Source organism: Aythya ferina (genome assembly GCF_964211825.1).
Source record: "Aythya ferina genome assembly, chromosome: 1".
In the NCBI taxonomy this organism is placed as follows: domain Eukaryota; kingdom Metazoa; phylum Chordata; class Aves; order Anseriformes; family Anatidae; genus Aythya; species Aythya ferina.
This window is the reverse complement of record NC_140296.1, coordinates 1,295,534-1,364,631: the sequence shown is the minus strand read 5'-3', so window position 1 is coordinate 1,364,631 and position 69,098 is coordinate 1,295,534. Positions and strand designations below refer to the sequence as shown.

Sequence of the window (69,098 nt, the reverse complement as noted above, 5' to 3'; positions counted from 1 at the left end):
GTGGGGGTGAGGCTGTGTCGCCGCCTCGGGGTGCCCGCAGCGACTGCCAGGCCCCCCCCGCTCACCGGAGTCTGGGTGGGGGACGGGAAGGTGGCGGCCATCGGTGAGGAGGGGGGGGGAATGGGGTGGGAAATGGGGTGGGGGGGGATAGGGGGGGGAATGGGGTGGGGATGGGGTGGGGGGGTGGTGGGGAAGGGGGGTGCAAGGGGGGTGGGGAATTGGGGGAATGGGGTGGGGAATTGGGGGGGGAATGGGGTGGGGAATTGGGGGGGGAATGGGGAGGAAGGGGGGTGTAATGGGGTGGGCAACGGGGGTGCAAGGGGTGTGCAAGGGGTGTGCAAGGGGAGTGGGGAATGGGGTGGGGAATGGGGTGGGGAAGGGGAGTGTAATGGGGTGAGCAATGGGGTGGGGAAGGGGGTGCAAGGGGGTGGGGAATGGGGGGGAATGGGGTGGGTAATGGGGGGTGCAAGGGGGGAGGAAGGGGGGTGTAATGGGGTGGGGAATGAGGGGGGGAATAGGGTGGGGAATGGGGTGGGGAAGGGGGGTGTAATGGAGTGTGCAAGGGGGGGAATGGGGGTGTAATGGGGTGTGCAAGGGGGGTGGAGAATGGGGGGCAATGGGGGGTGTAAGGGGGGAGGAAGAGGGGTGTAATAGGGTGGGCAAGAGGGGTGTAATAGGGTGGGCAGTGGGGTGGGGAATGGGGGGGAGGGGGTGGGTAATGGGGTGGGTAATGGGGGGCAATGGAGGGTGCAAGGGGGGAAGAAGGAGGGTGTAATGGGGTGTGCAATGGGGTGCGCAAGGGGGGGAATGGGGATGTAATGGGGTGGGCAAGGGGGGTGCAATAGGGTGGGCAGTGGGGTGGGGAAGGGGGTGCAAGGGGTGTGCAATGGGTGTGCAAGGGGGTGTGCAATGGGGTGGGTGATAGGGTGCAAGGGGGTGGGCAATGGGGTGTGCAATGGGGTGAGCAATGGGGTGGTTAAGGGGGGTGCAAGGGGGGAGGAAGGGGGGTGTAATGGGGTGGGTAAAGGGGTGCAAGGGGGAGTGCAAGGGGTGTGTAATGGGATGTGTAATGGGGTGTGCAAGGGGGGGCAAGGGGGTGTGTAATGGGGAGAAAGGGGTGTTCAATAGGGTGGGGAAGGGGGATGCAATGGGGTGGGCAAGGGGGGTGTGCAAGGGGAGTGCAAGGGGGTGGGCAAGGGGTGCGGAATGGGGGTGCAATGGGGTGCGGAATGGGGTGTGCAAGGGGGGGGGAATGGAGGGGCAATGGGTTGTGTAATGGGGTGTGTAAGGGGGTGGGCAATGGGGTGTGCAAGGGGGGGCAAAGGGGAGTGTAATGGGTGGGCAATAGGGTGTGGAAGGGGGGTGCAATGGGGTGTGTAATGGTGTGGGCAATGGGGTGGGCAATGGGGTGCGCAAGGGGGAAGGCACGGGGCACGAGGGGCACCTTGGGGCTGCCGCCAGCTGCCGGGTGCCCCCCTCTTCATGTCCCCGTCCCCCCCTTTAACACCCAGGGGTGCACTGCGGGCACTACATCACCTCCCACGGGCTGGCGCTGAACTGCTGCACCGACCTGGCCTGGTTCGAGCACATCGTCCCCTGCGGGCTGGAAGGGATGGGGGTGACCTCGCTGAGCCGCGAGCTGGGCCGCCACGTCCCCGTAGCCGACGTCCTACAACCCTTCCTCCACTGCTTCCAGGAGGTTTTCGGCTGCGCCTTGGTCTTTTCGGATGAACCCGAAGCCTAGGAAGGCACCGTGGGGGTCCCAGACACCAGTTGGGGCTCGTCGTGTCCCCAATGGGGTTGCCCCGTGCTTGGTTTTGGGGCAGGAGTTTGGCGAACGGGACAGCCCCAAAAACCAAAGTGCCACCGCCGGCCCTATAGGGCACCCAGGGGTGTGCTGATGCTGCGACACCCCCGTGGTTGGGGCTCCTGGAGGTGCTGTGAAAATAATGCTGCTTGGGGTCAGGGACGGATCCCACAAGCCTCAATGGGAACTGGTAGCACTGTGGGAATTACCCCAATTGCGGATTTTGGTTTTATTTTTCTTCTTTTCCCCCAAAAATGCACATTTGGGGTGGATGCGTGCTGACCTCCCCCCCCAAAACCCACAACCGGGGTGGATGCGTGCTGACCCCTGGGACGAGAAGGAGAGGCCGGGGTGGCTGAAATCTCCGTCTTTGCTCCTGGTGGACAGAAATCGGCAGATTTTATATGAAAAAAAAACAGCTTTCTGGGAACTTTTGCTGCTCCTTTTGTCCGGAGGAGGGACAGGAAAGCGTGACCGGCAGCGTGGCGGGGTTGGGAAGCGCAAAGCTGGGTGGCTCTCCCGGCCCTATAAAACCGGCATCCGGGCTCGGAGGGGGGGGGGGGGACACCACGACGGGATCCTTGAGGGTTTGGGGACGAGTTGGTGGTGGCCCTATTGGGGCTGGGTGGCTTTGGGGCAGGTGGCTCTGCCCCGGGAAGGGGAGGAGGCTGCGGCACTCCCAGCCCGGCTGCCGGCCGCGATGCTCCAGTCCCGGCTCAGCCTGGCGGCCGTGCAGGCTCCGAGAGCACCCGGTGAGTGCCAAACTCCCCCCCCCCTTAATTCCCACCCCTACACCTCCTATGATATAGGGACACCCTGGGGTGCACCCCGCTGTAGGGCTCTGTGGGGGAGAAATTTAATTTTTTGGCTGGAAATTCTCCAAATTCGGGCTTCTCCCTGATTTCCAGGTGTTTATAATGACAACGGGGTCCACGGGTGCCCCCCCCCAAGCCCCTTCCTCCTCCACCTCGCATTTGGGGGATCCTTTTATTATTTTTTTTTTAGGGGGGAGGCAGCTGCCTGTGCACGGGGGTTTTGGGGTGGGCTGGAAAAGGGGTCCCATGTCCTGGGGGTGGGGGCTGGAGGGGGTCCGGGACCCAGTTTGTGTGTGGGGATGGAAATTTTGGGGGGTTTGGGGCAGCAAAACCCCTTGGGATGGGTCCATGGGGGCGTGCAGGGATCTGTGCCCCCCTGGCTAGGGCTGCTTGGGGTGATTGGGGTGGGTGTGTGGCAGGATCAATCCCAAAGCTGTTTTTTTTTAGGGCGGGGGACCCCAGGCAAGTCCTGGTGGGGGCTGGGGGGGACCCCAGGACATCCCTTGGGCACGAAGGTGATGCCAGCCCGGGGAGGTGTTTGGGGTCAGGACCGATTTGTGTAGGGGAAGTGCTTGGCTCGTCCGTCTGTCTGTCCGTCAGAGGATGTCCTACAGGCGTCCGTGCACGTGCAGCGGGTGCTGAACCCAGCCTGCCTTCAAGTGGATTTGACAGAAAACATTAAATACCCTGCCTCAGATTTTTTTTGGGGTCGATGAAGGGAGCAGCACCGAATTAAAATGGTGTTAAATCCCGGGAGGGCACGGGGGGGGACCCGAGCTGGGTGCCCCCAACTCCCGTGGGTGTCACCGGGGCTCTGCTAACGGGAACGGGGCTGGATTTGGGGTTTTCCTTCCTCCACCAAAACACCCCTCCTCCCCCTCTCCTTGCTCTCCAAGGACCGTTTCGGGGCTCACCCCTGGGTCCACCCCAAGGCTCCCGCACCGCGGGGGCTGACGGCACCCAACCTCCCGCAGGCAGGGCGAGGAGATGGAGGATGAGAACGGGACGGAGCCGTGGCACCGGAGCCTGCAGGCGATGCTGGATGCCTTGAACCAAACTCTGCACGGGACCCTCCTGCGCCCCGCAGCCCCCCGCAACGCCAGCGCCCGCGGTGCCGGCGGCCGGGACGACAACGCCTACATGTACATCCTCTTCGTCATGACCCTTTTTGCTGCCACCGTGGGCAGCTTGATCCTGGGCTACACCCGGTCCCGCAAGGTGGACAAGCGCAGCGACCCCTACCACGTCTACATCAAGAACCGGGTCTCCATGATCTGACGCTTGCAAAGCCCCAAAATGGGTCAGGAGCCGGGATCCACGCGCCCGGCGCGACCCGCGGGCAGGTCCCGGTGCCGTGGAGCCGTCCCAGCTGGGGACACCGTGGGGACGTGGGGACAACAGGGGCAGCTCCTTTCCCACCGTTCCCATGCCCTGCTGAATTTGGCACGGGCTGTCGAGGAGGAAAATTCGCCTCTTTTCTGCTCTTCGCCCTCCAAAGCGTGCCGTGGGGTGCCAGGAGCTTGGTGACCGTGGGCTCGTGGGTGGGTTTTCCTGCTGCTAAAAGCTGTCGCTGCAAAAACGGTGGCGGGCTTTTGCTGGCGGGGAATTAAAGGAGGTGCCGGTTCCCGAGGGCTCGTGTCTGCTTCTTCTCCGAGCGTGGTGCCCCTCGAGGGCTCAGCGGTGGCCAAAATGGCTTTGTGATGGGACTTGCGCCCCCGAGGGTCCGCCCGGGCTCTGGCCGATGATGCCGGCGCTTTTCCTGCTTCCTTCCTGCGGGGTGCTGCCGGCTGTAGCTTTGGCCTTTTGTACCTCGGCTCCCAAACGTGTTTTCCAAGGGGCAAACGGGAAGGGGACGGGCTTGGACCCTCCTGGGCTCCTCGGCTGCGTCCCCGCTCTTCAAGCAGCCGGGTTTGGGGCTGGCCCACGGGGTGGCGAATGTCCCCGTCCTTCCAAACAGGCTGCTGCAAGGGCACGGTGTAGGGCAGCTCCAGCCACCCAGCCCCGGCGCCCGGAGCGGCCCCTCGGACGTCTTAATCTGCTTATTAGGGCTTAATTACTGTCTAATTGGTCTGGCCTGTAGGGCACCTTCCTCCTGCACTCAAACGCCGCCGCGGCGCCTGCGCCCGCGCCGCCAAACCACGGCGTTTCGGGGAGGGCTGGCAACCTTGGCACGCAGGAATTTGGGATTTTCCATGCCTTCAGCCCCGCTCCGGGCGTGAAACCCGCTGCAGGGGTTTTTGGGGTCCGCGGTGGGCTGCGTTTTGGGGTCGGTTGCCGTTCCTGGGTTGGGCACGCGGTACAGGAAGGGTTTCAGGCGGAGCAAATGCCACTGCTGTCCCTGGGCACCAGGCAGGAGGGGGCTCGAGAGGCTCCGCGGGTGTTTGCCTTGTGGTTACGGCGTTGGGAAAGGCAAACAAACCCTTTATCTGCAAATAACTCCGGGGAAGCAGAGCGGGAGGGCACAGCCGGGATGAGATCCTCCTCCTCCTCCTCCTCCGGGTGGATTTGCGCTCTGGGTTTTCTCCACCTCCGCGGTGTTTACCCTCCCCTAAAACCCAGAGCACCTGCTGTGGGGTCCCCGGGATGGGACAGCCTGGTGGGCACCCCAAAACCCCCCAGGATGTGGCTTTCCCAATGAAGGGAAGACCCTACAAGGGGAAAAACCCTCCTGAAAGACCAAGCTGCTCCAGAATTTGTCACCCTCCTGATTTCCCCTCTGCTGGTTCCTCCTCCTGTCCCCATAATTATATTAGGATCAGGGTCTGCGCAAGGCCAGGGGGTGCCCTGGGTGTCCCCACAAGCCACAGTCGGGCTGGGTGACAAGGTGCCAGTGCCACCTGGTGGCCTTTGCCTTGGGGGATGCTCGGGGACATGGGGAATACACTGGAAACCTCCCCAAATGGGTTTGCTTCAGCTGCCAGGGGTGGATTTAGGGGCTAATTAGGGGCTCGTGATTATGGGTGGTGCTTATGGGGTGGATCAGCACAGAGGGGCGCTCGCCCGGGCACAGAGCAGAGCTGGGGCAGCGCTGGCTTTGGGGAACCACTAAATTTTGGTAAATCACCAAATCAAACTGCAGATTGCAGCTGATTACATTAGGGTTTGCAGCCAGAAAGACGCAGGGCGCGTGTAAGGCCAATGTATTTGGTTGCTTGTTTATTTTATTTTATTTTAATTTAATTTAATTTATTTTTGAGACGACACCTGCAGCCGTCTGCCCCGTCCTTGGGAAGGGTTGTGGGAACGTTACGTGCGTGGGAAGCTGGGGCTGACCCTGGTTTAAGGCAGCTTGGGGTGCAGTGATAGGGTTGTGGGCATCGTGTCGGGGAGAATTCGATGAGAATTGCACTGGGTGAAACAGGAGGGACCGACAGCGACGGTGTACGATGTCCTCCTACAAGGGGAAAAGGGTTTGGCCACAGCCAGCGCTGTCCTATGGAGTTTTCTGGTGGGTGGCGAGGTGGTTTTGGGGGAAATGAGGCTCCTGGACCCTTCCCTTGGTGTCCACAGCATCCATTTCCCCAAAATCACTGATTTTCAGGAGAAAATTAACCACACACCTGCAAAAACAAGCAAAATTCAGCTGAGCTAGCTGCACATCCTTCGTGGCCCTGAATTTTTTATCACCCCAACGTGTTGGATGTCCATCCGTAGAGGTGGGAATCCAAGCACTGGGCGCAGCTCCTGCTCTCACCCATCCCAAATAACCCATTTTACGGGTTTGTTTTTACAATTCCCCGATGGAAAACCCCAATTTCCCCCAGCAAAGCCACCCAGGAACACTTGGTTGCGCCGGGGTGAGTCCCGGCAGGACAATCTGCAGGCGCTGGTGATAAGCTGCCGTGAATTTATCACAAACCTGGCCATAAAACCAACCGTTTGATCGCGGGGCAGCTCAGTTCAGCTTTCCTACCGCACGGGTACCTGCAGGATCTGCACCAGGGGGTAAAAAAAAACAGCTTGGGTAAAAAAAAAAAACACACAGCTTTTCTTAATAAAGCTCGAGGCAGCATTTATTCATATGGACAGTTGGGAAATCCCAGCTGGGATCTGGTTTTCTCCCCTTACAGGAAGTTTTCTGTACAGATTTTCTCAATTCCACGCCATTTATGCCCTCGTTTGGGATTAATCAAAGGGATAAATTGGGGTGAAAAGCTTGACACGCTCCTGTCATGCTCTCCCATCGGAGGAGACGGGCTCGGCACATCTTTTCCACAGATGGATGTGGCTGAACCGTTCGGCGGAGCACGCGTGTGGGCTATTAATACCTAGCGGGGAGGATTAAAAATAACCAGGTCTGGTTGGGAAAGGACAGGCTTTGATATACGAGGGGGCTGGCGTCTGAATCCGGCCTCCCTGGGGTGCTGAGAGCTGAGAGCTGAGCGGGCAGGAGGTGCCCAAATTTCCCCCACGCTCACCGCGGCTTTCCCACCTCCTTCACCGGAGTCTATAAAATGCTCTTTTATCAGATCGGGCGACAATTTAGGGTGGGGAGAGGCGACGGGCCTGAATTTCTTTGTGTTTGCTGTGGGCAGAACCGGACCTGTCGTGGGTTTTCTGCACCGAGCTGCCTGGTAAAAAACATGGCACACCCAGGGGGGGCTTTGGCAGGGGCTGTCACCCCAGGATCCAGCCCTGCTGTTGGGCTGAGAGCAGAGGTTTTCCGGCAGCTCTGATTATTTTTGGGTTATTTAGGGCATTTAAGCCTTCAGCAAACCAAAGAGGATGTTGTCTGTGCTGGGGGGTGCAGGATCAGACCCCCCCAGGGCTCCCACCATGAAGCACCAAGCCGTGGAGAGCTTCCCAGCCTCGGTGGTTCCTGCTGTGTCCTTCCCTCCTGCCAGCCTGCGCTTCTTCAGGACAAAGCCTTCAGCTGCTTGGACCCCAGATCAGGTTAAATATGGCATTTGGGGCCACAGAGGCACGTCCCCACAGAGGCACGTCCCCACACAGCACCCTACCGACTGGCAGGGGTGTTATCGCTGCCCGGGGTTTAGGGTTGCGCTGCCTGCCTGGCGTTACGGTGCTCTGAGCGAGGCAAATGAAAGGATGGGAGTTGCTGCATTATCACCAGGTAACCCAAGAGGCACAGGCTGTTCAGGATCCATAAATAATAAAACAAAAGCCGTGCCACGGAGCAAGGGCATGCGGAGTGCCTGCCGAGCGAGCTGGAAGGACGCGCTGGGTTCATCCCGCGTGACTCGTCTCACTGCAGGAACCAGGGGGCAGAAAAAACAGCCCAGAATCCCAGAATATCATTGGAAGGAGCCGTGGGCCCTTCGGAGGCTTATTTGGAATAAATTACATGCGGCAAAATTGCCATGGAAACACCGCACCTTCTGGGTTCAGCCCCGAGGCTCTCCGGCGCGGGGCTGGGCAGCTCTGGGTAACCAACAGAGCTAATCCGGGTTGTTGAGGGCGAGGATTTGCTCTGCGGTGCCAGGTCACTGAGGATGCTCACACGACCGTACAGACGGTTTTTCTTTCTGCTTTGCTGTGACATCAGCGTGCGCTCGGCCATTCTTCTGCTGAAAAAGCACGGAGCGGGTTGGTAGGAGCGAAATATGTGCAGCATTGTTCGGGGGAACGCTACTGAGACGCTGCGAGCCCAGCCCTGACGGGTGCATTTAACCACCTTTACCCCTGCAGTGCGTAAATTTAAACCCCAAACAGGAGCTGTGTGCTATTAGCAAGTCTCTTTTAACTTGCATTATTTCGTCTACGTTAAAAGACGACTCTCGTTTTGGGGGCACGGGCTGCAGTTATGCTACGTGGGGGCACTCTGAGTGTCAGAGCAGCACGGGGAGCAGCGCCTTTCCCTTAAAACACACACACAGAGCTGCACATAGGCACACGTAGATGTGCGTTTTGGCTAGGATGAAGTCATTCCCTCCAGCTGAGCCCCACCACGGTCCCTGTGGTGCTGGCAGCTCCCAGCACAGGATACCCCGCAGAGAAGTTTCAGCCCCTCCGTGCTGTGGTTATTTCCAAGAAAGAAATAACACGCACACAGATTCTTATCTTCTATGAGGCTGCCTTATCTTTCTTCAGGGAAATAATCACGGAGGATCCCCCATAACTGAAGGACTGATCATTCTCCTATTTAAGCGACAGTGATGAAGGTCAAATCCTGCTTTTAATTGTGGCCGGGAAGCTGAGCACTGATAACGTGGGGTGTGGGCATGGCTGTCACTGTCTCATGTGAAACTGGTTGATGAGATTCCGGGTGCCATATAAAGAAACAGCCTGCTTGCTCTGATGGCAGAAGACTACTCTTCAGAATAATTTAAAGCTCTCATTAAGAGCATAAAGAAAAAAAAAATGTAGCTACGAATGGAAGCATTTGAAATATGAAGTTTAATTTTAAGAGTCTCTCTCACTGCCTTTCCAAAGAGCTACAGAGTTCTTGTAAGAAACGTTCCTGCTTGGCAGGCTTTAGAGAGGCATTTAACATAGGCATTGTCCTTTTTTGGGGGGAAAATGAAGTTTTTATAGACTGGAGCTTCTGTTGTGCTGGGCCTTTCCTTGAAAATAAAACACGAAGGAGCGGAAAAGAGCAGCAAAGATATGAAGAGCAGAAGATGTGCCTCGTGTCGACTCTCGTGCACATTCCCTGAGGGAGCCACCCTCGTTGGCTATTCTGAGATCTGGAGAAATGTCCTGGCATCTGGCTGCTTGGGCCACTGCTTTAACTGGGCTCAGGATTACACCAGAGCTGCTAAGGCTGCCACCTCTTTATGAGGAGATATGCAGAGAGAGAGGAAAGAGAAAAATGAGAAAAGGAGAGGAAATAACATGAAGGAGTAGGTGGTATCGGGTACATAAGCCTGCAGGGTGATGCCGAAGCTGATGGGAAGCACGGTGCTGTGCAGTTTGTGCTCAGGTTGGTCTAGCAGGGTTCTCTCTGTCTCATCGTGTGGCAGCTCTGGTTGCAGGGCCCTTTCCTACTGCCCCACGGGCTGCCTCCTTTCTCCGAGCATCGGTACCAACAGATGGATTCCCCTCATCCCCCCAGAGAAGAGCTATCTCGCCCGCTGACTGTTGGATTCATCTGTTAGGTGTGATTTCCTCGCTCCATCTTCTTCTCCTTCTACACCGTAAACAGCCGTAGGACAGCCCTTCAGTGATAACAGGCTGATTTATTTCTGTCTTTACCTCTTCTGCTGCCTACCAGCAGCCCCGTGCAACAGTTTATAGGTTCACTCCGTTGTACCAAGCCAGCCCTCTGGACCAGAGGATTTGTTTGTGTCTGCAGCCAGGAACCAGCTCCCTTCAAGACACACTTGAGAGCTTCAAAGGGGAGGGATGTTAAAAACAAATTCTAAGCTTTTCTAACAGATTGTTCCCTTGTATAGCTTACAAGAGCTATGTTGAGCAGCTTCAGTACCCCAGGCTGCATGCCTGCATCTCTCCATCCCTCCATTGCATCCTCCTCTCCCATCAAGCTCGTTCCACCTCCCCGAGGGCTTGTGCTGCTCCCAGCCATGAAGCCCTGTTGTTTGACACCTCCTTTCTCTTCCAGCATCCCCTGGGCAGTGATCCTATTCCCCTACAGACCCCAAAAACCTCGCAGCGCAGTCCCATCGCCCTGCAGACCCCAAAGCCTCGCGTCAGGGCCTGCGATCACTATGGCAACCTCAGCAGAGCTGCTGGGGATGGCAGCAGGGCTGAGCACACATGGGGACAACCCAGTTACGACTGGGGCTGACTGGGATGGGGTGAGGGTTGTTATTTCCCTCCTCACATCAATTTAACTGCTGCTGGAGCCTGTCCGGGAACACCCCAAAACCAGGGGCTCATTGCCCAAGGTTTCCTTCATTGCCATTTTCCTTCCAGTGGGAGAAAAGCGAGAAGCTTGGAAGCTGGCTTGGGGCTGACAGGGGCACAATTAAGGAAATTTTTTAGGTTTTTAGGTTTTTGCTTGCGCGCATCACCCTGACGGATTAGCGCGCCCCTTCAGTGGGGCAGCACGGGATATCCTAAATACACACACACACATTTATTTACTTTATTTGTAAGTGAAATTTATTATTATTCATTTATTATTATTTATTTTTATTTATTTATTTTTATTTATTTATTTTTATTTATTTATTTGTATATAAGTGGAAACAAGGAACACCCAAGGAGCCTCCTCAGCCCCCGAGGCCCCAGCGCTGTGTGACGGCTGGAGGCGAGGCCGGGCCCCTCAGCGGGCCCGCTGCCCCCCTGAGGCACAAGGCGGTGAGCCGCAAGGCCTGCCGGGACTTGTAGTTCTTTTCCTGACAACAACCAATCCACTTTGCTGCGCGTCTTGCCCGGACCGGACTACACTTCCCGACAGGAAGCTGGCGGGCGGGACCGCATTTCCCCGCCCCTCCAGAGGCAATCCCGGGCTTTGATTGGCGGGCGGGCGGCGCGGGGGCGGGGCCTCGCTGTGGAGAAGCAGCGGTGCGGGCGGCGCTGAGGGGAGCGGGCGGCGGCTGCGGCCCCTCGGGTCCCTGCGGAGCCCTCCCGGCGATGCCCGGTGCCGCGGAGTGAAGCCGCTGCCTCCTTCTCCTCCTCCTCCTTCTTCCCCATTTTCACCCGAGATGGGCGACGTGAACTCCAACGTGCCCCTGACGGCCGCCCGCAGCACCGGGGACGCGCAGCTGGACCGGGCGGTGTGGCAGTGGCTGAGCTGGGACAAGGTGCGGGGACCGGGACCGGGATGGGGCCCCTGAGGGCTGCTGAGGGTCACTGAGGGCCGGGGGCGCGATGCTGGCAGCCCCCCTGCACCCCCTACCCGAGCCGAGGCACCCCCTGCCCGGCGGTGTGAGGTGCCCCCGGAGCCGGCGTTTTGACCGTTTTCGCCTTTATTTCCCCCAAAATATCCTCGTTCTAACCCCCCTCGGGGGTTACGGGGGGCTGAGAGCCCACCTGGCGGGCTGCAGGCTGTGTTAGCACAGTGCTAATTCCCCTGAGGGATCGTGTTGCTAATAATGCCTTTTTTTGGGGTTATTTTCCCCAAACCGCTGCTGAGAGGCTTATTATTTTTTGCTTCTTTACCAAAACGTCACGGGCTGGGCTTAAAAACATCGCCTGGGGGTGGGGAGGGACCCAAACACCCCCACAGGCTGCTGCACCTCCCTGCTGGTGGCTTCCTTGTGGTCCTGCCCCAGCCAGCTGTGTGCTAGGGGGGATATTTTGGGGCCATTTGCCTCCTTTTTTGTCAAGCTAATGCTCACCAAATGCCCGTGGAAGTGCCTGGGAGCAGCGAGGAGTGCAGGTAGGTGACAATATCTGTGGTGCCACACCTGGTAAGCCAGGCCGAGCTCTAACACCGAGGGGTTTGGGAGCCTGACTTTCCTTTGGTTACCCTGCTAAAAAGGCTCTTAAACAGCTCAGTGTGTGCTGATCCCAAACGGGTGTGATCTAGGAGGGTTTACACCTTTTAAACCTAAAGGCTACCAGGGGAAAAAATAGTGCTGATTAAGCCCAGCACTAGTGAAATAATAATATTTCTACAAACCTGAAATTAGCCAGGCAAATAGCAGCTGAAGAGGCACCTGTTCGCCCCCAGCTTCTCTAGGTGACAATCGTGACACTTCCTCCGGGGCTTGAACTTGATAATTAGAGAGGTTTTGAAGGAGCCCTGTGAATTTTGGGGCTCCAAAGCAGCCGGAGGAGGGCTGCAGCAGCAGCAGGAGGAGGCTGGGCACGGGCAGTGCGGCGGCACCCGATGTAAACAAAGGAGGGGACACGGAGGGAAAGCTGCAAGGAGAAGCTCCTCGTCGCATCGCAGGCACAGGAGACGAGGTCTCCAGAGGCTGGCTGTTATCAGACAACAAACCTTGTTATCAAACAAGGGCTCTGTCTCACCCCCGGGGACTTTCACTGCCTCCGATCAAAGCAAAACGCCTGTGCTATTTTCCCCCCCCCTCGCTGTATTTAGCTGTGGGGAGCTTTTGTCCTCGAGCTTGATTGAAATTTCCTCGCTGTAATTAATTCGAGCCGTGCCTCCCCGTCGTCCCTTTTGGTTTGGGTGTACGTGCTCACCTCCTCTTAAACGAACTGTGATTAAGGCTGGGCTGTGGGTGGGAGAAAACTGCCTGCGTGACGATCGTTTTGCTTTTCTCCTGTCTCACCACTGCTGGGCATCTTCCTTAACGCTGCTGGCGACTGGCTCGGAGGAGCCTCCCTAATTAAATCTCCCTGCTCTCCCCTTGATTGCTGCCTTTACGTTCTGCTCCGAGACACCAGGCACACGCTTTTGTTCCCAGGGCTTACGAGTGAGGGCTGAACAATTAGTCTTTGTTTTCTATTTTCTCCCTTTAATTGCTCTTCATTCACTCTCCGACTTTGTTATTGTCTTTCCATAACTGTCTCGAGTCTCCTAAAGGCATCTGCGTTGTATAGAAAGCTGTGTCAGAGCTGTTGTCTCCAAGAAAACCGCTTCTGTTTAGAGCAGTTCGGGAAATTGGACCTTGTCTGTAGTAATTCCCTCATCTCAGGAGGCTTTAAAGTGGCCAGGATACGACACGGAGAGCAGGACAGAAATGAGGTGTGCTCAGTGCAGGAGCTGAGCGCTTCTCGTGCACAGCAGAGGAAGCTTTCAGGGGCTTTTTTGGAGTGCTCCTGACTGCTGCCACTTAATTTTTGCAGCTTTTGCAATGTTTGAGGAGGAAATGGACTTGGTAATTACAGACCGGTGACCTGCTCCCGTCGTTCAACTCACCAGTTTTATTTTTTACGAAGCCTTTACTGCGAATTTCCAGGAATAAAATTGCAGAGAATAAAGCCTAGGAGGTGGCCATGGATGAAAAAGAGAAGCTCTCCAAAAATAACTTGCATTCATTGCAAGCTCAAACATTAAGACCTGTAGGATTTTATGAGCTATTGGGACAGCTGATTCAGGGTAGATGGGTTTTGTGCCAGCACATTAATCGGGGCGCTTTGGGATGAAGGTGAGAGCTCCCCTTCAGCAGCAGTGGGTTATATTGTGCACGGAAATTTTTGTTTGGATAGTGCCCTTCGTAACATGCCCTGAAGTCAGGCAGGTGGACTTGATCTTTGCAGGCCCCTTCCAACTGAACTGTTCTAATATGTTTAGACTCGCAGGAAAGATGTGCAAAGGAGCACTTCTGTAAGTATTTTTGGTTTTATTTTGGGCCAGCACACAAGAGGTGGCTTCCCCACTGGGCTGTGCAGCTGGCTCCTGGGGCTGCCTGCCTCTAAAAGAGGCTAAAAGAGAAGGACAACAGCAGACCCTGTTCCCTGCCCCCTTTTTAGCTTTGCCCTGCTGCTTGCTGCCGAGGTTGGTGGGTTTGAAGGCCAAACTCCAGAAGGAAGCTGCTCGTGGAGCTGACTGAAGGTGATGTTTCGAATCTTGGTGAATTCCCAATTAAATAAAATTAAAGGCATGCCCAGAAGGTGACCCTGCCTCTGCTGACAGGCTGGGGACGGCTCGGCGTGACCTGCAGGACTTGTGGCTTGTGAAATTCAGCGGGGAAAATCCTGGCTGGGTGGCCGTGGATGGCTTTCGATCCGCTCCGCAGCCTCTCACCCCCGTGGTGTTCCCCAGGGCTCGCTTCTGGGGCCTGTTTTATTTAGGATTTTTGTCAATGGCATCGACGGGGAGATCGAACGTGCCCTCGGTGGGCTCACAGATGGCACCGAGCTGGGCGGGAGCGTCGATGTGCTCGAGGGTGGGAAGGCTTTGTGGGCTCAGGGACGTGGTTTAGCAGTGGGCTTGTGTTCGGTGGGTGGCTGGATTTTATTATCTGAAGGGTCTTTGAGGTTCTCAAGCTGTCTGTGGCCTGCTACCCTCCTCCAGCACCATTTGTGCTGGGTAGCACTTGTCTGAGCTCACAGAATCATTTACCTTGGGGAAAAAAAACCTTCAAGGTCATCAGTCCCAAAATCAGCCTGGCCTCCCAAGTCCCATCACCAAACTAAGGAGCACTTTGGATGTGCTGCTCCCTTCCCTGGGGCCTCTTTGCTTTTGGGAGCAGGATTTAGGATTTAGAAGGAGGATGCGAGTGTACCCCACTGCGCTGGCACAGGCTGCCCTGAGCATCAGCCTCTCTACAGTCACCTGACTGATTTTTATTTTTATTTTTTGGTCAAAATGGCTGGCTTGAAAACAAACATTTCTTGCTGAAGGAGGAAAAAATGAGAGCCTCAAATTTTTGAAGGGAAATTGTAAATGAAAACTTGCTGCAGGTGCTGCTGCTGCTGGCCTTCAGTTATGTCTGCACGGTGATCGGCTACGCCACAGGCAGTGCAGCATCTGCTGGGCAGGAGACCCTACAAAGATGTACTCCACTGGGTTTGGGTCTAAGGGACTGACCCTGATTTTGTTTAAAAAAAGCTTAAACTTGATGGAAAACCAGAGACTGGCAGGCAGAGCTCGGTGCGCTTCGCTTGTGGCTGTCAGCTTCCTGAATGCGAAGCAAATCTGACTTCTCTCTTTTTTTTTTTTTATCCCTGTTTCCAGGCAAAAAGTGCCTGCAACACCAAGATTGCTCGGAGGGAGAGCTGTGAACTGCAGCTCTGCTGGCAGGACCTTCGCCTTGAGATCTGACCCTGGCAGCAAACATTTATTTACGTGGTGGGGAGTGAAACGATCAGTGGGAAATACTCTGTGCCCTCGCACCTTAATTCTGCAGTTGTTTCAGCTTGTGTCCCACTGAGCTACACCATGAGGGTGCCGTTCCCTTTCAGTAGGCATACAGAACTGAAAATAAAGGAACATAACATTGAATTCTGCAGAAAACATGCTTTTTTTTAGCAAAACTCCCAGCCTTTCTTAAACGTGACGTTGCAGAGCGTTGACTGCTGTGGGGTTTGACCCCAAAGTTCTGTCGTACATCGGATTCAGGCAGAAAATGTTTTTTGGGAAGCTGTTGAAGCTGTACCTCATGTCCCTAACAGGATCATCTCCTTCCCTCTTAAAATCCACCGCAGCCGCTTGGCTCCGCGGGACTCGTGGTGGAGGTTATGTGAAATATTTGGGTTTGAAATCCTGACCGAGCTCCTGACGGCCCCCTTCTCTTCAGTTTTGCCTGCTGCTAACGCAAAACCTGTGAGAACGAGATAATTCCCCGGGCTTCCTTGGTACTCTGCTTGAGATGGGGATAAGAAAACAGTGCCTGGCTCTGGTGGCTCTTCATTTCCCACGTATCAAATTGCAAGGCTCCGAGCCGCTTGCCGATTAAGAGCTCTTCACAAATTTACATCTTGGTGGGGGCTTAGCGCATCCGAGGGCGCTCACGCCGCGGTTTTGGCTGCTGTGGCTGAGGGCAGAGCTGCTGGCGGGGGACAGGAGCAGCAGGGAGGTGGCACTCAGCAGGGAGAAGCTGTGCTCGGGGAGGAGGGAGCCCTTCAAACCGGCACCGGGATGGGCTGGGAGCTGGTGCTGTTTCTCCTGCCTGTCCTCTTTGCCCCTCCGTGGCAGGGCAGCCCTGAGAAGTACAGGGCTGGAAGGACCAAACGGGGAGAAAGAGAGGAAAAAAAGACGCCAAAAAGGGTAAGAGCCATGCTCAGAAACTCAGCTGTAGCCCTGTCACCAGCCTGAGGTTCCTCTTGCCTTCCCTGCCCCTCTTTTGGTGCGTTTTCAGCCTCTTCCCTGCAGGGCCCTCCCGGCTGCTCTCCCCTTATCTGCAGCCTCCTTGTGCCACCTTATCGGGTGCTGCGGGGTCCTGAGCACCTGCCCTGTGCCCCTGGCGTGTCCAAAAAGCTGCGGAGGCTTTGGAGATGAATTCAAGGCTTGGCTTGTGTGAAACAGCGTAGCTGATTCCTGCTTCAAAGGCTTCCGGCGGTCTGGTGGTGGTGTTGTGGGATTTGGTTTGTTGTTTTTAAAGGATATTTAGGAAAATCCGAGTGCAGCATTTGCTAATTGTGAAGGAATTTCTCCAGGGCTCTGCGCTGGGACTGACGGAGCTCACCGACACCGATCCAGGCAGCAATTAAGAGGGGGCACTTCAGGGGCTGAGTTTGTGTTTCTGAGCTCATTGAACTGGGTGCCAACGTGGTGCTGCTGCCCTGCTTGGCTTCCAAAGCTCAGGAAAACCTTTAAGCAGTTTCAGGTCCTCTCATGAAAGCTTTAGGATTGTTTTTTTTTTTTTTTTTTTTTTATCTTTAGCTTGTATCTTTCCCTCCCCTTCCTTTTCTTTTCCAGTTGCAGGGAATTTTAGCTCCCCGGTGTTGGGATGCTGTTTTGGCTGACTCGTTTTTGTTCCCCAGGGAATCGATAAGGCAGAAAACAAGCAGTTCATCTATTTGTAACAGAAACAGTGGTGGTGTGGCTTCAGGAAAGCCTTGCCCCAGCCTCGCAGAACTCAGGGCCACAAAACGGGTGGTGTGGTGCGTGTTGTTCTCCTCCTGCAGGTGAGCAATAGGGTGTATCCTAAAAAAAAAAGCTTCCAAGGATGCTCAATAACCTTATTTTAAGGCAGAACCGTGCGTTGAGTTCTGGTGGCGTGAAACAGGGCTTTCAGGCCCTCTTGCCTCAAACTCTTTCCGTGTTAGTCATTTGTTTTCTGGCTGCCTGCCTCTGAGCAGCTAAAAGAGGCTTTCATTTCGGGGACCTCGTAGTTGTGCCCCATTGTTTTTTGGTTTATTTTGGGGCCTGACTTAGCAGTGCTGTGAGTAACGGCTCGCTCTGGTTGCGGAGCCCTCCGAGAGCCCTGACAGCAGTGGCTTGCCCTTTATTTTAAGGCACAAAAACCTTAAAAATCTAATTTAAGCTCACATCTCTCGTTTTGCTAGGATTCAAGTCGAGCAGTGGAAATAGTTTGGTGTTTTTGTACCAGCTTTACAGGAGCTTTTCTTCCCCGGAGGAGGCGGTGGGGGTGACTCCAGCAGGCTTTTCCCAGCGCTTCCAAACCCTCCCGAGGATCTTTTCTCCGTGCAGAGCAAGTTCCCCAGCGCCGCCGAGGCAGGGTGGGAGCTGTCGCTGGCTGACCTCTGTTTTAAATGTCAGGGGTGTCTCACCCTCGCCTTCCAGATTCCGTTTGCCTTCTTTAACCCTTGTGTGGGGCTCGGCTCGAAGCAGGAGGTTTTGGAGAAGGTTTTGTGCAGCCGGAGCTGCCCTGTGCCACGGCTGTCACAGGAGCTGTTGTTTTATGCTCTGCACTGATCGCTCTGCACGAGGTTGCAATGTGCTTACAGGGGCTGTGTCCTGGCCAAACTGGGTGCCAGGAGACAGGACTGAGGTTCTTGATGACCAAAGGAATTCACAGAGCCCTCAAAATCCCCAGTTATAAAATGCTCGTGCTTATTTATGCACTGCTTCAAGACAGCAGCCGATGGGTGAGCTGCTTCCACCAGGAATCAACGTGTAAAAGGATGCACCAGCAGGTACATCTTGTAAAAGGACTGGCACCACTACTCTTCTCTCCTTGTTCTCTTTGTCCCAGAGGACTTTCTCCTCTCCCTACACATGACCAGGGAGCTGGGATTCGTGTTCCTGTGACTGTTTAATCCTCACGATCATAAATAATTAATATTAAAGTTTCCCTCCTTGTCCCCCTAGCCTCGGTGTTAGCTGAGGGTGCAGGTCAACCACAAAAAAAAAAAAAAAGAAAGGAGCTTGTGTGAGTGCACTTTGTACCCTTGGGAGCTGGTAGCTGTGATAATGCGAGGGCAGAACAGATCTGTAGGGACAGAGGGAGATCTCAACAAGGAGCAGGTTGTATCCTGCCCTGCCCTGTGATGTCCTGGGTGCTGCACGTGGCTGACTTCAAAGCGTTTGTAGGGTTGTAGGGTTGGAGCTTTCCCTTCTGTGCAGGTCTGAAGGTAAATATTTGAAGGCAGCCTTTTGGAGAAATATCTGATCGCTCCCTCAGCTGGACTCTGAGCGGTAGGAAATGTTCTCTTTATACATGAAGGAAACAAAAGCTGTCATTCTTCGTAAAGGCAATAAATGTTGAACAATGAGTAGGTGTCAGATCAGAAGAATTGCTTCCTACTGGTTTATTTGGCCAACCTCTTTCCTTCTCAGGTGCCCATCCCTTGTAGTCTTGGGTTTTAGATGCTGAAGGCACGGGATGACAACTTTCCTGGTGTCCAGTCCTGACTTGGGTGGTGTTTATATCCCTTTTGTTGGTACAAGAAGCCCTCTTTGCAGGTCAGGAACTCCTGCCATAGGAAATAAGTCTCCCTGTTATCTAACATGAAAAAAGGTTACTTCTCACTGATAGGACTGCTGCTTTGGGGAGTAGAATTGGTTTTTCTTCGGAAAGATGCCAGCTCTTAAACCCAGTGAGTTCCCTGCGTAGTGGCTGTATCACGTACTGTGTGTTGAATGTGTTTTTTTTTTTTTTTTCTGAGCTTTTCAGTAATTGTAGAAGTTTTGAAGTTGCTTTAACTCTGTGTATTTAACTGCCAAAATCCAGACCTTCCTAAAAATACTTGAAAAATGAAATTTGTGGAGTAGCAAAAGTCGCTGTTACAGCGATGCACGGGGCATTTACCTTCTGGTGGAGCAGCACTCATCCTTCCTCAGCCCCACTGAATATGACTGGGCTTTTCTGGCAGGACAAATGCACAACTTTTGCAAAAATTCGTGACAAATGGAGGCTTTGACTCTCTCCTGCCTGCCTCGCTGAGTGTTAATGTAATTGAGAAGAGAAGCCTCATTGTGGAAGACAAGCTTTATTTTACAGTGTCAGCTTTATTCTGCTGGGCTTGTTTGCAGACCTTTCCCGCAGGTGGGGAGGAAGGAAAGAGGGCTTTGAAATTAAGATTTCTGTCTGCCTTCCAGCAGCACGGATTGCGAGTTAACTTGTGCTACCTGCCTTGGAAAAACATGCTCTAAAGTCTGTGCCCCTCACTTAGGGGCTTGACATAGCTGGAAGGTGTGTGGGTAACTGAACATCAGCACATCGATGGCTGCATGCTTCGTAAACAAGGATGAAACAGGAAAAAATATGATGGAAATGAGAGTTACAAGGTCAGCTAGTTCATGTAGATGGAGATTTTTATAGGGTAGGAAGGACTTGTCTAAGAATTCATGAAAAACAAAACGTGTATGGTTTCAGTCCTGATTTTGAGTGCTAAACGAAGACCTTGAATCTTCTTTTGCAGAACCAAAAAACAAAAGAGCAGATCGAGAACTTGTTACAGAATGGGAAGCACAAGGAGTTACGGGATCGTCTCTGCTGCAGGCTGACCTTTGGGACTGCCGGGCTCCGCTCTGCCATGGGAGCTGGCTTCTGCTACATCAATGACCTAACGGTGATCCAGTCAACGCAGGTACGTGGGGAAATTGTGTACCAGAGAACTGAGCAAGCTCACAGGAAGCTTTTGGGTCGGGGAATGTTGCCCTGAAACACAAGCTGGAGGCGAAACACAGCAGCCATAGTGATAGCGTGGAATGTTTTAGGGCTGGAAGGAAATAAAATAGTTGGAACAGGTTTAACTGGACATCCTAGTAGGCAGAGCGTAATCGCTCCGGCTGGAATTTGGCCAGTAGCTGAAGTCTGTTACGCTGCTCTGAAGGTGGAAATCATTAGATGTCGTAAGAACCTTCAGTATTCTGCAAAAAATACCCCAGCACACAAAAAAAAACAGGAAAAAACAACCCCAAAAGCATAACCACCCCCAACCAAACAACCCTTTCCTTCTATTTTTAGCTGAATTTGTGATTAAGTATGCAAAACCAACAGGTTTTGCTAGAGAAATGAGTGAGAAGTAGGATGAAAAAGCAAATGTAGGCTGACTGAAGAACATCTGTGGTGTATGTTGCTTCTGGGATAACCTTCCCTTAGCAGTGGTTGGGAGTGTTACTCACAGTGGGTTCAAGTAGTTGTAGGGGAGTGTGGTGGTGAAGTGCACCTGCATTCCTGCAGCTCCTGGAAAACTTTAAAATGGAGAAGTAGGAAATTAATTTGAATCAGAGAATGAACTGGACCTCAAATTGCGAATCTTACGTTACATACTGCTTCAAGGAAGTTGACGTTTCATGGTTTATCTATGATTTAGTACTTACATGTTTGGGTTAGATTTATTGCTATAGAATTACTTGCTAAGAAAACATTGTAAAAAAACAGGTGTTGGTCTTCCAAAGTTTGGAGCAGAGCGTGTGGGGTGGATTTCCTGATATGAATGTCAGGGACAGGGAGATCTTGGAACTTGATTGCCATTTTGATAGGTGTGTAGTGGGTTCAAGGAATGCAGTGCTGTTGGAAAGGGTCTCATAGGATGTATGTTCGCATGTATGTGGAGTAAAGATTTGGCCATGGAGGCTTTAGTCCTAATTTCCTGTTCCTCTGCTAGAGATTAGGCTGTGTGATGGTGCTGGGAGTATGTTTAGAAGGGGTGGAGAAGCTGTTGGGTGGAGTTGAGCTGCCTAGAGGCTGCCGTGGATGATAGGAGTGCTGTGTGGTGGTCAGGACTGGTGGCAGGCTCCTCACTTCTAATGTGTCTTGTCCTTGAACTGATTTTTAGGTTGTTCTCACTAGCAAAAGTGCACATGTACAACTTCTAGACTTGTTCCTTCAACGTCTTACACCATTTTTTTCTATGTTGATTTTGGTCTCGCATGTCAGAAGAGGGATGGAAAATGATCAGCCTCCTCGTTTCCATCCCTGCTTCTCTTTCAAGCAATTTTCGAGTTATGTTATTTACCCAAATATCAACCTATTGATTAGTGTAAGGTGTAACCATCTCTGCCGTTCCTTGCTGCCCTGTTTTGTCCAAGAACAGATTAAATATTTTCCCAAAGAACTTGTTCCCCTGTTGTCTGTCTCCTGGAAGGAACAGCTGATGCCTTAGTTATTGATCAAAAGAGCTGTGCTCCTTTCTGGATTGCTGTCTCAGAGTGACTTTGTACTTAAATGTACTGATTGTACAGTACCAGGACCATTCTCAGCTGAAGTGTTCCTCTGAAGAGTTATTCCAGCAAACAGGTAGTGAAATATTTAATCTTCACAACTAGGCTACGTAAATTAATTGAGAATACATTTCAAATTGATCTGCCATTGTGCTGATCTCAAGCTTGTGTAAGACAAGTCTGAACACTGGTCCGTATTTCCTTTCCTTATGAAAATATAAAATACAAAAAGGTTTGGACTGCGTGTATTACATATACTTAAAGGCAGGGACAGCTAAGACATTTACTCTTGAGTATTGAACGTGAAATGAACTGATGCATTTGTCACCATTTGTTGTTCTCAGAACACCAATAACAAGCTTTTGTAACGAGAAGCCTGCTGAAACTTGTCTGCTTTGACTACTTTTTGCAAATGGTGCTTCAGCTTTAAGATAAAAGGTATTTTAATACCTGATTTACAAAGGGTTACTAAATTATCTCGTTGTAATACTGTGTACTTAAACTTTTTAAAGTATTCCTCTCTTTGCAAGCTAATTCTCAGAAACACCCTCAGCAGACACGACTGAAATCACTTTGCCTGTTGGCTCAGGGCAAAGTGGAAGCGCTTAGAGCTTGGAACAGCTTGGGCTTGCTTAAACACATTGCTGATGTCCCACTTGTCCAGCTGGAGCCCAAACTTTTGTAGGGAAAACAAATTCTAATGGCTCATCACATGGGCTTGTAAAAGCAGAGAAGTAGCGTCTTGGAGCTTATCTGTAGGGCTCGGAGCCTGGCCTTATCTCTGATCGTTTTTCCTTTTTCAGTTTCATTTTTTTCAGTTTCGTTTTAGGCTTCGAAAGCTCGCTTTAGGTCTCTGAGCTCAAAATAGGATACGTCTGAGGATGGTGCTTCCTTCAGGTCTGGCCTCCTGGGTGCCCAAGTGGTGAGCTGTAAATGCTGTGACGGGACGAGCAGAGCTGTATGGTGGGAATGAGCTGAAGAGATGACGAAAACAGTAGCTCAAAACCTAATAACATGCTGTCAGGGATGAAAACGTTAAGACTACTTAAGCTGTTTAAACAATCCCCTTTATTTGAAGCAGGGTAAACACCTAGATAGTGCAGAGGAAGTTAATAAAAGTCACCTTACCTCTTGGCCGGCGCAGTGTGTTGGATTTGGAGTCGGTCATGCTCCAGGCGCCTGAGGATTGCATGCTGCCTTTGTGTTTTGAGCCTTGTGAAAGCGTGACTGAGCTCGGGTCGGCTGGCTCGTGCACGTTGTTGGCAGAAAGTGGAAAGTTTTTGTTTTGGTCAGCGGGGAGTCTCTTGGTGAGTTCAGTTTCAGGAGCCTTACGCATTTCTGAAGCTAAGAAGCCGGCCAGTAGTCACTTGCTCCCTCTGCTCAGCTTCTATTTATGTTTTTTTATCAAAGCCACATATCGAATTAAGAAAAAACATCCTGAGAATCAGATGAAAACTTATTTCTGGAGTAAATTTCACTGCGTTTTATCCGTTCATTTGAGTACTTCCAGTGGTCTTGTTCCAGAAGCTGCTGGATTGACAGAGGTTTGCTGAGCCTCACCTGAAACGGGCAGCCCTGTCTCTCTAAATCTGCCCTGACGTGCTACAGGCTGTTCAAAAGAGACCTCGGTGTGCAATTCATTTATGATTTCACTTACTGATTCTATCGGTATCATCAAAATTCAGCTACAGAAGGGCACAGATATCCAGGAGTTTCTTTAGACTCTTCTGAAGGTCGTTGGTACGTAACTTGTGCAGAAAGCCTACATTTTTCCTGCTCAAATATTGTGACCAATTGCGTTTATTAGTCACTCTCGCTGACCTCTAGAGGGACAAAAATAGTGTCACCTTTGCATCATTGTTCTGAGTTTCCTCCTGCTGTGTAAGAAAAAAGCTAAATATAGGAGTTGAAAGACTTAAATAGCAGACTTCATAAAGCTGTTACTATCTCTTGAATCATCAACCAAAGATTTTTTTTCCTTCCTGTTCTTGATACCATCGCTTTTCCCTCACTTTTCCTGAAATTGATCAAAGAGAATTGGACGAGCAAGAGGATTGCTTAAAGCATGGCAGTGGAAGCAGACCGGACCCATATTTATAAAATGGAATCACCTGAACTGTGTAGCTGTGGAAATATTTGCAATATTTCAGTGCATCCAAAGAGAATTTTTCAGGTCTGCAGGGAAGGTTATACATTCCTATGCTGATGCTTGCTAATGAGTTAATTATCAGCAGGTGTGTAACGGCAAGGTGTTGACTCGGATGTCTTTAATTTGGCAGCAGCTACTCAGAAATCCCTGGAGGAGTTAGATGAGGACGCCATCAAAACCTGAGTCTTGTAAAAAGGGGAGAGAAGCTCTTTAAATTGAGAAACTTTTTAAGGAAAGGGCTTATCCTAAGAGGTGTTGGATTTGATTGCCTCTGAGGAAGGGAGAATCAGACCTGGAAGAAAATAGGTGTGAACTTGGGTGGAGGACAGCTGACTGCCCAGTATAACAACTGGTAAGGAGCCACGGTGTGCTGGGAGGTATGGGGAGGTGGGCTCTCATTTGTGATTGCTGGTGCTGTGGTCAAAGGGGACTCCCATAAAGCCCTCGTGTCCCTGTTAGAATTCTTGGTGTCATTGATCTCTGTCAAAACTGTCTTAAAAAAAGCTGGTTTAAGGGGTTGTTCTAGGAAATATTCCGCCTCACCCCCTGAGAGGGGTGTTATTGAGATTGCCAGTGGCACCAGGAGCTACCAGAAATGTTCCAGCAGAAATAGCTGGCCTGAGGCACGGGGGAGAAAGAGCAGAAGGTCTAACCTCTAAGAGATCAATAGAGGCCCTTGCTCTGCAATAAAAATAAATCATCTTCTCCGTTTGAGGGATATACAGCGGGGAGACAAGCAGCGGTGCTGGCATTAGGGGCTGCTGTGTACTCGAAAAGCAAATATACTTATGGTGTTTGTCACTGGGAAGGAGAAATTTGATGTGTGGGGTCCTAGAACTGCCAGCAGAGAAGGTTCAGGGGTGCAGGAGGGAGAGGGAAAGCTGCTGTGGGGGTAAGTATGAAACAGAAATGCTTTGAAATGGTTTTACATCTGTAAAGAGTGCTTTTTAGCATGATGCCTTTCCCATGTGTAGAAGATTAGTGGTTGTTCTGTCGGAGCTTACCTTGAAGGAGAAGTTTCCATGTCCTCTGTTTCCTGTTCCTAACCAGCACCGCTTTGTCCAACGTGCTGCTGCTTCGTTTGTAAATCCTGGCTTCGTTGTGCAACTTCCTGGTGCTTGAGGAACTAGTTCAGAATAAACCCTGCGGCGTGCCCTGACCTCAGGCTAGATTCCGCTAGCCTGCACGAGGGTATCTCGGTCAGAAACCTGCCATTCATCTCCCTAAATGTTACTCAATCTGCTCACGTTGTGAACAAGCTTTTCCCATTCCTCTGTCTCATATCTGCTTACAACTGGGAGTGAAAGTTCCTGAAGTTATCGGGGCAGCGCAAACGTGTTTGTGGATCAACACATCGGCCTGCTGTGAAGGTGACTTCAGCTGGTGACCGTGCCATCAGCCAGCTTCTGGCTCCAGTGGCATGCCAAGAATTGATCCAAGTGTTTCTCTCTCTCCGTTAATCCCTTTATAGTAACACTGCAGCTGTGGCTGAAATGGTTCTCTGAAGAGAAACCTGTGCTCCTTGCTGCAAATTCATTCATCTTTTTATTTAAAGAGTTCAGCCAAGCTGAGATTCACAGGTAGGAGTCTGGCTTTCCCATCAAGAGCTTGCTCCTTGGTGATAAGGAGTCAGAGCCAGGTAAGGACGTAGCAAAGAAATGCACTTTGCAGTGGGGAAAAATCCTTTTGAGTCTAGCTTGACATCTCCCCTTTCTCCCCCATGCAGAGGGAGTTTGTCCTAGTAAGAGGTAGCTCTGTCAAGATAAGCTTGGCCAAGATACGCTCACGGCGATGTGTTTGTTTTAGTGGATTGTAATGGTTGTAATGAGCTGTAGCACACGGCAATTCTTGCAGATAACCAGTGATAGGAGCAGAGGGAACGGCCTCGAGTTGTGCCAGGGGAGGCTCAGGTTGGCAATGAGGAGACATTTCTGCTCAGCAAGAGCGGTCAGGCCTTGGGACGGGTTGCCCAGGGAGGTGGGGGAGTCCCCGTCCCTGGGGGTGTTCAAGGAGAGGTTGGACGTGGTGCTTGGGGACAGGCCTTGGTGGGGACATTGGTGCTAGGGGATGGTTGGAGCAGGTGATCCTGGAGGGCTTTTCCAACCCCAATGATTCTATGAAACTTCTGCTGACAACAGGGCTTCCATCTTGTCTAAAGCTGCTGCTCCATCCTTGTTTCTGTGGTGGAGATTCAAGGTGGGAAGGGAATGAATGTGAAGGCCCCGTGGAAGGTGAAGCTGGAACACTGCAATAAACTATTTCAGAGAGCACCCCAATCTTTTTTTTGAGAAGGAGCTGCTGGCTGAGAGGCTGTTTGCTTTCCTCCTGTGTCTGTTTCAGGGCATATTTTTCCTCACCACCAATTTTAAAAACTTGAAAAATCTTCAGCACCTTCAGGTTTAAAAAAAAAACCAACTTGCTTCCTTCATCTATTCCCTGTTCTTCTCCCCACACTGGGGTCTTCTCTGATGTCTTGCCATTGGAAATGTTCTGCTGTGATGTACAGGAGACAAGACAGCTTGTATTTGTGCTGCACTATCCCCATATAAATGGGTGACTTTAATCTAGCAGAGCAGGTCAGAAGCCAAAAACTTCATTTTGAAACCGTGGGTAAGGATGAAACATCAGTTTAATGCAAATTTAGATCATGCACTCTAGAATCAGCGCTGGAAGACGTGTGACTTGTGTTGTGAACAAAAGGATAAAGGCAAGCACTGACTAACGCTGTCCTTGTGTTGTCTGAGGGGATGGATTTTCAAAAACTGGATTTTTTTTTTCTATTGGGTCTTTAAAAAGATAGTTTGATTCCAAAAAAAAAAAAAAAGCATGCTACAGAGTGAAAACAAGTGTTTGCTGCTTGAGGATTTTACTGGCTATTTCTGGGGTTTGGTCACCTACTGTGCTGCTTTTATTTCCCACAACTGCTTGGTTGCTTTCTTTGTGTGAACACTTTTTTGGGGGTTAGAAATATGCTGCTTTGGTGACCTCAGTTTTTGCTGAGGCATGTTCTGACTACTGACAAAATATATCCTATGTGAAAGATCATCCTTAATGTTTGTGTACACTACACTGGAGCTAATCCTTCCCTTCTCTTTTCTCTTTTCTTTTCAGGGGATCTACAAGTATCTGGAGAGGAGTTTCTCAGACTTTAAGCAGAGAGGCTTTGTTGTTGGATATGACACACGAGGTCAGGTGACCAGCAACTGCAGCAGTAAGAAGTATGAGTATTGATTACATTTGCAAGACTAGAAATTAAATTGTGGCTTTGAATGCGTTCCCTTCTATCAGAACGTTTTAATGTCGTGAACTGTGCACACTTCCCCTCCCCTAAATAGTAAATAGTAAGGAAGAGAGGCATGGACTAAAGCCTTTGTAATACCACTTGCTGTGCACGTGTGGGATGTCAGGCTAGTTGCCTCACCAAAGAATTTACAGCCTAAATGCACAAGAACATTAGGCAGACGTTAAGAAGTTGCTAAGCCTGGAGAGAAATTTAAATGTGAAGGTAAATTCGGAGTACTAACACCTAGCTTGAAGTCACTAAATGTTAATGCACTGTTGTTAAAATTGTCTTTCACTTTACACATCTGATTGAAACGTGCTTGGGGGAGAAGAGTTCTGCCTTCAGCCTACTGTAACCCTCTATTTTGATGCCCTTCTGCTGCTCTGTAATCTCAATATTTCCACCCTGGGACTATTTTACACGGGATGATTAAATATAAAGTTCTCGTGATGTCAAATTGAGCCCTTTGCAGGGAAAGGGGAGGGATGATGCCTAAAAACTGCTTTCTAAATTTGATGAGGAATCGTAGTTCCTTGTCATTAGGGCAACAAAGCTTGTAATGGCGTGGTTTATGAAAGAAAACAATGCTGTAGTTAATTATTATTTAGTTATAGTTTATTATTGTAGTTCATGTGGCTACTGTGGTTAATTGTTTTAACTATTATTTCTGTCCACATTTAACGTTGTAGGAATGTAAAAGTTCTTGGTATTACAGGGCACAGAAACTAGTGACTCTTCAAAGAAGCAACCATCTTTTAAGAGCTTTTCCATTTCCATGAAGCCTGCATCTCCACACCTTTCTGTCTGACATGGAGATGTGCAGCACATTATCCTCCAGGCATTGGCATTAGGGTTTTGAATTTACCCCTTACATTATATTTGCAAGGCTGTTTCCCAATTTGCCTCTGTTGTACACAATTTAAAAATGTGGAAGAGTTAGGAAAACATCCCTTTTCAGCCACACGAAGCTTTGAATTTGGATTTGGTGGCAGCACAGTCTTAATGGTTCATGTGTCAAAGGAGCAAATCAATTCTCAATTATGCTGCCTTTGTCCCCTTGAACTGTCTCATAGTTCCAATCATTCTAAAATCAAATTAAGCCTCCCCAAAAAGGTGTTTTCAGCCCAATCAACACGCTCATCCGGCTCTGTGTGAGCAGTAGCACACCTTCCTTTGCATCAGTTCCAGTGTGGAGGGGGATGGCAGGAGTTCTGATGGTATCTTGTAATTAAACTGATGGACTTCATTGTGTTACAGGAGCAAAAGTTCAGGGGCTTGAACTGCACGCTTAGCTCTCAAACTCCTAAGTGGTATCAGGTTATTATCAGTGGAATTCTGAGTACAGAATTCTTAAACAGACTTGCAATATGCCCCTCATGGGAAGATAAGCAAGTGTTAGTGCTTGTTTATTAAAATAAGTGAGCAAAGAAAACATTTTATTTAACTTCTCATTGGATTTGACTCAGAGCAGGACTTCCCACTGTTAATTGTTGAGCTGTGTGTACCTGCCTTGAAAAGAACAGCTTCATATCAAACTCTGCTTCATGAAAGAGAATGAATTTCCCTGCTTTTTGAAAGGAAAAATTTAGTATAAAGGCAAAGCTAAAAACACAGGTTCAGTTACTTTATAACTTCCTTGAGTAAGAGCATGCTGGTTTGCAGAATTATGTTTTAGGAATATATCTAGTTTCAGGAAATAACCTGAAACTGCTGAACAAGCTTTACTGGGTGGGTTCCTGAGTTCCTTTCTTCAGAATTTGCTGTTGCTGACATTTGGCACTTTGGTATTTCTGGGAGATTGGCTCAATGCTTGAATTAAGGAAAAGTCACTCCTCCAGCAGGCTCTGTATTTTTTTTGGAGGGGATATCAATGTTTTATTTACATCGTTGACAGGGGTGCCTGGCACTCTTCAGGCAATAAATAAAAGTGCTTTCTTGCTTTCTACAACCTGAAAGCTGCACAACATTGATTGTACAAACTGTAGGATGCAGCTATTTATATAAGCAAAGGACAAACAGAGGGATTTAAGAAACAAGTGGAATGAAAAATACAATAATGCCCTGTAGCTATTGGTTGTCATGGGGACTTGGGTTGGCTGACTGTCTTATTTTTGTGTTGGTAGACTTGCAAAGCTCACTGCAGCTGTCCTACTGGCTAAAGATGTACCTGTCTACTTCTTCTCAACGTACGTCCCTACGCCTTTCGTGGTGAGTCATCTCCTTCGTTTTGTTGAACCCTGCAGTTAAGGGAGTATTTAAGTTTACTGAAAACGTGAACTAGCAATTATCTGCTCAAATTCCGGCGTTCAAATGGAAAAACAGAGGATGCTCGGTACACTTGGCTCTTCAGGGAGGCTGTAAAAAAAAAAAAATGTTGCTGAATTCTGAGTGTAGATAGTCACAGTCACATCTCACCCTAGGCTGCTCAGCTAGGACAGTGGTCACTGTAGTTGAGGCATTGCAGGCTACAGGTGAAGCATTCTCCTGTTTTTACTCTGTTCTTAAACATCTGAATGTGGTTAGGGATCAAACATAATATTTGTGTGTGTGTGACTATATACACGTACGTAGTATGTTTAAAAATATGACTTCCACTGTTTAGAGCAGAAGAAATGGACTGCATTCACTTTTAATATCTCACACAAAGCTTTCTCTCCTAGTCAGAGAAGTTTATTCTTACAGAGCTCTAAACCTTTTTCTATTTTGCGAGCTCTTCTAGTCTGCTATGGATGCTGCTGATCTAGTTTCTAGCTCCAAATACTTGTTTTTCAGCAAGTTTTTGGTGAATTCCTTCATTCTATTTCAACCTTTTTCCTCTTTCGCAATGCTAATGTAATCCTAGTGTAGGCTTTCTTCAGTTGGCTGGTTAACAACTGTGTTTGTGGAATTGGGAAATAGAATCATGTTGTTGTGCAACAGCATAGAAATATTCTGAACAATCTCTCTGTTGCTAGCTACAGAGAACAGAATGGTGAGCATTTGTTTATGTACTTTTCAAATAAGCCGGTGAAACATGAAGAGCTATTTCTGCAGCATCCTTTTGCATAACTCTCCTAACAATGTAATGTTTTTGTGCCAGCTGTGGAATTCTTGGGTAAATCAACATTTCTGGGTGTCTTTTTCAGCCCTATGCTGTTCAGCAGCTGAAAGCTGTTGCTGGTGTGATGATCACAGCATCCCACAACCGTAAGGAGGACAATGGATATAAGGTAAGGCTTAACTCAGGTTTATAACACATCAGTTAGCTGCTTTCCAGTAGTACCTGTGTGCCTTAGGTGCACTGGGAGGCATTTTTGGCTTCTTCTGAAGCACGCGTGCTTGTGCATTAAAAGAAAAAAACATTTCAAGTAACACATCATTCTATATCCTTCCAAATTATGTGCATTTTCTTCTGAGACTGGAGCCAAAGATCACACTGCTTATGTGTCTTGAGCACAAGAGTGTTGTGGCATTGTGTAGAGTCAAGTCAGCAGCTGAGGGAATGCCTGAACAACTCATCAGTTCACCTCTCAGGTTTAAAAATGAACTTAAAACTGAGCTAGAACTTAAGTGAATTAATTAGTTAATGCAGTGGGTAATAATGCTGAAATTGGTGACAATTTAATATTTGATTAATAACACTGCAGTAGTTTGTGCTCTCTGTGTGAGATTTGTTTTACTGGGCAGTGAGACAGATGGCTTTGTTTTTGAAAGCTTGGAACAGCATAACAATCATAATAGGAATTCTGCTTATACAGTGTTGTAACATGTTACTTCCTTTCTTAACTTTATAAGAATCTAAACTTTAAGCTCAGCTGCCTGGGAGCTCAGTAGCAGCTCAGTGAGTAATGACAATAGCAAAACCAGCATCACTGTGCACAGAGGTGACTTTCAGAGGTGATTGTACTGCACTTGTCCTCTGTGGGACAAGCTGCAAAGGAATTCAGCCTTTACGTGTGCTTAGTCCTACCACTGAATAAGAAAATAAGCCCCATCAGTTTTCCAAGTGCTTAGGATGTCAAAAAACTACTGTTTCTGTCTTCTGATACCAAATACTTCATTTTTTTCAGCACAGTGTTTTTTCTAGTCTCTCACTATTTTTTTTTTTTTCCCCTCCAATGTTTCTCCTGTTAATTCAAGCAGCTTCTAAAGGTTTTGGACAATTTTAACCAAACTTGATAAAACAGTAGTTTTGATGCTGAGGATCTATGTGCTTCATGAAAGCCAGTGACCAAGAAAAGAGACTGATCTGAATAGAAAGTCTACACAATGAAACCAACCATGCTGTTGGAAAACCCACAGGAAGACAGTCATCTACGTAATTCTTTGACAGAAACTTTCTTTTAGCTCATGGTTTGATAGTGTTTCCAGCTGGAAAGATTACAGTTGCTCAGTTATGGGAAGAACAAGTACCTTGACACAGTGCTTATCTGTTTTTAGGTTGAAAACAAGCTGTTTTTATCAAAAGGAATGCCAGGCTATGCAGAAGATAACGTTTTATTTCTGTTCCACTGAGTACAACAATGCTAAATGTAGGCTTCCCAGTTTTGTTTTTTTCATGTCCTGATGACTTCAGTCATAATAGCTGAATAACTTTTTTTTGAAAATAGGTCGCTTGCTTAGAAACTGGCGTTACATAAATGCAGCCATAAACTGTGTGATCCAAAATGACTTGAGAATTGGATGAGTCTGATTCTGTGCTTTTATCCGTAATTTTAAGATGCAGAAAACATGTGGAATGCTGTAGATAAGAGAACTCACGAAGTTAATAATATTTGTAAATAAACTGTTTTGTTTTCTTTAAACTCGTTCCAGGTTTATTGGGAAAATGGAGCACAGATCACATCTCCTCATGACAAGGAAATTATAAAATGTATAGAAGAGTGCGTTGAACCATGGAACGGCTCTTGGAACGACAATCTAGTGGATACCAGTCCTCTTAGACAGGATCCTCTGAAGAAAATATGTGACTGTTACATGGAAGATCTGAAAAAGATCTGTTATCATAGGTAATGTATAAAAATAAAATGTACTTAAATTATATTTTTAAGTAAGCTCTGGATTACAGTGTGGAAAATTGAGTGCTGATAGGTACGATTCATGCTTAATGACATAGCATGGGCTGCTGCCATACAATAAACCTTTTTACTGGGGAGATGTGGAGGGCATGGATTGTCTTTTCCAAAATTTTAATGGTTTTGGACTTGGAAGTAGCAATTGTTATTGTCCTCGATCAGTACCTTGATTTCTGCCTTTATAGTTCACAGAAATTGGGTGCTCCACTCTGCCACAGACATCACTGCCTGCTTGAGGCTGTTGTCCTGTGCTTTTTGTGGTGGAAAGAATTTTCAGTCATCTCCCCATTCTGTCTCACCCAGTCCCTTTTCCAAATTGTCACTAAATTAGGTGGCTGTGATCAGAACAGAACCACGTAAAGCAGCTAGCTTCAGACTCGAGTCTGGTCCCTGCCTTTGAACACTAGGCTACAACAATACACTCTCATGTGAGCCATTTTATTTAATGCTCAAAGAACGCTGAAGAAAGCACAGTAATTCAGAGTAAAGAAGTGTAAATGCATGAAATAGAATAAAGTGATTAAGTTTGAAGGTCAGGTGGGACAGAACATGAGTAAAAGGAGGAGGATGAGTAACCTCGGTGAAGTAGAGTGGGAATAAGATCTTCAGGATGGTGAAAGGGTTTGAGTTTGATGTAGAAATGAATGGTTCAGCTGTAGGAGATTTTCAGCCAGCTCAGCAGTAGGTAAATACCTAACTTTCCAGGAGGGGGGGGAGCTTTAAGCCAACAATTTTTAGAGAAGGCCCAAATGAGCACTCTTTTACTTTAAAATTAATGCAGAAATCAGCGGAATAGGATAAAGTGTAATTGTATTTTTTTTTTTTTCTCTTGCTCTTTCTGACATGGAAGTGGTCTTGTAAAATAACTGCAACCTAACTGAATTTCTGCTTTCCTTACTAGGGAACTAAACATGCAAACAAATTTGAAGTTTGTTCATACCTCATTTCATGGAGTTGGACACGACTACGTGCAATTGGCTTTTAAGGCCTTTGGCTTTCAGCCCCCCATTCCAGTACCTGAACAAAAAGATCCAGATCCAGACTTCTCCACTGTCAAATGCCCAAATCCTGAAGAAGGAGAATCTGTGCTGGTATTTCAGTTTCTACTTCATCAGATTTATGTGTTACTGGGGATTTGATTTCATTTAGATGCAATACTGTGATGAAAAACCAATTGGGGAAGGAACAGGGAGTACCTGGCTTTCAATTGTGTTTACTCAATGGGCAATCTGCATGATTTTCTTTTTTATGTGTTGTGTAAATTAAGTAAGACTGCATTTATTTCATTTCCTGCGCCCCCACCTGTCTCCCTCTAGGAGTTGTCACTGAGGCTCGCAGAGAAAGAAAGCGCTAAAGTCGTTGTGGCCACCGATCCAGATGCAGATAGATTAGCAGTGGCAGAGCAGCAGGAGAAGTAAGTAATGGGACCTTTTATTTCTCTTAATGAGGAACAGGTAGTGAATGCTGCAGAATGACCCAAAGTGATAGACACATACCTTAAATCCACCCTTTCTGGTTGTGCCTTAGCTGTGTGGGTGTTTTTCATGCTAGCTTCATGTTCTAGTATAACTCTACCTCCCATAATGTGTTTTAAATAAAATCAGTTAATACAGAAAAAAAAAAAAATGGCTGAAATACTAGAGGTACAGTAAAAGGCCAAGCAAAACTTAAGTGAAAAGCTCAGTGGTTGCTAAAGATAGATCTTAAGTAAGAAAAGCAGTTTTTACTTATTCACTTCTAGCAGGCAAATAAATGTTATCTTGGACAGTTAGTTGTTTTTTTTTTCTGGCTTATTTATATTGAATATAAATTATTTTTCTCCCACTAACAGGCCAAAATGCCAATAATTGTGTAAGTAGTAACTGTAGTGCACAGCTCTGCAGGCATTGCCTGACTGCAGTGCATAGATTGTATAGATTGCTATTCTTCCATCCAATAAATTACAAGGTGTTTGCAAGTTGATAGTAAGATAACTTAATTGATACCTCTTGCTTGGAAATAGAATGTTCTGTGCTTGTAAATCATTGAAATGTGATGAATGTGGAGTCCTGTTTAGTATGGCTTTGTGTAGAGCAGCTCGTCAGTAGTGTGCTCAGATCCTGATTGATCCAGTGACTGCAGAAAACATCTTCATGCTCCTAGGAAACGTGAAAGAACACTTCAATTTTCTATTTTTTGTTTTGTTTACAGTGGCTGCTGGAAAGTGTTCACTGGCAACGAGCTAGCAGCTTTGTTTGGGTGGTGGATGTTTTCGTGCTGGAAGGAAAACTGCTCCAAAGATGCTGATGTGAAGAATGTTTACATGCTAGCGACCACAGTTTCCTCAAAAATTTTGAGGGCAATTGCACTTAAAGAAGGATTTCACTTTGAAGTACGTGTGGGTTTTAATCATGCCATCTTGCAGAGTAAAATCTGATTGCAGTATTCTTTCTTTCCTCTCTCTCAGCCCTTCACTTACAATTTTATGAAATGAAAAATAGAAAAATAACTTCCGGCCTCTTGGCTGGGACTGTTTCTGCATCCCAATATGCAGAGAATGCTCTTTTAACCTAGAGAAGCCTGATTTCAGTATCAGGTAGACTAGCAGCTGCAGCTCGTTCCTCAGTGCACCTTTCAGTGAATGCAGGCTATGGTATCAACCTCTGCAAATCTGCAAGTAGGAAACACAAAACTTTAATTACATATCCTGACATGTTTTTCTATAGGTTCTTGTCCTATACATCTGGATGTATCCAGACCTAATCACCTTGCACTGATTTATAGAATCCCAGAATCATTGGGGTTGGAAAAGCCCTCCAGGATCATCTGGTCCAACCTCCCCTTACCACCAATGTCCCCACCAAGCCCTGTCCCCAAGCACCACGTCCAACCTCTCCTTGAACGCCCCCAGGGACGGGGACTCCCCCACCTCCCTGGGCAACCCGTCCCAAGGCCTGACCGCGCTTGCTGAGCAGAAATGTCTCCTCATTGCCAACCTGAGCCTCCCCTGGCACAACTCGAGGCCGTTCCCTCTGCTCCTGGCCCTGCTTCCCTGTGAGCAGAGGCTCCAGGGCCTCGATGTCCTTCTGGGAGTGAGGGGCCCAAAGCTGAACCCAGCACTCGAGGGGCGGCCTCAGCAGAGCAGAGCCCAGGGGTACGAGCACCTCCCTGGCCCTGCTGGCTACACTCTTTCTGACTCAAGCATAGAAAAAAAAGAAAATGTGTGCTGCCCCTGCAGACTGACAGTTATTACTTTAGTTCCTGCATTCAAAGTAAGTAGTTCTGATTACTGAGGCTGTTGGATGTTAGCCACAAGAGATGCAAATACTCTAAAGCTTAGCACAAACATCCTAAGATTCAGGTCTTGTTTCATACACATGTTGAAATTAAACCTGTTGGGAAAAAATGTTCCATCAAACAATGAGGAATTAAAAAGTGAAATTGAAGTGATGCTCAAAGCTATTTTGTTTGACTTTCCAAATACGATTAATCCGGATGAGTGTCGTTGCCTTGTAGAGGATTTCATTATCTCACTAAATAATGTTCATACTATTTTTCTAGCAAGGAACACGTTTGACTGGAAAACAGCTGGGAATTTAAAGAACCCCTTGGTGTCCTCTGAGAGCCTCCTCTCTCTGTACTTGCCTTTTCTTTGAGATCAGTTTCTAAAACTTTCACTGCTTTTGCATGATTTGAAGAACATAAGTGCTTTTCCCTTCCACCACCCCCAAACTGCTGTAAATTTTCCTTTACGTGATTCTCTTGTATAAGATCTTCCTTCATGTAGCACTTATCAGAGATCTCAGAGATAACAGCAGTCTCTCAAGCACGCTTATTCCTTAACTTAATATTCAGGTCCCAGCTGAGTATTTACTAGTAAAATGCTATCTGGTGTCACTTTGCCTTAGATTCATAAGCTAAATTGAAGGTCTGACTTGTCTACTGTCCTTATTATGTTGATCAGTTAATGAGGTTTAAATTCAGGAAAGCTATTCCATGAAAGTAGGAAAAATGCCCTTCAGCTTTAGCGTGTTGACTCAGCAGACTTTCCCTTTGACCTTAAAATCCTGAATGCATCCAGTGTTTTTCCCTCTTCTCTGAACTTCCAAGGCTGACATGAAAGATTACAATTCAAGGAAGTATCCTGGAGGTGAAGGGACCAGTGGTTACACTTTTGTTTGACTTGAAACTAAGTAGAGAGTTTGTATATAGAGCATTCTTTTTTTCCCCTCTGTTTCAGGAAACACTCCCTGGTTTTAAGTGGATTGGAAGTAGAGTAAAAGATCTCCTAGATAATGGAAAAGAAGTTCTCTTTGCCTTTGAAGAGTCTATCGGTATGTATATGACTATCACTTTAAAACGTCAAGGGCAGTGCAGCAGAACTGTAACTAAAAAGGAGTGGTCTTAGTTGTGAAAACAAACACACAAGTACTGTTTGTTCTCTATTCTTCTTGTTACTAGTACTGGTATTCTGCTTTCATCAAATCAACTTGACAACTATCGTAGTAAGTGCTGTTAAATACTTATGATCCCATCAGATCTCTGGTCCTGATACTGTTCTTACAGAACTGCACCGTGAACATTTCAGCTGTAGGGATTCTTCCATTCGTAGGATGAATGGCAGCTTTTTAGGATAGCATGTTCACATACAGTAAGTTATTTGAAAAGGAAGCCTTTCCTGAAGAGAGCGTGTATTCCATATCGGTTTTCTCCCATAGTCATAAAAGCTTCTGGAGTTTTAACAATACAGAATTAAGATCTTGCTCATGAATCCCTTCAGAAAGAAGGCAGACTGGCAGTATTGTGGAGCAGTGTTTTTTAGGTTACTAATTCTGGATCAATAGGGATGTCTTTTGGTTTACATTACTGGCAAGACTTTGCAATATTGCTGTGCCTGCACAGAACAAGGAAATTGATATGTTTAGCGGAGTACTCTGACAGTACCCTCAGACAACAGATGTTATCAGTCTGGATTCAATTGATTACAGTACATATCTTTCTATCCCTTTAACCCTGAAGTTAACTAGATTTCTTAGAGGAGGGGAACCATATTCAGTAATAAAAAGCTTACATGTGTTGGCCAATTTTCATTTATGTGAAACAGGGTTAAAGTTTCACTCGGTAAATCAGTATAATAGTATGTCAACTTAGTTTTCCACAATCAGGTTTCTGTTTCTAGGCTTCATGTGTGGCACATCAGTGTTGGATAAAGACGGTGTAAGCGCAGCAGTGGTCATAGCCGAAATGGCAGCCTACCTGGAAAGCAAGAACCTGTCGCTGGCACAGAAGCTCATTGAGGTATATGAAACGTAAGTTGCAATTTTCATTAATATGTTTTCTTTAGCTATTTTGGACAAAGCAGCATGAGGGGAGGTTCAGATTGGACACCAGGAAAAATTCTTTATTGTGATGGTGCTCAAAGAGTGGAATCAGCTTCCTGGTGGAAGTGGTTGATGCCCTGTGTTTGTCATTGTTCAGGAGGATGATTTGGATAATGCCCTTCATATAATATTCTCTAACTTATGGTTAGCCCTGAAGTGGTCAGGCACTTGGACTTGGTGTTCTTAGTTCAGTTGAAAAGGACCCTCGAGTCTGTTCTAACCCATTGGCTTTTATTTCTTTGTAACTGAAGCCTGTAGTGGAATTCAAAAATACCTTGAGATGTTCAGAGTAATGCAAAAAATCTGCTTCAGAGGCCAAATATTTCCCTATAAATATCTGTGTTCCCACAGCTGTGAGAGCTGAATTCTTTTTCTGTTGTTTTTCCAAACAGGGACTGACTTTAGATACCAAATGTGCAGGAAACTCCTGAATCTTTTAACTGAAAAAAAATCATCTTTTCTTGTAGGTATGGATATCACATATCAAAGACTTCCTATTTCTTGTGCTATGATCCACCTACTATCAAGAGGATATTTGAGAAGCTTCGGAACTTTGATGCCCCTCAGTCTTACCCAAAGTTTTGTGGTATTTACAATATATTACACGTGCGAGATGTTACCACAGGCTATGATAGCAGCCAGCCGAATAAGAAATCGGTGAGTTACAAAGAATTTTTGCAGGAGAAGTTCTGTTTTTGAAGAGACTGGAAGTTAAATACACCTGAAGTAATACAGTTGTGTTGTTTGTGTAGGTGCTGCCGGTGAGCAAAAGCAGTCAGATGATCACTTTTACATTTCAAAATGGTTGTGTTGCCACCCTTCGGACAAGTGGAACAGAACCAAAGATCAAGTACTACGCAGAGATGTGTGCGCTGCCCGAACAGAGGTCAGTAGCAGGACTAAATACATGTGTTTCTAGGTGCCTTTGGGCTGAAAAGACAGCACTCAGGCATCAATTCCTGCATGGAGAGGGATTCTTCTGCTGCTTCCTTAGAGGTCTCAGCTGGCTGTTCCAGCCTGTTAACTGGCCTGAGTGATGCACGTTCCTGTTCATAAGACATCCCCTCTATAGTGGATAAGCCAAAAAAAAGGAATTTTAAGCATCTGCTACTGTAGGAGACTTCTTTTATTAACCCAATTGCTTATTCTCTTGGAATTAAAATGTAATGAAGTTGTGCTGCTGCTGACATGACAAGTATACTTAAACTCCTGTTGGATTCCTGTTGCATTTGGGAATCTGCTGCATTGCTCCAAGGTACTGGATAGTAATTAGAGGTCTGTCCCCTGTTGATAACCACATGGCTTTTTAGCTTCTTCAGTTAAAAAAAAATTTTTTTTGAAATTATATTTGTAAACAGATGCAGATGAATTATCTTTGGTTCTCTATCTAGCTGAGATAGAGTAGATGACTTGAAAATAGCACAAAGGAGCCTCTGATTCAGTATTTGTTTCTACGTATGGGCAGGAATTCAGGATGAACATATTTTTGTCTCTGACCAAAACATGCAGTTATAGGCAGGCAGTGGATATGGGAAGTTTAACTTTGCTTGTAAAATGTGCATGTGCGTGGATGCACAAGCTTGTGCCTAGACAAATTTCCAGAGGATGCTGAATTACTCTTTAAAACACTGCTGATTGCTACATGAAGTGTCCAACGCAGCTAGAGCCCATCTTCTGAATCAACTTCTTGAATTGAGTATGGAATAACAGCAGAAGTGGTAGAAGTTTCCTGAATGACAGCTCGTAGCAAATAAATGCAAGCTTCTGGTAAGAGAGCTTGCTGACTGTCGCTCTAGGAATGCACTTTGAGTAGGGAGACTCTCAATTCAGTTGGAACGTGCTTCCGTAAACCTGGAAGCAGGCAAGCTACCATCTGACATCAGTTGCTGAAGAAAAGGTAAGGTATGGTTGAGGCAAACAGCTGCACCAACAAGGAAGAAATAAAGGCTGACAATATGGCCCCTAACCTAACAGAGGGCTGGACAAGTAGGGGAAGTGGATAGGGAAACAGTACTGGTGATGCTTTGCATCTGTTGGGCTTTTGCTGTTTGTTCTGATATGTCAGCAAAATACAACGACCTTTAATTTCAGTAATGCTGCTGGTTAATGGCAATCACAATCTGGAATGTGAAATTGAAAAGCTTTCAAGCTTCCCTGGTTCAAGGCTTAAAATGTTCTTTAGGTGCTTCGAAACCTACTTCTCTCCGTAATTGCTTTGCAAATATTTCAGAGTTCATCGATTATTCTTAAAAGCTGAGCATCAGGGATGTCAGTTCTGTTGCAGCATTTTGGGGTGCATTTCTAAAAGGAGGTGGTGACCTGAAGGGCACCAATGTGTTGCAAGTTCTGTACATGAGCAAAGCACGTGTCAATAAAAAGCCTGGTTTGCCTCTTTAAGAAGAAGCTGAGTTCCCCTTCCTCCTATGAGACTTCCAGGGTAGGAAAGGGAGTACACAGCTTTAAATTGGGAAAGGATCAGTGTGTTAGGATGTTGTATTGTGAGCAGTGACACTTCACCTGATTACTCTATCCCCTGAATTTAAATTTAAGTCAAAATGCAATCACGTACCCTTGAAGGGTAGCTGAACTCCGTGTAGAGAAGAATATAGGGCACCTCCCCCTTCTGTTAGTATCTCTTTCTGACTTTTAAATCAATGAGTAACCAGTGTCTTAGCAGTTCTGCATGGCCTTTGCAGCAGTTTGTTCCTGTGCTCTCTTGGCTGGGAAAATTATCACCCTCTAGTGGCAATAGCCAGAAATCCACCAGATTTACTGAGCTACTGGAAAGGAGCTTGTTCAAGCAAGCAGGTTGGAGTCTTTCCATGTAGGAAGCATAATAAAGATACTCCATCACCAACAGATCTTGCTATTTTTTTAATTTATATTTTAAATAGATGCTTGGTGTTAACCTCTGACATCTTATTCCCTTTCTAGTGACAGAGCAGTGCTGGAAGAAGAGCTTCAGAAGCTTATTGGGGCTTTGATCGAGAATTTTCTGGAACCTGATAAGAACGGACTGATCTGGCGCTCCGCTTAGATCTCCTGGTTAAAGAAGTGACTGCTTGCACTGCGTCATGTCAAACAAAGGAACCAAGAACAGGACTTGACTGAATATGTGTGCGTGTGTGTGTTTAAACAAGCAGCTACATTTTTATTCTATAACGAAGAAGCATTCTTTTGTCAGAACTCTGGGCTAGCAAACTAGGATAAATAGAGAAAGTAAAAGAGAGGGATGGGATTTATTACTTAGACTTTCCTGTTCTTTTGACCAAAAGACCAATTGACCTGCAGCAATGCAGATGAACTGCCACAGCAGCTTTAAAACAGTTCTCTGTAGTTGTTGGGGTCTCGTCTTAAACTAATTTCAGGTATCCAGCACCTCTCGTGTGAAAAGGCTTTAAAATGGAATAGTCGCGGTGTTTGAAGGAAGCGATCACCCCAAGCTGACAAAAAGAGCCTGCTTCTTCCTAGCTGTTCTGAGTGAATGTTGGTGGTGTTCTTACAGGTCTTAATTTCCGACTGTGTTGAAGTAGAATCCAGTGCTTAGCATATCTTGTTTAGACAAGTTGTTCCGATACAACGTTTTTCAGCTACTTAAGTATCCTTCTGTTGTTAAAGGTGCTCTTGGTGTGGTGTTCCTTTCCTGTGTGTATCTTAAAATATTTACCAGAGAGTGAAACGACAGTGGCAACACATGCAGTTCCACTTGCAGTCTGTTCTTTGAGTTCCCTGGTGCCTTTCCAAGGCTTCCAGAGGAGTAGAAACTTGTTCATTTCTTGGTTAAATTGCCTGCTGTAACTACTACAGGCTTTATAGCTGTTTTTTTTTTTTTTTTTTTTTTTTCCAGTCCCGTATCTTTGAAGGGACTTGATTGTTATTTTTATTAAAGGTTTCAGAAATTCAGTCACTCTGTATGAAAATTCCAGTTAGGAACTTCTTTGGTTTTGATGGCTTGGAGTCATAATGCCTGTGTATTTAAAGAAACAAAAGGAGGGGGGAGAATGGAGGTCAGACTTTTTTTTACTAAATCTTATTGTCTCATCTTATAGACTACCTTCTGTATTCTTTTAAGGCACAATTTTTACTTCTCACTATTTTCTATCTTCGCTTGAGCAGAAAGTGATCCTCTTAAATCACTTTTTTTTCTAAAAAGAAAAAAATAATACTGATACAGAAACATGTAGGTGTCTACCAATTCAAAATACAAAAGCCATGTTTTGGCATAGGAAAGCTCTTGAAGATGCTTTAACTGAAACAACACTGAGGAAAAACTGGATATGGATTAACTGAGAATAATATTCATTAACATTGGCTACTAAATGGCTGACAGCCTTCAAAATAAAGTCAGTGATCTTGTGGACATCTGTCCGCTCTCTTTACGGTAATTAAAGAAAAAAAATAGATTAAAAACTGAACTGAAGGTTAGGTGAGAAGAACCCAAGATGCACTTAAGTAAAAGCCATTGCTTTGCCCCGCTAAATATCTAAACTTGTCCTCCATCTCCTTGTCCCTTGCAGCTTGATGCCGTAGGGCCGTGCAGAGTGGTTTTGTATGTGTTGCACCTGGACGGCTTTGAAAGAGCACCGGGGTTTCTCTGTCTGTGCGGGTATCGGGTATTTCATGCTGATAGAAGCTTTGCACTATAACCGTGGAGAAGTATTTTTGCTGTATGTGAATGTACATGTACCGCAGAGAGTCTATGTTGCACAAATTCTTATTTACCACCGATATTTATTTATTTTTTATTTTAAGAGGAAACGTTTCCGAAATGTTCTGCAATGGAGTGAAATGTATCTAATGCCAAAAACCTCTTTATTTTTTTTTTTCCCTGATTGTACGTGTGACTGACGCGATGAGGAAAATGGGTGAAAGCATTTACACTTAGAGTATAACTCCTTGTATTGTACAGCTCTGGGTAGGTATCAGGAGGTGTGACGGCAGGACTTTGATGCTTTGCCTTCAGTTTTCACAAAAAGGTTCGAACCCGGCTCCTGCTCTGACTGCACTGAATTTGAAGGAGGTCTTGCCATTTCTTCGCCCGGCAGCAGAATCAAAACCTTGGATGGTTTGGATTTTGCTGCTAAATACCCTACTAGCAGTTCAAAGAGAACAAATCGCTTGGAACACGAGTGAAGGTTAAAACTGTAAAAAGCATAACGTGTGAGATGAGGCCAGCTGTGTGTGTGTTGTAGCAGTTAGCGTTAGGAGTTGTCTTGTGAGTTAATAATTGTGTTCCTACAACGTGCAGGAACCTGCAGAGTCCCAGAGGTCTGCTTTATCAGTAGGCAAGAGTTATAAATGCAGTATGGAAGAGAATTGTGAGTATATTTTCAAATCGTTGCTCTTAGAAGTTGGCTACTGTTCATGAGCTAAATATCTGTAGTAAAGATAAATATCTTTAGTAAAAAAAAAAAATGAACAGAGGGAGTTAAGGATCTAGGTTTCTCCTCGTCGATAGGTTTGAGCAGTAAGTTCTAGATGTAGTAGTGCTCTTGGAATGGCAGCGACAGGCACAAAGATATTGAATGTATTTTAAGGGTATAGTAACTATTGCTGATCTTAAACTGCTGCTACCCTTGTTCTCCTCCCGTATTTGAACCGTTTGATATATTTATACTGTTCCATTTGAGGAACTATTTCCCTTATCTCCTCCCTTTTGCCTTGTTTCCCTTACTTTTACTGTGAAGGACTGTAATTCTCTCATTTCAGTGTCCTGTAACTTTCTTGTACAGCGTGTCAGGGTTTGTTGGGCTTGTGCACAATCTTCTTCAGTTGCTGGCTGTCCTTTCTTCCTTTTCAGGCAAGAACAAAAGCTTTTCAAACTTGAGTAGGAAGCAGGTGAGAGATCAAATACGTTCTGGCTGTGGTTCACTAGGTGCTTCCAGTTCAAATGCAGCTCTTCAGAAGTTGGTCTACAACAAGTCATCAGCTTAACCTCCAATCACACTGCTGATTGTTTTTTAGCGTTTAGGGGGGATTGTTTTTGCGTTTTCTCTTTTTGACGAGACAGGCTTAATCCCTGTCTCACTCAGTTATAGGGTAAAATTGTATTTGCAAGGGCCTAGGAGAGGAACTTCGTAAGTACAGGGAACTTGCCAGGCAAAGTTGGATGTCCGTGAGCTTCTAGCCAACTTTTTTTTATTCTAGTTGTGATATAGTGTGCAGTCTGTGGCTTGGATAGCTTCAAGTGATTCTCATGTCTCTTCTGCAACTCTAAAGGATGCTTCCATGGCATGAGTCAAACAGGCTCGTGTAGGAAAGAAGGAAGGAGCGTGTTTAACCCTGGGGAGTTCGACTGGAAGGTCCACATAAAGCTGGAGGTTGTGTAGCCCCCGTTTTGCATTTGCTGTTGACGCAGGGTCCTGTTTAAATGGGGTGGGGGCAGTCTGCTTTGCTTGCCCTCCCTGCAGCCAGGACTGCTTTCCCTAGGCTGAAAGGGAATCGGCATCTTGCCTGAGTCAGTCCCCTAATATCCTAAATTTTAAACGCCTAACTTTTTTTCCTAAAGAGGGGAAATTCTTAATTTACACTGCAAATGATGCAAGTAAGAACTAAAATTCATTGGCTTTCTGTTTCAGACATCGAGGTGACTTACAACACGCAGTGCCCGCTGCCTGGAGGCCTTTTACCCACCTCGGGCAGTTGTTGACCGATCTCAAGCTCTGTTGCAGGTATCCTCCAACTAGAGATAAGCTGAAATCTGTGGCCTTGCTCCCTGGTGTAGCAGCACTCAGGTAGCACTCGGTGTCTCCTCTTCGGCTCCTGAGGCATTAGGGAGTTGGGTTTCTGTTTTAAATACCGCAGTGATGCTGAGCTCTGCGCTGAGGCTTTAAACAGGGGCTCCTGTGTCTGAGAAACAGAGGAAACCCTTTGCAAATAATTTGGTGTGGTTTCAGGACACCTCGGAACCAGGCTTCACTGGGCCCAGTGCAGAAATGAGATGTTTCCTGGGACCGGTGAGCCCTGGTGGATAAAGTTAAAGATCTAAGTGGTCGTTCTCTTTAATCTTAACACTATTATTGTCATTATTTCATCTTTTCCCCTCTGTTCTCCCCACTTAAACAAGGAGGGTTGTTTGCATGGTGACACGTGGATGATTAAAACCCGTCTTGCCACCAGCCCCCTGGTGCACAGGACGCTTGCTCTCCTTCCCCACCCTTTGCGTGCTCAGTAGTAGCTTTGTACCAGGTGGTTGAAGTATCCAAAGTCGCATTGTTCCCTTCCTTGCCTCGAGTCCTGGCGGGTTTCTGGATCTGTGCTCTCGTTTACCCAGTGTCTGTTCTTCTGTAAAACTAGGGCATATTATGAATAGAGTGAGAATTTGCACTTTTCTGAAGTATTTCTGTGTGTATTGCTCCGTGGATTTAGCTGAATGAAGTGTTACAGGTAATAAAATATTCTCTTCGTAGTAGCAATCCTTCCTGTTTCCTGTGTGTTTTTTTTTAATTTATTCAAAGGGAATTGCCCCCAAAACAGCTGGCAGGTAACTGCCCCCACCTTGGAATAGGAACACGGACCGTGTGCCACCTGGAGGACTTGATTTGTGCCACATATTGGTGGGAAATCCTCAAATCCTCCTACCCAGCTGCAGGTGGGTCCCTGCCACCCCAAGCCTCACGGACAGCGGCGTTTCCTAAAGCTGGTGGGAGATTTCCCCTCCTGATGGTGTAGGATCTGTGAACCACGGTGCCATTCCCCAGGTTTTTTTTCCTTCTTTTTTTAGGCAGGAATCAGAGGTATTTTAAGGCTTCTTTAAAACCATGAAGGTTGGTATAAAACAGGGGCACAGCATCAACAGCCAGGAGGGTTCCTGCATCCCTTTAGGGACGGCTGCAGACCTCATCCCGGAGAAGTCTGCCCAGGAATTGTTCCTTTTTTTTCCTGCTTCTCAAGGCTGAACCCCCTCTGCTCCCTGCTCTGGCCTCCATCCTTCCCCCAGCTCACCAAAATTAACCCCAAATTATTGGCCTTGGGGTGGGTGTAGGGACAGCTGCAGGGGCGTGCTCACAACGGGGTTGGGGCCAGGGAAAGGGGCTGATCCTACAGCTCCAGGGGTTTGGGACGCGGGGGCTCATCCTGAAAACCTCCCCTGCTTGGAGAGTGCCCATGGCCCTGTCCCATCCCCAGGAGCTGCAATGAAAGCAAAAAGGGGTAGGGCAGCCCACCTTTTTATAGGGTTTTGGGGTTTTTTATGGGTGAAATGCAGGAAATTTCCACCCATGGCACTGGTTGGTGTTGGGCATGCAGGGGACAAAGTGGCCCCTTGCTGGGGTCCCCATGAGAGGGCCATGGGGATGGGGGCACCCTGGGGTGCTGGGGGAGTCCCCAAGGTTCAGGCTGGACCCAGTCCTATTAATTAAAAGTGCCAGGTCCCAGGAATGGGGCAATTAATGAATTAATGACCCTCTGGAGCACGGTGAGCAGTTTTCAGTGCAGTTTTCATCCAGTTTGTCACCCTTCCTCTTTTTCCTGCCCCGTGGTGCTTTTCCTTGCTGTGCTGGCCTTGGGCACACGGTGACAGCCTGGATCCCATCCTGGATCCACAGAGACAGCTCCAAAAACACCGTTTTTTGCCCCATTTCATGGCCCTGCCTTGCAGCCAGCCAGCAAGGGACAACTGCTGACCCTGCCTACAACCCAAACAGATCTTGGGGCAGAGATTCTGCCAAACCCTGCAGCCCCGAGCACCGAAAACACGTTAGGTTGGGGGGGAAAAAAGGGAGGAAAACCAAATTTGGGAGCTTTTGCTAGGTCTTAGAGCAGCTGGGGGTGGAGATTTGGGGTGCTGAGAGCAATGGGGGGGATTTATCAGCCTTGCAGAGCCCTTGACAGGAAGGGTCCGTGCGCACCTCTGGGTTTATGCAACCAAAAAGCATGTTTTGAGCCTCGTTTGGCCAACAGGTCTCCATCTCCCTAATCCAGAGATCTGCCAGCAGGCCCCGGCCGTGGGCTAATCCTCCTGGATTGTCACCCGGGGGCTATGAGCTGTGCAGAATTATGTTCGTGTTAACGAGGCACAAGAATTACGCTCCTCCAGCTGCTTAATTACACAACTGCTCGCACCCCGTGCTCCCTGGGCTTTAGGGGCTCTGCCTCTCTGGGGGGTGTTGGATGCACCCCAGGGGCTCTGCACACTTGGGGTGGGGGGCACGGTGCTCCAGAAAACCTTTGCCAAAGGGTTTTGGGGCCAGGAGTCACCCCCCCATGAGATGTCCCTGTGCCCTCTCCATGAAGCCAACCTGGGACGTCGGCACCGTGTGGGCTGAGGGTTGTTCAGCCACATCCATTGCTTCCCCCGTGCTGTCCCCACTCTGCGAGGCATTTATGTGCTGGATTTGTAAGATCCTCGTGTCACCAGCAGTAAAAATCCCTCCCCATGTGCTGCTGTGCAAAAACAGGGGGGGACCAGGTCGTTGCTGCCCTGCAGGGTTTGCAGCCAGGTGTGCAAATCCACCCTCCTGCCCCTCTTATTGCTCAGGTTTTGGTTGCAAAGGGGGGTTGCAGGGGTGAGAAAACAGGGGATGAGGTGGGAAAGTGGATAAAGAATGAAGGCTGGGGTTTCTCCTCTCCAAATCTCCCCGGTAATTCATCGCACGGGGTGGTGGGATGGTTTAACTCGCAGCTTTTTCTTCCACATGAATGCAGCCAGGACGCCCGGCTCGGCACGCACCCACCTCTCCCGTCCCTGCTGGCTCACCTGCCTCAGCGCCAGGCTTGCAAAAGGGGGAAAATAAAAAGGGAGAAAATGCGAAGGGAGGAAACGCAAAGCACCCTACACCGGGTCCTGTCCTTCCCGGGGCTCTGGGCACGGAAAGAATTGCGCTGCCCCTTGGATGAACAGGAGCTGAGTACACACACACACACTGCATGCTCAGGGGGGGCAGAAAGCCCCCAAAACACCCCAGCTGCTTTTTTTCCTTATTTACAAGCCCGACACACTGCGTACCTGCAAAAACCCTGCAAAACCAGCAGTGGTGCCCAGCATCCCCGAAGCAGCCGGCGATACGGGCACCGAGGACGCGCCGAGGATGTCCCCAGCCCTCCGAGGATGCTGAGCCTCCGGGCACGGCATTTTAAGGAGCCACTTTCCACGAGCTTTCCACTTCATTTGGAAACCCTGCGAGTCGCAGCCCCGCGCTGCTTCTCCCTGCAGCTGTAGGTGCTCAGCGGACCCGGCTGTCTCATGAATTATGGAACAAATGCTCCGGAGCGCAAAATCGCTTCGGAAAGCTGCTCTCTGGATGATTTACCAAGCCCCTGCCTCCCGAACCGGGGCTGGCAGAGCCTGAGCTCCGTGCACAAACCCCACCAAAGCGCTCTGCCTCCCCCAAGCAGCCCAGGAGAAGAAGTTTGGGAGCGCCAGCAAAACTCAGTGCTTCCAGGGAGCCCGCGGCTGCCTGCCTGCCTCTGGAGAACCAAGCGCAATAACCAGCGGGTATCCGGGACCCCCTGCAAGAAGCTTTAGAGAGAACAGACGATACAAGGGATGCAGCTTTCGATATATTTGCTGTAGGATATAGTAACAGGCACGGTTCTAAAGCAAACACGGGCAGGTGCGCTAGAGCTGGAGCTTTTGCTTCGCTCGTTTTAACTTACGAGGTGGTGAGGCAGCCTAGTCTAGGAGCTGGGTTAGGGTCCGAAACGAGCTGCCCCCGCGTGCCCCGGGGAACATGCACGCAGCCCGCGGAGGCGATTCCCACGCGGCTGCATCGTTTTGTGCCTGGGAAGAGATGGAAGTGGTGCCAAACAAAGGAAAACCGGTCAATGGGCTCGGAAAAGCACGTTGTTACTCGGGGAGAGAAGCCGGCCCGTGCTTTTTCCTCCAGGTGTGGAGCAAGAAACAAAAAAGGGGAAAGAAAAAAAAAAAAAAAAAAGAGCAACCAAGCGAAGTTTTGCCTTAGTCAAATACAAATCTAATAGGAAAGAGCTGTACATGGTCAAAGTCGAGTCCGGGCTCCGGGAACGTCCAGGACAGTTTCAGGTACGGCCCGCAGCTCCCCGGGATGTGCCCAACACTCACGTGTGCGCTGCGAGTCCGACACAGGGACCGGTGTGGGGAGCGGCTCCAAATCCACGGGGCCACCACGGCTCTGTCCCGGCCCTCGCTTCGCCCACACGTGCATGGGGACGGGGGAGAGGATCTGTTCCAGTGGGATGGGATGGAGCAGGGCGCAGGATGAGCCAGTCTGGAGCCCTCCAAAGGGGGATGCTGCCCACTCGGACGCACCCCAACGCGGGCACGCGCAGCATCCCTAGGGGTGGCTCTGCCTCCGGAGCAGCGCCGCGGCACCGGGATGGGATTGAGGAGGATGCCGGGGATGGAGGCGTCGAGGGGCAGCGTTGGGTGGATTTTGGGGGTATTGTCAGAGGCCGGGGGTGCCGGTGGTGCTGGCACCGCGTGGATCAGCGTCCTGCTCGTAGCGGTAGTGGTAGCCCTCCATCTGGTCGCGGCAAGCTTCCCGCAGGTTGTGCAGCCAGCGCTTGATGCCGCGGCGGTTCAGGTAGAGCACCATGAGGAAGACGATGCCGATGAGGGCCAGCACGATGCCGAAGAAGACGTAGGAGGCCGTCTCCAGCCTCCCAGCCTCGCCACCCTCGGAGGCCCCGCAGCCCAACACTTCGGGCCGCAGGCGCAGCAGCGAGGTGCCGCGTAACGGAGGAGGCCCGGAGCAGCGCAGGCTTCGAGCGTCGAGCACGCGGGTGGCCGAGGAGCGTAGCCAAACCAGCAGCGGGCGCAGGGCGCAGTCGCAACGCAACGGGTTGGCTCCAAGGGACACCCGCAGCCCCCGCAGCCCCGGCGCCTCCAAGCTCCGCAGCTCGGCGGCCGCCAGCCGCTGCAGGGAGTTGTTGCGGAGGTCCAGCTCCTCCAAGCCGGCGGGCAGGAGGGCGAAGGGCAGCTCCTGCAGCCTGTTGCCCGCCAGCTCCAGGCGCCGCAGGCTGAGGTTGCGCAGCGCCAAGGCGAGCTGCTCCTCCAGCGGGGCGGCCAGCAGCGCCTGGTTGAGCTGCAGCGTGCGCAGCAGCGGGGCGCCGGAGAAAGCGCCCGAAGCCACCGAGACCAAAGGGTTTTGGCTCAGGTCGAGGGTCCTCAAGGCCGGCAGCCCCTGCAGGGCCATGTCCTCGATGGCCTGGATGTTGTCGTGGCGCAGGCGGAGCAGGCGGAGGTCGGGCAGCGGGCGGGCGGCGGCGAAGGCGGCTCTGCGCAGCACGCTCAGGTTGCTGCCGGCGATGCTCAGGTTGTGCACGGAGGCCGGCAGCTCCCTCGGCGGCTCGTCCAGCCGCTCGTAGCGGCACTGCACCAGCTCGGGGGTGGCCACGCAGTAGCAGGGGGACGGGCAGCCCCCGGGGGCGGCGGCGGGGGGCACGGCCAGGGGCAGCAAGGCGAGCCCCAGCCAGGGCAACCAGCGCCCGCCCGCCGCCCGCGCCTGCCTGCGGGCCATGCTCGGCACCCGGGCATGCAGGGGGGGGATGTCGGGCCGGGTAGGGCCGGGGGGGGAGCCGAGCTGCCTCCCTTCAAGCCCCCCCGGGGCCGAGCAGGCTCCGCAGCTCGCTGCCCGCAGCCGGCGGCTCTGCTGGAAGCGCCGGGCGCGCCGCTGCCCAAATCGGGCTGGGGGCGGGAGGAGGAGGAGGAGGAGGAGGAGGAGGAGGAGGGAGGAAGGAGAGGGGGAGGAGGAGGGGGAGGACGGGGGGGCTGCGGGCTGGGCGGAGGAGAGCGGCGGGCGGCTGCCGTCGGGGGTGCGGTGCTGCTGCTGCTGCCCGGCTCGGCTCGGCTCAGCCCGGCTCCATTCAGCCCGAATCAGTTCAAGGTGGCTTGGTCCAGCTCGGCTCGGCTCAGCCCGGCTCGGTTCAGCCTGGCTCGGCTCAGCCCGGCTCGGTTCAGCCCGGCTCGGTTCAGCCCGGTTTGGTTCATCCCGGCTTGGTTCATCCCGGCTCGGCTCAGCCCAGCTCGGTTCAGCCCGGCTCGGTTCACCTTATCTCGGTTCAGCCCGGCTTGGTTGAGCCCGGCTCTTTTCAACGTGTCTCGGCTCAGCCCGGCTCGGTTCAACCCGCTTCGGCTCAGCCCGGCTCGGTTCAGCTTTTCTCGGCTCAGCCCGGCTCGGCTCGGGGCTGCTCGGATCCCTCCCAGCCCGGGGATCGTCCCGGGGCTGTCCCGGTCCCTTTCCACCACGGGCAGGGTTGGGGCTGTCCCGGTTTTCGCAGCCCAGGGAATTGCCGGGGGCTGTCCCGGCCCCCTTCGAGCCGGGGGGAGAGGTTCGGGGCCACCCCGGTCCCCTCCGTCCCGGGGGTGTCCCCAGGTCCCCGCAGCATCCCCGAGCTCCGCAGCCCGGAGAGCGGCGGCTGCCACCGGGCACTCAGAATAAAAGAGCTGGCATCGGGCTCCGTTATCTCCTCCCGGCTCTTTTTATTTTATTTTATTTTATTTTATTTTATTTTATTTTATTTTATTTTATTTTATTTTATTTTATTTTATTTTATTTTATTTTATTTTATTTTATTTTATTTTATTTTATTTTATTTTTTATTTTATTCTATTCTATTTTATTTTATTTTATTTTATTATTTTATTTTATTTTATTTTATTTTATTTTATTTTATTTTATTTTATTTTATTTTATTTTATTTTATTTTATTTTATTTTATTTTATTTTATTTTATTATTTTCCACCTTCCTCTTTGTATCAGCTGCTCTAATAAGAGCTCCTGCCTGCAAAGCCTGCCCCAGTCCTGCCAGGGCCGGGGGCTGCTGTGGACGGGGAGGGGGGATGTGACCTCCTGGCCATGGGGCACGGCTCTGGGATCGACACCAAGTATTTGGGGTGCAGAGGCAGCCGAGCAGCCCAGGGATCAGGGTGTGGGTGCTGGACCCCTTGGGGTGCCTACAAACCTCCAGGGACCTGAGCTGGGCTTGCAATAATAACCCCCAGCCTGGGCAGATTTGCATTTTTCTTGGCTTTTCTGCTCTTCCCTCCCCTGCTCTCACACCCCACTTTTTAAAATCCTTTTTCCCCAAAGGATTTTTTTTTTTCCCATCAGGATTCCCTCTACCTGAAGTCCCCTGGATTCTGCAGGGACCGGGTGCGTTTTGGATGCCGGTGTGAGCGGGTGCCTTGCGCCTGCTCCCGGCCACCCTACATTGGGCTGTCAGGAAGGACAAATCCTATATTTAAAGTGATAGTGAACAACAGCAGCCAGAGAAAGCCAGGGAGGGGTGGCAGGGGAGGAATAGGTTCAGGAACACATCAAATTTTATGCCATGAATTATTTAAGCACGAGGCTGTGTCTGCTCTCGCACCGAAGGACGGGGAGCCCGATATGTGCAGCCTGCATGTTCCAGCCCCAAACCAGCTCAGATCCCAGCTGCGGGTGTGGAATTCACCCTTTCCCCTCTTTCCTTTTGCAGCTGCTGTTCCCTGGCCTCCCTCCAGCTGGGCTGTAGCTTTCCCGAGATGCAAAACCCAAAGCTGAGCCCCCAGCACCCCGAGGACACCCCCGTCTCTCTCCATCCCCCAGGGGATGGGTTGCTTCGGGGTGGATGATCGGTGTGCACCGTTGTGTCCTCTTCCACAGCATCCCCGTGTCCTTGCGATGAGATTTAGGTTGGGATTGATACAATTTGCTCCCAATAAATCAATCTGGACCATCACGTTTTCTTCCCAAGGCTTCCAAAGAGCACTGAAGGCTCATGCCACCAGCACGTAGCCGCTGGCTCTGCGGCATTGCCTCCCCTTCCCCACTTTGATGATGTCCATGGTATTTTGGGGGCTGCATGCCAGGGATGTGGGTCCAGCCCTGGAAACCTCTGAGGCCCATTTTTTGCCACCACTCTTGCTTTTTTTGTCTTTTTAGCAAGGACTGGAGTAAAAGGGCAGCCAGGGCTTTGCTCACGCTCACAGCATGTCCACGGGAGGCTCGGTGTCCCCTTCTTTCCCTCCCTGCTGCTGCTGCCAAACGAGGCTGAAGGCTCTCCTCCTCCTCCCCACACATTCCAACTCTAACTCTCCATGGGATTTTCTTGCTTTTTCCTCGTGGTTTGTGGGTAGTGCTTTTGGGCTGAGGTTTCTATGACCGGAGGTGTCGTAGAAACACTTTCAGTGCCGACCAGCCTTAAACGGGCGATCAGCAACGTACATTGCCCCTTGGCTCTTACAGGGGAAGATCCAAAGGCATAAAAGGTGACTATTATTATTTTTTTAATTTAAAAAAATATTTAAAAAATCATCTTATGGCCTTTGTGCCGCTCCTGGGCACATTTTCAAGTCTTGCTCCATGAGTGCAAAGAGGGAGTTGTTTTTCCATGGGGAAAGGTGCAGAGCCTTGTGCAAGGCTTGGGAGGTGGAGAAGAGCTGCAATAGTGGTGTGAGCTGGGTCATTTTAATGCCACCAAAATCCACACCCGTGCCACTGGAATTGCTCCTTTCCCCGCAGAAGGCTCCTTAGAAAAATGCTAGAAAACGAGGGGTGTTGTGCTGTGACCTTTCCAGGTGAAGCCGCTGCTAACAACTCGTCTTTCACTCTGAAAAACCCTTCCACCTGTGTTTGCACAGGGCTGGCACTGAACTGAAAATCTCGTTTCAGCTTTGGCTTCATCCTAGGTGACTTCCCTTCCTTTCTTGCTCGGATCACAAAAAAACTTCTGTAAAATTCAGCTTTTAGCCCAGCTCGGGAGGCAGGAGAAGAACCCGGGGGAAGGTTTTGAGGTTTTGTGCTTTGCCCATGGCCAAGCGGTGTCCCTGAGGAGCCTTCCCCTGGCTCAGTGGATGCAGATAAGAAATGTGGAATAAAAGGCAGTGGGGATGGGGAGACAAAACATGCGGCCAGCATGTCCAGGCGGCTGAGCTGTGCTTATTGCTGCTGGCACGAGCTCATGCTGGGCACAATGGTGACCTGGGACCTCTTTGCATCACTGGCAGCACGCACATCCCTTGGCCACTGGGTTTGAGTAGGGTGAGGGTCATTTTGGAGGCACAGCCACTGCCCATCCCTCTGGGTATCGCTCCCAGCCCACGGCGCTTCTGCTCTTTGATTCCTCAGCGCCTGGGTGGGGTTGGATGCGTTGTGCTAAGGGGTGCATATTTTAGGGTGCTATCAAATATTTTGCGTGTAAATGTTCTGGGCTTGCAGAGCCACTTGCAGGCAGGTGAGCTGGGGCAGTCCTGCGCAATCTGTGTGCAGATGGAGAGGTGCTGGGGCAGAGGCATGGGAGCAACTTGGGACCTGCAAATTGCATGGAGCAGCTGGGTGCAAGCCCTGGGAGCACCACTGTGGCTTTTCATGCCAAATAAATGAAATCCTGGTCCTACCCATGATGTTTGATGCTTTGAGAACAAGGCTGAAGCTTGAAAGGTGCCAGGAGCAGGCGCTTTGGGTGCCCGCGGCCAGGCTTGGCTTTGGTGCCTCTCCTGCTCATCGCATGCACGCAGCAAATGCTGCAGCGAGCCAGCAGCAAAAAAGGCACCTCTGGAAATGTCACAGAGCCCAGGAGGGAGAGGCAGCTCCTCCAGCTCGGGGAGAAAGCACCAGGGCTTTGGTACAAAGGCAACGGGTCAGCAGAGCCGGGGCTTTGTTTAACCGCGAGAGCCGAGGGAGGGGGGAACCTTTCCCCCAGATGTCTGCAAAGCACCGTGCGTGCTAGTAATGCTCTATAAATACATTAGCAATAAATAATGAATTACCTGCATGGACATTAAAGTGTAAACAGGAGGTGAAGGGCTCTCTCCCATTACCGGTCCCCCGGGACCCGCGCTGCCCTCTTTCCAACTCCCGTTTGATGCGATTCCAACTGCAGAGCCCTTAGTCACAGCAGCGACAATATCATAGATCAGTGGCTCCATAGTTGAGAAAAACAAGCCAAAAATAGTCCGGAGGGCACAGTCTTCCTCCCAACGGTGAGCTGGATTTACTTGCATCAGCGTTTTTCCCTGCTGACCCTCCCAAGGAGTCGGAGTCCTCTCCATCGTGCCCTCCATCGCAGGAGCTGTGAGATTTGGGAGGTTTTATCCCCCTCGGGCACAGGGGCAATGGGAATCTGTCGCACATCACCCACCCCATGGCTCCAGGGTGGCCCCAGCACTGTGAGGATGTGGCCCTACAGGGATGGGGTCGAATGGGGCTGGTCCCAGGGATGGATGGGGTGGATGGAACGAGCTGGGCACGGAGGGGACACCCACCCATGGGGCTAAGAGGGAAGAGATGGTTTCATTATGGTGCTGCAGGGGATCATTCATGGAGAGAGGGGGACCCTATTACTGAGGTTACAGGATAATTGTGGGCTGGGGTTGATCAGAGCTCTCCAGCCTGGGTCTGCACATCAGGGGCTTGCCCTGCACCAAAAGGAGCGGTGTGATCCTAAAGAAAAACCAATGGTGCTCTACTGGTGCTGGGCACAGGATGTTGGCCACCTGCAAACAGCTGGGAAGTGGCTCTGGTTCTGCAGGGAGGACAGAGAGGACAGTGTCAACCACTTGGCTTTAATGGGATCTGTGAACTGATGGTTGGGATGGGATTTGGGAGGCTTGCAGGGTTGGGTACCCGCAAACCCAACACAATAACAGCAGCAATGTGGTGATCGTGAGGCTTTGCCCCTTGCAAAGAGGTGATGCTCAAGGTCTGGCTGGTGCCTGGACATGCAGGTGGGATGCATCTCAGGGCATCCCCTAAATTCTCCACCGAGCCATAGGAAGCTGGAGGAGCGGTGCAGGGCGCTGGGTTGGAGCCATGGGGGACCACAGGGCAGCGTGTCCCAGTGTGAAATAGTTTTGGTAGCACTTCTGCTGCCCCGTTGTTGGCTTTGCCTCTCCCCATGCCATGCAGACCCCAAGGACGGAGTGGGGACACCCAGGTGGGACATGGATGGGAGGATGGGGTTGTGCAGAAGACAGCTTGGTTATGAACACCAAGGGGATGGGAGATGCAAAGATTGATGTGTTCAGTGGGAACATGGGCATGTGGTGGGGTCTGGGTGGACCTTTTTGCCCTGAGATGTTTGGGTGGTTGGACTGGATGGTCTTTGAAGGTCCTTTCCAATTGAACTCTTTTTGAACCTATCCTATCCTATCCTATCCTATCCTATCCTATCCTATCCTATCCTATCCTATCCTATCCTATCCTATCCTATCCTATCCTATCCTATCCTATCCTATCCTGTTCCCTCTGAGCCATGGAGCACCCTAATGGCTCCTTCTTGTGTGTTCAAGCTGCCCAAAAATTGGGATGGGAACCTCCTCGTGAATTTTCATGTGCACTCGATCTGCTGGAGCTCTCCCAACCTGTCACCAAGCCCGTGCAGATCTGTATCGCCAGGAGGGCCCATGTATAATAAAGTGGCACGGGCCATTAGCATGTACACAAAATAGGTAACAAAAAGGGTGAGGAAAGCTGATTTCCTTTCAAGGTTTTAATATTTAAGTTAATTTTATTGGAGGTTGTCCACAGAGGAGAATTATCTGCCCGATGCTGTGGGACGGGTAATTAGGCAAAGGGCTCAGAGTGGCCTCGTGCCTCTCCTTGCTGCAGAAACACCCCCAGGGCCTGTTTATCTCTTTGCACCACTGCAGAAAAAAAATATTATTTCATGCTTTTCAGGGTGTCAAATCCATTTTCAGAGTTGGGTTGGAAAGCGCGTTAATGACGTGGGCTGGAGGAGGGGGTGAGCAGCATCCTGCCTCCCCGTGCTGCACGATGCTGAGCTTTGCACCCAGGGCAGGAGGATGTGGAGCTGCTCGTAGCCTCCTGAGGTACAGAAAGAGGAGACCAGGGCAAATCAGGCAGCCAGAAGCTGATGGTCACTGCATCTCCAGCTTGTGCTCCCCCTGGATCCTTCTCCTCGCCAGGCAGCTGAGCTCCCACGACTGTGCCAAGCAAAAAAAAAAAAAAGCCATAAATTTTCCTGAGCCTGGGACCGAGGGGCTGAAATTACCCATATCGGCGCCGACAATTAATAACAGAGACATGACAAATTATACTCTCGCCCACGGCAGCGTGCGGCACCTTGAGAATATTTAATTAAAGCTTGGGTCTGCGGCTTCTGGGCATGGAGCTGGGGAGTCCTGGTTTTGAGGTCCAATAGCAGGGGTAAACTTGGAGCGCCTCCTGTGCACATGGTGAGGGCAGGTGGAGGGATGGGGATCCTTGGGGATGGGGCTGGCAGCTGGGGACAGGGCTATGGGGACATCCACTTGGTGCCACCTACTCCTGGGGGCTTCCTTCCCCATCTCTGTAGGCTGGGGGGTGGTGTGGAGGAGGCTGACCACGCTGTGATGGTGATGGTGGTGGTGATGGTGGTGGTGGTGATGGTGTTGGTGGTGGTAATAGGGATGGTGATGGTGTTGGTGGTGCTGGTGCTGCTGGTGATGGTGGTGGTGATGGCAGTGATGATGGTGGTGGTGATGTTCATGGTGGTGATGGTGGTGTTGCTGGTGGTGGTGTTACTGATGGTGGTGATGATGATGGTGATGATGGTGATGATGGTGATGGTGGTTGTGGTGATATTCGTGGTGGTGATGGTGATGATGGTGATGGTGTTGGCGTTGGCAATGGTAGTGATGGTATTGGTGGTGATGATGATGGTGATGGTGGTGGTGATGGTAGTGGTGGTGATGGTGATGGTGGTGATGGTGATGATGATCGTGGTGATGGTGATGATGGTGATAGTGATAGTGGGGATGGTGATGATGAACAGGCACATCAGAAGCAGAGGGGCATTGAAATTAGCACTCAGCACTGTGAGTGGAGATGGGCAGGAAGCTGTTGCAAAACCATTTCCTTCCTGCTGTGAGAACTTAAAAAACAAAATGGGGAGGACAGAGAAAGGTGGGGACACAGCGAGGTCCCCTGTCCCTGTTTGAACCTCTTCTGTTGTGCCATGGGGCTGGGGATCAGCACGGGTGGGGAGGGAGCTGTTGTGTAGTCCCAGCAGGGCTTGCCCAGAGTGTTTGGCGTTAGCCACCCAAATTTAGTGTCCCTGGAGTGCAACGGACATGGAAAAACCTTTAGCCACCCCCCTGCTGCATCCATCTGAACAGACAGGAATGTCCCTGCCCAGCTCTGCTCCAGGGCAGAAGTCTCCTCGCTCATCTCCCCAGGGAGCAGTGATGGAGATGGAGCTGATGTGACCAGGTCACCCCTGGGTATTGCTGCCTTCCAGCTGCTCAGGCACTGTGGTAAGACCCAGATTTGTATATTTTAGGTGGCATAAATGGTCTCCTGAGTCTAAAGGGGAAAAAATAGGTAGTGTAAAATGTACACAGGGCTATGGCCGTGCTGATGGATGGGAAACGTGGCTCCTCGGAGACAAGGGGAACCCGCTGAGAGCACAAGACCTGAGTGTCCTGCAGTCCCTAGAGACCCTAAGGGATAGCTGAGATGTTGGGCCGTGATTTGTTCCTCTTCTCCTGTGCACAACAGGATTTGGGGGCTATTTGAGGCTGCCTTGAATTTGGGACGAATAATGGGTATATAGCAACCAGCGGCTCGCCTGCGATGAACTGGAGCTCCTCAGACAACGTTTATGGTGAATTCTTCCTGGGGGAGATTCGGTGATGATTTCTGAGCAAGAAGGGACAACGGAGCCAACTGTGTGCTTGAAAACTCCTGCCTCCAGCCTCCGAATGAGGTGCTCGGGGGAGAAGCGGAGGCCAGTGATCAGCGGGATTATAAATAACTCGCCGTGGGGACCTTCCCCCTTCCTTGCCGTGGCGTGTTCATAAACAGTTTGCTTTGGGAAGCACCGCTGCATTAGTGAGAGCTGTAAAACATCGAGGGCTTTGGCTTGGCACTGCGGACTGAAAGCCCAGCAAAAAAAAAAAAAAAAGGGAGAAAAATGAATCCCATTTCCTTTTATGAACCGCAGGGATCTGCCAGCTTGAAATGCGTCTTAGGGGACTCACAGACCAAAGCCAACAAGGACAGACCTGCCCCTGCCTCCCACCCAGGGGACAAGGGTGAAGGCAATGTCAGAAGGGGATCAAGGTGCTTTGGGGATGCTTTCCAGGAGCTTCTGACCCAGGGGACCACTCGGGATAAAGGTGCTGTGTGTGGGTGGAAACAGGAGGTGTTGCACTTGCATGGTCATGGGCAGGGGTCAGCCCAGCAATGCAGACTCTCTGGGGGGATCCATCCTGCCCCAGAGGGGTGCTTGGTGGCCTGGGGGGGTCACCAAGGGGTTGCACAGAGAGCTGGGTGGGCAAGCTGCCTCGGCAGCCCAGCATGGGAAGGTCTCGTGGAGCCACGCTTACATCTATCCATCCCTGGTACCTTCTCCAAGGCACCTTCCAGTCCTTCCTTGACATTTCTGCACTGTCCTTGGCCAACAACTTTATGATTTATCCCGGGCTGCACAGAGAAATCTCATTTGTGAGGTCTAGGGATGAGCAAGGTGTCAGGAGGTTGTGTTGGATGGAGCCTGGGGCACCCCTGACTGTGCCAAAGAGAGGCTGGACACATGGAGAGCCGGGGGGCTCTGGGTTTGGCCACCAAAGCCAGGTCCCCCCCGGCACTGATCCGGCCTCCCGCTGGGCTGGGAAGGTGTTTGCAGGGAAGGATTGCTGTCAAAAGCCAGGGAGTGACTCAGCAGCGGGATATTTCCCGCAGGAGCATCTCCAGCACCATGAATCAAAGCCACAAACAACCCACAAAGCAGCCTCCTCCCCAAGAGCTTCCCCTGCCAGGGATGGGGCAGCCCCTGGGCTGGTTCCCCCCAGGGGCAGCAGGAGATGGGGAGGCTGTGGGGGGCACGGGGAGCAAGCAGCCCCCGGCTTTGTGGGGGCATCTGGGGTGGGGGCACAGGGAAATCACCCCCCAGAATGCGATACCTGAATGAAACGCTGCAGCCAGAAGGTTTTTTTTTGCAGGAGAAAATGCAGACGAGGGTGGCAATAACATCTGGCAAACGATCCCCCTGTTATTGCTGTTTTATTTTTGTTTAATGGTTGGCGTATAAAAAAAACCCCAAGCTTCATCAAGGTTGCGGCGAAAAACCTTCTGACAATTAGAGCAAGGGCTGCTCTGAGGCTGCTGCGTGGGAGGGAGCAGGGGGGAGCCCCCAAATTCTGACTTCTCAAAGATTTTTTTCTGGGTCACGTCCCCAAGGGGGCTCTGCCCATGGCGTGGGAGATGTCATCTCCACGGGGTCCCCGTATTGGAGGACAGATAGCTCTCAGCACCCCTTAAATAGTTTATAATAGAGGTCTAAAAAAGTCCTGCTGCACAATGTTCGAGATGAGCAAGCCTGATGCGATCGCATCCAGAGTTATTATTATCTTCAGAGCTGCTGGTGATGCACCAAGGGCATGGGACTGGCTGGCTTGGGAGCAGAGCCAGGTCTGGTTTCCAGGATCTGGCCTCACCTGGGGGCTGTGTGTGGGGAACAGGAGCAGGGAAGGTCCCTGTGCCAACCCTGGGGGGACACAGGTGTCCCCAGCTGGGCAGGGGGCTCATATCATGGGGCTGATCCTCTCCCAGCCATGGTCACATCTCCAGGAGGAAAGATGCTCCATGGGCTGTTGGGGGGTGGAAGGAGGGATTTGGGGAATGGGTATTTCCACAGGAGGGATCTGCCCACCCCTCCGTGACAAGAATTTCTCCATCCATCCACCCTCTGAAGGTCTTTCTTCATCAGGGCTCAAAGTACTCCCCAAAACAGCAATCTCCATCATCTCAAGGCTCCAACCCCTCCAGCACTGCCCGTCGTGGTCCTTGGGGATCCAAATCATCCTCATGGGACCTCGCTGTGGTCCCCAGGGCTGGAAGGAGCCACTTGGTGCTGAGCACCCCTGGATGTGGTCCCTGGAGGCATCGTCTCATGGAGAGCTGGGGGGTTGTCTGCAAGCGATGGTCCCACCGTGGTGGTTGCTTTTTGCTGGTCTGGAGCCTGCAAAGGATTAGGAGAAAACAGATGGCTCCTAATTGGCAGGCCCAGCTTACTTCCTGCTCTCCAGATAAACCATTAAATTAAGGCTTAAATCTAACCTGGTGCGAGTTAGGAGGCTGCAAGTAATTATTTCAAAGCCTGGATCACGGCTCTGTTTACTGGAAAGGATGGAAATCACAAGCCCTCTCCTGTAGGGCTGAGCAGAGTGGAGGTAACGTGATGGAGATGGGACTGGTGAACTCCACAGGCTGTGACACCCAAAATTTTGAGGGAAGAGCAGGAGGTTTTGGGCTTGGTTCATGCAGACCCATGGGGACCTTCAATAGGACCACAAATAATTTTGTGGTTGCTTTGGGAAACCTGTGAGAACCCAACTATCCTAATCCACAGAGCTTCTGCAACCTCTACCCTAAATCTCCCTGGGGTTGTCTAAACCTCCTTTTTCTTGCCCTATTTCCAGGGTGCACGAAGGACAGTCAGTGCTCTTCTTCTTCCTGGCCCGACTGTGGGTGTTTTTTAGTTTCAGAAAACCCATATTCAAAAAATACAGCACAAGCTTAGATGATTTTTCCCAGGTGTTGTAGGACTGCCTGAAACTTCAGGCTCTGCTGGGCCAGGCCTTCAGCTCCTCAGGATTTCAGCTCCATACCTGCAGGGACACTACACAGCATTTGCAGGGACCCATGAGGTAGCCAGACAAAAATAAATAAAAAATAAATAAAAATGCAGCATCTCACTGAAAAACACCAATTCTTCCCCAAAGTCTGTAGGAAGTCAGGTTTGGTTGTTTGTCCAAGAACAGCCAGCGTGCTTGCAACACGGGCAAAGAGATTTCTGAAGCTTCTTCCTTTCTCAGCTTGTGCAAGAAGGGAAAATACCCTCTTTCCTCTACAAAAATAAAATATAAAATAAAATAATAAAATGAAATAAAATGAAATAAAATGAAATAAAATAAAATAAAATAAAATAAAATAAAATAAAATAAAATAAAATAAAATAATAACATAAAATAAATGCTGGAGAGCTTCAATCTATTCCTAAAATTAAATTTCAGTGCCAACTCAACCTCTGCAGGTGCCTTCTTGGCTCGTTAGCACTAAGAGCAAAGCACCAACCTCCAGGAACCAGGAGAGAGGGGAAACATCCGGAGAGCTCAGAGACCCGTGGAGCACAAGGACCCATCCTTCAGGTATTAAGGCAGCGGGTGCACCCCAAAACAAGATTATTCCTTCAAGAACTGGACCTAAAAACCTTGTCTAGTGGCTCAGCCAGAAATGAAGCCTGCCTCTGTTGAGACCCAGAATCTGTTGGGAAGCCCCTTTTGTCCCTCTTGTGTCCCCCTCACTCCCTCCCAGGTTCCAGTCCCCATCCTTCCTCCCCTTGTTCTCCCATGTGGGTTTTTCCCCAGGGCAGAGCAGAGCTTGGTTCTTGGTTTATTTATTTCTTATTTAGTATTTAAATATTAATTTAAATATTTAAATACATTATAAATTTTAATTATTATTTAAATAGTTCATTTATATTAAAATATATATTTTATATATAATATATATTATCTCATATATTATATATTTTATATATAATATAATATTATTATATATAATAATATATATATTTATTATATATATATTATATAAATAAAATATTGTATAAAATATATAATATTATAAATAAATAAATAAATAAATAAATAAATATTCATTATATATAAAATATATATATTAATTATTTTTTTTTTTCATCCTTGGCTGTTGCTTGCTGCAGCCCTGCTCACCACTCCGAACGGCGTTGGGATTGGATGTGATGGAGTCCCTTCTAGCTGGAAGGGTGGAAAATTTGGTCGCTGGGTCCATGGAGGTAGGCAGGTCCAGCAGAAAAAGGACACGGAGGCATCGCCCTGCTCAGGGAACTCCTGCCTCCGCATGGCAGGGCACAGAGAGACATTTTGGGCTCAATTAAAATGGGATCCTGCAAGGAAATATTGCTTCTGAATCTGGTCAAGGGATTTTGGTGCTGAGCTACAGCTTCACACCAATGTCCTTCCTGGTGCCTTGAGGGCAATTGCAGGGTAAAAGCTTCCAAATGAGACTTCTTTATTCTTTATTCCCCAGAAAATGACTTCTTTCCAAGCTGCTGCTGGGATCTTGTCATTCCTATCCATGCTTTTCCTGCAGGATCTTAAATCCAGGAGCTGCTGGCTCTTAAAATCTTGAAGATTTTGCAGATGGACTGCAAATGCAGCACGTGCCCAGGACAGCAGTGGCCACACCACGGTGCCTCCAAGCCCTACAAAATCCCCCCCAGACCTGCAACACAGTGCAGGAAACTGATTGCAGCAAGGGTTTTTGCTTTAAAGGGGGTTTCATTTTTTATTTTTTCCTCCCCATGCTGTGCAGATTAAAGGGAGAGAACAGGTTTGGCCCCATCAGTGGCCATCCCTCTGGAAAGAGGCTGGGAGGAGGGAAGGAGCCGTCTGTTGTGGCACTTGGGGTGAGAAACAAACTGGTGACGCTGGATGTGAGAAAAAGCTCCTGTAAAACCTCGTGAACAACCCCCACCGGGACTGCACTAACCTCTTGGTGTGAATGATGGATATTGTTAATTAAACCTTTATTTAGAGCAAACAAATCCCGACAGTGAGGGCACCTCACCTCTCTGCCTGGCTCCCCCAGCGCGGTGCCAGAGCCTCTTGGAGCCAGTGCCAAGGCTCCTGCAGCAGCAGCAGGAGGGGGAGATTTTGCCAGCCCTGTGCACCTCCGTGCTGGGGTCCTCTCTAATAATTCCTCCAAATGATTTCCATGTGAAAAAAAAAGGCTGTGCAGGAGATTTCCATCCCGCATCTCCTCCTGCTGCGGGCTGTTTCCCTCCCAGGTTTGCTGGGCACGGTGGGCAGAGGGAAAGGTCTGAGCAAGCAAGGAACACGGAGCTGAAACTGGGCAGGGTGTAGAGGTGAAAAAAGCACTGGGAGGAAACAGAGGGCACTGGAAAAGCAGCTCTGGTGTTGCTGCTCGAGCTGGGTGTTGGATCGGATGCTCTCAGGAGGTTTCTGCCAGCCCCAGCCAGCTTGTGACGGGTGCTGGGCTCACCAAGGGATGCTCCAGGGGCTTGTAAGCTCACGGCATCCCTCTGAGCTGAGTTCCTCTGCATCCAGACCCATGGGCACAGGGATGCTGCTTTGGCCTCCTCCATGGGGACTTGATGCTGGGAGCCCCTCTGCAGATTTGGGCACAGGCAACAGGGGCACAAAGAAATCTGATGGCCAACTATTAAGGGCTCATTTATTTTATTTTATTTTATTTTATTTTATTTTATTTTATTTTATTTTATTTTATTTTATTTTATTTTATTTTATTTATTTTATTTTATTATTTTATTTTATTTTATTTTATTTTATTTTATTTTATTTTATTTTATTTTATTTTATTTTATTTTATTTTATTTTATTTTATTTTATTTTTTAATCTACACACTAAATAGCAGGGACTTGTTAGTGTTGGGTTGGAGGTTGGACTCGATGATCTTGAGGTCTCTTCCAACCTAGACAATTCTGTGATTCTGTGATTCTGTGACTTGTTTGTGCATTTAGCCTGTCTCCTACCCATCTGGTGGCCAAGCACCAAGCCCATCCTGCTGTGCATCTCCTGATGTTGGGGCCACCAGCTCGGGACAACGACCTGCAGTAAAAACCTGCTCCCCATAACACAAATCAATGAATTTTAGAGACCCCAAGGTTTGGTCCTCCATCACTTTTGACAAACACCTCGCTGAGTTTCCCTGCTGCTGGGGAGTGTGGTGGATGCTTACGGGCATCGGTGCCACCAGGCGCTGGACCAGCTGTCACGGAGCCACTCGTCACCAGGCTTGGAGACCTGGAGGAGCTGTCACACACACCCAGGTGAGAAAAGAAATGGCCTGGGGAGGTGTCTGCCCTCCTCCCCACCTCGCCAATGGGAAGGAGCCAGGGCAGCACCAGGGACAGCCACGGCAGAGCTGAGGTCCCTTTAGCTGCAGGTGTTTGGGAGGATGCTGGTTATCAGTTTGTAGCACTGAGTCTATTATATCCCTGCACTAATTACCCATACTATAATATAATGGGATTTTCCACCTGTCCATACCCTTCTCTCTTTCCTCTCTCCCATTTATTTTTTCTTTTCTATATTCAATATCTGCAATCTAAGGGTGTCCGAGATGGCCCCTTGAAAAGAAACTTGCCTGAAATGGGGAATTTTCCATAGCACAAACAAATAGAGACCACAGAAAATCCATTTGCATTTGATCCTTGGATAGAAACAGCAGGAAAGTGATGAGTAAATATGAGAAGGAAGAGATGTTTTAATTTAAAAGAAAAGGCTGTTACAAAGAGGCCTGACAAGGAGTTAATCTGTTCAGAGGTAAAATCTGCAAGTGGGAGCTTCTGCAAAAAATTGGTTCAGAGCTGCAGGAAGGCAAAGCCCAGCTTCTCCCTCACCTAAAAATCATTTTAAGCTCTACAAGGCAGCCAGGTAGCTCTGCACATCTTCCTTGGATCCAAGCAAGGTGGAAATGATCCTTGTTACGTGGTCAAGCAGGTTCTCTGACTCTCTGCCTCTCGCTTGGGATGTTCCCAGGAACCACATCTCCCATGGATCTATCAAAAGCTACTTTGAGATAAGCTCCCCTAAAAGTTACTAAACCACTACTCATATTCTCACTTCGTGGGGGTTATAATGGTCATCGAGGGCTGCTTCCAGTGTTACACTGGACACAGAACGTAAACTTTTTGAGAGAATTGGGAAAAAAACGAGAGGATTTGCTTTGGTTTGCTGGTTGGGAATCCAGCTGTGTCGTCGTGATGGGGTGGCAAGGAGCTCTGCTGGAGCAACAGCAGCACAATTTTGGGAGGGATAAGGGTCTCATTGGGTCTGGAATGGCAAACACAGAGGTGTTTTTGCAGGCAGGGAGGTGTCACCTTTTATCCCCAGCCTATTTCCCATGCTGATCCATGGATGCTCTACTCCAGGGAAAGAGTTGATATATTTCTGTACATCGCCCAAGAGAGGTGATAACACTCCACACGTGGGTTCTGCAGCCCCAATAATTTCCTGGCAATCTAGAAAAGTATTGATTGTGTCAAACGGCGCATCCATGCTTCATCCCGGAGTGAAAAATTCGGTCCTGCCATGCAGTAAATTCAGCAAAGCATTCACAATTAATGCGCAGTTCCTGGCCTTGCCTCTCGGATAGCCTGCCACGGACTGATTGATAATAGGAATTTTGCTAACTGCCTTAAGAGCAAATTAAGGAGCAAGTTAAAATATCTGTGCTTTGGGCACTGAAAAACAACCTCAATGAGTAAGCTTTAAGGTCGCATTAATCTAGACGGGCCTCTCAGCTGTCCCTGCAGGATCTCCCTCTCCTTCCACCCCTCTTGTCAGCCCCACCGAAAACCAACAACATCCGTGGGCATGTGCAAGGGCAGACACAGGGCTCATTTCTCACCCCCATGGTGAGAAATTGCTAAATCCAGGTTCAGTTTATGCAGGTGGGAGGAGAGCAGAGGTGCTGCAGCTCCCCGCAGGCCAGCAGGGACCAGCACCCACCCGCAGGGCTGCGGGTGCTTTTGCCATGGCAGGGAAGATGCAATCACTGAAAAAAAAAAAAACAATAACGTGATGATGAAGGGACTGAAATGCCATTTCTTGTCTTAGCAGGTGGATGTGCACCAGGCCTCAGAGGACCAGCTAAGTGCTTGGAAAGCAAATACCAATATCAGCATTCACTAGAGAGCTCGTGATCGTGTCTTCCTCGTCATCCAGGAAAGGGATTCAGGCAGAAGTCCTGACTCAAATGGGAGAGTAGAGGCTTAGCAAACACAGTCCCTTCAGAAAACACGTCTGGGAGAGGGAAGACGTGCCACAGAGCAGGCACACAGGGTCCAAACAGCAAAGGCCAGCAGGGAAGGGGTTGTGCAAGGAGGACTTCACATCGTGTAAGACCCCACTCCCAAACCAGAAGGCTGAGGGGCTCTTGAGTCTGCCACTCTCTCCCCTCACTGCTTCTCATAGTGGTGCACTGTAAAATTAAATGGTGTTGAGCTTTACCTTGGAAGGGGAAAAGCAATTTCAGGCTGGCTGAAGCTGATGGGAGCTCAGCACCGGTGCTTGATAAGCACTGAAGACCAATTTCCCTCCTCGGTGCATGCACCAGCCAACACAAAGAGCTCGAGGGACTCAGATCTGAATTTTTATATATTTCAAAGGCTTTGTTGCTATTCTTGTTACCCTCTGAGAATGGCCACGTTCAGCTGGATGGGGACGCCGACAGAAGCTGTGTAACCCCGGCACAGTTAGATGTCTCTGCAGGAAATGCAGAAAAGGTTGTTTAAAGAACAGAGGAGCGCCGAGAAGCCTAATAGCATTGCAGAGGATGCGCAGGCGAGGGCTGTGAGAGCCCATTGAAAATCAAGTGCCATTAAGGTATGAATAAGCAACCGAGGGGAAATGAAAAAGGCCTCCGTATTACAAAGAGGGACGAGGAAGGAGGCAGCAATTCACTGTAGGGAATGGAAGTGCTGCATCAGCCGGATGGCTCCATCCACAGCCAGAGGGGCTGATCCCTGTCTACCTTGTGTTAGGGCACCTGGGAAACACGCCACCACCCCAAAATACATCTCCCAAGTGCTGTCCCTGCGGCAGCCTTGCCTTTGTATGCTGTTGGGACGGGACCCCTTGCAGAAAGGATGCCCTGGTGCCAGGGGGGAGGTTGTGCACGTCCCAGCCTGGAATTTCTGCTTGATTTTGAGCTCCATTTCTGTGCTCCAGACTGCACGTGAAGTGGTACCCAGCTGTTTTAGGTGTGTATTGTGGGAGCAGAGCAGCCCAGCAAGCACCTTCCAGTTCTGATCCAGGAGGGATGGAGCACACGTCCTGTGGGGCAATGAGGCCATCACACAGCTGGTGGGTGACCAGTCCCTGCTGATTGCATCCATGAGGCAGTCGACAGCCTCAAAGCACAGAGGTTTATGTCACCCATGATGACACCAATCTGCAAGTTAGGGTCTTGCCTTGGCCAAAGCACCCCTTTAATGCCAAATTTCCTTTGGGTGCACACAAAGCAGACACAAAGTGTAATTCTAGTCCTGACTCCTCCACCAGTTTGGAGCAAAACTGTTGGCAAGCCACCCTGAGCCAAGAATTCAGTCGCTGAGCTCAAGGGATGGATGTAAAACAAATATTCAGACACAGAGGGAGGGTAGTTGCAAATAAAGCTCTGCTTGGAGGCTCAGGAGGTACAATTTCCATTCCCAGCTCTGTCAGTGGGTACATGGTGGTCAGAGTCTGGACCCAGTTCCTAATATATAAAATGGGAATAATTCTGCTGTCATTTCTCAGCTGTCTTGAATAGACTGGAATAGTCCTTGGGGTTGGTGTCATATGAGAGCCTCATTCATCGTGTTCCCTACAGCATGCACAGTGAAAGAGGAGCACCAGGAGGACACAGCTGCATTCGAGAGATACCCAAGGGTCACCTTTGTGCTAAGATCCCCATATAAAAGTACAGCACTGCAAATTTGGTGGCATTGAGTTAAGCTTGGTTGTGGTCCATCTCCTTCTGTCTTTTGCTGAATTATCCCCATCCATCCTACCCCTGCTTTGTGCTGGCCACCTTCTCGGTGATTGCTGCTCTTTGTGAGGACTCTGACAACAGACAATGAGGGTGAGGAGAGGGTTTGTGGACTGAAGGAGAGGCGCAAAGTGTGATGGTGATGGGTCTCAGGGGAGGAGAGCCAGAAGTGCCACGGGTGATGGATGGCTGCGATGCCAGGGGCACGCCTGGATGTGCCTCCTCCTGCTGCAGGCAGCTGGGGTTACACAAGGCAGGAATAACGAAGGGGAGGAAGAAGCAGATAAGTGGATTGAAAGGATTTACAGCTCCTGCACAAGGACAGGGGGCAAACTCTTTGGGGCCACAAGGGAAAAGGCAGGGATGATTCCACTTGGGTTCGTGGCTGCGTTGTGGGAAGGTGACCCAGCTGCCAGGCACAGCAGGGTTAAACAAATTCCCTTACTGCTCGCTGGCTGCTGTCATAGAAATGTGATTTACGCGGGGGAAAGCCATATTTTTACAGCCTTACATAACGCTGTGACATGCTGGACCTTCAGTATTCCCCTGGCAAAACGCTGGGTGAATGCCACTGCTGCTAAAATCTAACGACCTCTCCGGAAAGCAAGGGGCAGTCGTATAGCTGTCACTTGGAGCAAGATTTAAGGGGCTTCACCCAGGCAGCAGAAAACCTAACGCAGACCACAACATATTGAAAAATAAATGTCCCGTGTCCCCAGGAATGCCCGGTGCCACCGGCTGACAGACAACGTGGTGCAGCAAGGAACAGCTGAGAAGAGTGCTTCGACCTGGAAAAAAAAAAAAAAAAAAGTGAATAAAATTGATAAATGCCTCGTGTGCATGTGGAGAGATTCAGAGCATGCCCCCGGTCCTAGGGAAGTTATTTGTAAGCAGCCTTGAGCTGCTCAATGAATTTCCCTACATTATCTGTCGGGGAAGTGCAGGGGAGCTGACTGCAGCTTTGTCATCTTTGCTTGTGACATAGGATTATTGCCAAATTATTTCTTGTTCTGTTGACGGCTCTGTCAGAGCTTTGCAAATGATCGCCAACGCAAGGTTGGAAGATGCTTTCAGCGAACCCTGGTTCCTCCTTGGTTAATTGCCAGGAGGGGGATACAGAAGGGACAGCCACGGAGCAGAGGGGATTACTGATTATGGACCTGAGCAAAGAGCACAGCAATTATTATTTTTTTTTATTTCTGTGCAGTTTCATTCCTGAGACTGATGCACTGGGGACTGTTTAAGGATTTTGTGCAGGATGCAAAGATTAACAGCGCAGCAAAACAGAAGGAGGCTTGAAAGTGTCTTTGGAATGGATCTGCCCATCTCCATTGCTTGGAAGTGCTCATGTACGCAGTCCCCAAATAA

General features: G+C 49.4%; 4 protein-coding genes across 5 annotated transcripts in view; 3 read left to right on the top strand and 1 right to left on the bottom strand.

The window, feature by feature from the left end:
• LIPT2 (lipoyl(octanoyl) transferase 2) overlaps positions 1-2,237 on the top strand; it is a 2,718-nt gene extending 481 nt beyond the window's left edge. The window contains exons 1-2 of the mRNA XM_084494299.1: positions 1-103; positions 1,512-2,237. The exon at positions 1-103 is cut by the window's left edge and continues 481 nt beyond it. Coding sequence (XP_084350425.1) covers positions 1-103; positions 1,512-1,744 — 336 coding nt within the window. The 3' untranslated portion in view covers positions 1,745-2,237. The remainder of the gene's footprint in view (positions 104-1,511) is intronic.
• Positions 2,238-2,360: 123 nt separating this feature from the next.
• KCNE3 (potassium voltage-gated channel subfamily E regulatory subunit 3) lies at positions 2,361-4,251 on the top strand. Of its 2 annotated transcripts, none has more exons than XM_084494308.1 (2): positions 2,361-2,559; positions 3,597-4,251. In XM_084494308.1, the coding sequence occupies exon 2, from the start codon at positions 3,610-3,612 to the stop codon at positions 3,898-3,900; it is 291 nt and encodes a 96-aa protein (XP_084350434.1). In that variant the 5' UTR covers positions 2,361-2,559; positions 3,597-3,609; the 3' UTR covers positions 3,901-4,251. The 2 variants fall into 2 exon arrangements, with proteins under 2 accessions (XP_084350434.1, XP_084350433.1); XM_084494307.1 differs by having other exon boundaries at positions 2,377-2,559; positions 3,519-4,251.
• Positions 4,252-11,051: 6,800 nt separating this feature from the next.
• On the top strand, positions 11,052-44,679 carry PGM2L1 (phosphoglucomutase 2 like 1). Its single transcript, XM_084494257.1, has 14 exons — positions 11,052-11,291; positions 19,672-19,839; positions 26,679-26,785; positions 28,974-29,058; positions 29,976-30,059; positions 31,645-31,838; positions 32,806-32,995; positions 33,221-33,318; positions 34,095-34,275; positions 36,124-36,217; positions 37,063-37,192; positions 37,732-37,921; positions 38,017-38,150; positions 40,199-44,679. The coding sequence occupies exons 1-14, from the start codon at positions 11,193-11,195 to the stop codon at positions 40,299-40,301; spliced, it is 1,857 nt and encodes a 618-aa protein (XP_084350383.1). The 5' UTR covers positions 11,052-11,192; the 3' UTR covers positions 40,302-44,679.
• Positions 44,680-47,751: 3,072 nt separating this feature from the next.
• TPBGL (trophoblast glycoprotein like) lies at positions 47,752-49,819 on the bottom strand. The gene is given in 2 exon segments (XM_084503211.1): positions 47,752-48,660; positions 48,662-49,819. Coding segments are annotated over 2 exon segments (1,539 nt in total). The 5' UTR covers positions 49,702-49,819; the 3' UTR covers positions 47,752-48,161.
• Between the last annotated feature and the right edge of the window lie 19,279 nt (positions 49,820-69,098).

What these genes read in the sequence shown, in the direction of transcription:
- KCNE3 (XM_084494308.1), top strand. Translation starts at nt 3,610, where the DNA reads ATGGAGGATGAGAACGGGACGGAGCCGTGGCACCGGAGCCTGCAGGCG.
- PGM2L1 (XM_084494257.1), top strand. Translation starts at nt 11,193, where the DNA reads ATGGGCGACGTGAACTCCAACGTGCCCCTGACGGCCGCCCGCAGCACC. An exon ending in AGTGGCTGAGCTGGGACAAG is followed by an intron (nt 11,292 to 19,671) that starts GTGCGGGGACCG and finishes CTTCTTTTGCAG; the next exon opens with AACCAAAAAACAAAAGAGCA. An exon ending in GTGGCAGAGCAGCAGGAGAA is followed by an intron (nt 33,319 to 34,094) that starts GTAAGTAATGGG and finishes TTTTGTTTACAG; the next exon opens with TGGCTGCTGGAAAGTGTTCA.